The sequence below is a fragment of the Sceloporus occidentalis genome, unplaced genomic scaffold, assembly GCF_023333645.1.
Source record: "Sceloporus occidentalis isolate IW3139 unplaced genomic scaffold, rSceOcc1.0.p SCAF_23, whole genome shotgun sequence".
NCBI classification, from domain to species: Eukaryota; Metazoa; Chordata; class Lepidosauria; order Squamata; family Phrynosomatidae; genus Sceloporus; species Sceloporus occidentalis.
Genome location: NW_028317003.1, coordinates 3,667,331 through 3,739,419, shown reverse-complemented (window position 1 = coordinate 3,739,419; position 72,089 = coordinate 3,667,331). Strand labels below are relative to the sequence as shown.

Below are 72,089 nucleotides of genomic sequence, written 5' to 3'. Positions count from 1 at the left end.
CCTGTTGCCAGCATTTCAGCCAGAGCGAGGATTGCTGGTGCAGGACAGAGGTCGGCGACGCTCTGCCCGGTTGCCAGTGCTTCTGCTGGTGCAGGGAATGGTGCTGGGCAGAGAACAGCGTCACTCTGCCCTGTGGCCAGCTCTTCCGCTGGTGGTTCCCTGCTAGCAGGTGGGGACCCTTCGCTGTGGGGCGGGCAGAGGCCAGCAGCACTCTGCCCTGTTGCCGGCGTTTCAGCCAGAGCGAGGATTGCTGGTGCAGGACAAAGGTCAGCAACTCTCTCTCCGTGTGCCAGCATTTCTGGTTGGTCCTCCCTAGCCGGCGGGAACACTGTACTGGGGGATGAGCAGAGGCCAGCAGCACTCTGCCCCGTGGCCGGCTCTTCTGCCGGTCTGGCATTTTGCGGTGCTGGGCAGAGGATCGCGTCGCACTGCCCTGGTGGGTCCCTGCTAGCAGGCAGGGACTTTTCACTGTGGGGCGGGCAGAGGCCAGCGGCACTCTGCCCCGCTGCCGGCGCTTCAGCCGGCATAGGAGGGGCGCATGGTGCTGGGCAGAGAACAGCGTCCCTCTTTCCTGTTGTTGGCGCTTCTGCCGCCTCTAGTGGAAACCCATAGACCGCTGCCTCAAATTCCGGCGACTGCATGCGGTCCATAATCGCCCGGAAGACTTCCTCCGAAAAGTGATTGCCCACTTTCACCTCTTCGGGCTCTGGCTGCAATACCAGGGGCAGAGTGGCTGAACCTTCAAGTCCGGAGGCTTCCCAATTACAGTGAGCGGCCTCCGGAGCTCGCTCTGTAACATCTGTCAGCTCACACTGCAGGGCGTAGCTCCCCTCGAATATCGCCAAGTATTCTGCCTCGAGGCACCATTCTCTGTCTACTAGTCTCTCAAGGTCTTGGCTGAGTTCACTTGTTGCAGTGGGCGGCAGGTCTCTCCGGCGCTTGTCACTAATGTCCCACCATCGGTCCATGTTGCCATTGCCAAAGACACCCCTTTCCTCGAATGCCTCCCACAACAGGCCAGGCCCGCCAACATCCATCCCTTCCGGAGAATGGGGCTTTCTGGATTTTCGCTGCGGGCCTCAGTATATGGCTCGGTACTCCTCTTCGAGCCCAATCTCCTGTCGGACCAGCCTCTCTAGCTCTGCAACCTCACCTGGAGACGCAGGTCCCCCGAACAAGTAGAGCCTCCCATTCACCTGGTCCCTGATTCGTTGTTCTAGGGTGGGCAGATGTGTACCTTGGTGGGCGCTCCACTTTTCTAGGGCCGCTCTCCATCTCACGAGCCGGGCTCGGGTCCGTCTCTCAAACTCCCATACTGGAGTCTCCAATTCGAGGGTCTCAACTCCCCTCCAAGTCACCCTGCATCCCGGTGACTGTTCAATCCACTCCATCTGTGGATCCGTTTGGCTCTTCCTCGCCAGGGTATAACTTTGTTCTCCGGCTAGTTGCTTTGGTCCGCTCTGGTCTGGAAGGAGTAGATCCCACCGCTGCCACCAATGTGACGGATCGTCCTGTTCCCCAGACTGGACACATCCGCCCGTCAGCTCCTTCCCTCTCCCAGTAAGCGGACACGCTGTGGCTGTCCAAAGAAAGCAGTCACAGACCAGCACTTCCCTCAATCATGAGACAGGACTTCATGCTTTGAGGTTAAAAACAGAACTCTCTTTATTACAAACACACAGAATTTATATACAATCTCCATTCACTGTGCACCGAACCCAACCCCCAATCCTATCAGCCACATCCCATCACCAATCCCATCAGCCACATCCCCTCACAAATCCCATCGGTATACAGGGGATGTATCAGGTCAGGGGATTAAGGGATACAATGGGTTTCCCCCACCTGTGTTATCCTCCCTGTAGTGCGGGTGCCGTCTGGGCAGACAGGGCTGTGCTGGCTGATTAAGAGCCCCAGCCAGATTATAGGATCGTCTCTTTGAAGGCTGGAGCTGCAGCCACATTCAAACAAGGTACAAATAAATATAATAATAATAATAACAGTGAAGATCAGACATGGTTCTTCACAGGCAGTAGTCTGAAAGTCCACTTTTGCAAGCAAAGCATTTTTACCGAACAACCTCACCCATCTCAAAGCGTCTTCAAAACTTGGATAATGCACAGGAAATTCTGATGTATTAAGTTCGTCATTCAGAGAGCAGCCTTTTGGAAATGAAAGATGATGAATTAGCCTATACGAACCTTTCTCTTTTTTGGGAACAAGACCTAACGGTGACAATATAAAACTTTTAAAAGGAGGAACGGGGAAGGGGCCTGCAACTCTCTCTAGCAAGATTTCTTTCTTAATCTTCTGCATGGCTATATCCGCATTACCTTCCACCGATTTTAAATTATCAACCCAGCATAACGTATCACTCTTACGTACAGGAATATAAAAACCATACTGAAAGCCATTGTATAACAATTCAGCCATCCGCTTGCTTGGGTAATTGCTTAAAAAGGGGAACAGATTTAACCAATTCACTGGTGTCTCTGCTTTTTTGAAACTGCTCCCTCCCTTGTCCTTTGCGAAAACACTTGCTAGCTGGATGGCTCCCAGCACAAAAGGTACACTCATGTTTAAACCTGCAAGAATTAGGCCACTTGCTCTGAGAATCATTGAATGACCAGACCAACAAATGCCCTTTTGACGCATATGTGTAGAATTAACCCCTTAAGACCTAAAATTAAACATGTTCTTTTGAGGTAGCATAACACTAACCCACGTACCTATGTCTTTCATACCCCACTGCAGATTCTTGTGTACTGCTAGCTTTTGCCTAAAAATTTCATCATAGTTGAACGAAGACATTCCGCCAAAATTTTTATAAGCCTCTAGAACAGCTTCCAAATGCTGAAACAACCCAGAACTTTTACTACTGTGCTTCTCGCAGTAAACGCTAGTATAGATACAAAAAGCTTGAAGCCAATTGTTAAATGATCTAGGAACCTCCTATCCTCATCTTTGTCATGTTTTAACAAAAAAATCTTTAGATGCAGGTAACAAAGACAGAATATCGCTTCCTCATTCAAATCGCGCGAGCTTCCGATGAAATCTCACGATGCTAGTAAGAAATCCCGCGAAGTTTCTTCACCAGGGTCCAGAATCTCTTCACGCGATACTCCGGCTGTAGAGACTTATTCCCACGGCTCCACCTCAGTCAACACCTCCAGCTCGCCTCCCAGCCAACCACGTTGGACGTCTTCGTTTTCAGCAGGAGACTCTAAACAACAATGTAGCCATTCTTCTCCTCCTCTGCTGGCAGCTTTCTCCCGAAGCCTCAGAAGCAGCTCCTCCATGTTCATCCCTTGGCTCTCCCGCTATGCTGTTGCTCACCGGACGCTCAAAGAGGTCAGTGCAGACAGCTAGCGGTTCACTGCAGGTAATTAAAGTGTACCTCAAACAGGTGCTATTCATAGGGCGAATTCCCATCCTTTGCGCAGCACGAGGCACCTGCGAGCGCAAGGCGGGAAAAAAGGGGGCGGAAACTAAGCGGCGCGCGGCATCCTCAAGCGCACCTAAAGTAAAAAAGGCGGCAAACTAAGCAGCGCAAGTGCAACTAGAGGCTTCTAACACTTCTAACTCTCTACTAGAAAATCCTGAGGGAGAATGTCTGGTCATCAACTTGTGACCTTAAGTGCAAGCACAGTTTGATAATGGAGCAGGACAATAATCTGAAGCAACAAAAAAAGTCACAATCAAAGTCCTAACTTGAATCCAATTGAAGTGCTGTAGCATAACCTTAAAAGGGCAGTTCATGCTCAAACTCTCAAATGGGGCTGAATTGAAACAATTCCGCAAAGAAGAGTGTGCCTAATTTCCTCCACAATGATGTAAAAGACTCATTGTCAATTGTTGCAAACGTTCAATTGCGGTTGTTGCCACAAAGGGTGGCACAGCCAATTATTAGAGTGATATCGGTTTTGATAAACTCTTTGCCTTCCATTATATCAATGATTTTTTAAAAGCTGCATTTTGTGTCGGGTGTTGTGAAACATTTAAATGTAACAAATAGCCAAAAATAGAAGAAAATTAGAACAGAGCAAATAGCGTATTTGCTCGATTATAAGACGACCCCCCAAATCTGAATATTAATTTAGGAAGAAAAGAATATAAGATGACCCTATAGGAAAAAAGTTTTACCAGTAAATGTTAATTCATGTAAACTATTTTTTTAATAAAAGCTATGATTGAGAAAAATATTTTGGTTTTATTTCCTTCTATTTTCCAACCTGCCCCCCCAGTTATGCACATCTGCCCCAGAAATGCCTTATACCCCCCTATATGCCACTGTGCCCCATGATATGCCTTTTAACCCTCTAAATGCCACTGTGCCCCATGATATGCCTTTTAACCCTATATGCCACTGTGCCCCATGATATGCCTTTTAACCCTCTAAATGCCACTCTGCCTCCAGAAATGCTTATACCCCTATATGCCACTCTGGCATTAAGGGGGTTAAAAGGCATATTATGGGGCAGATTGGCATATAGGGAGGTTTAAGGAATTTCAGGAGGCAGAGTGGCGTATAGAGAGTTAAAAAGGCATTTCTGGAGGCAAAGTGGCATTAAGGGGGTTAAAAAGCATTTCATAGAGCACTCTGCCTCCAGAAATGCCTTATGCCCCCCATTTTACACTTGTCTTGTAATCGAGCAAATACGGTACTTTTTTATGGTACTGTAAGTTTATTACATTTTACGGCAGTCATAAAATCTGACATATGGTAATTAACTGTTGGACGAGTTCCAAAAAATCTGGGCGAGGTTCTAAGTGCTTTAAATAGTGGGTGGAGTAGTGAGGGTAGTGTGGCTGCATAGTGTAGTTTGCATGTGTATAAGGTAGTGTGGCTGTGTATGAAGAAGTAAGCTTTTGTATAGGGTAAAATCACTGTGACTGCTTTGTGTAGTTTGTGAATATGGTAGTGTACTGTGATTTGAATATTTATAGAGTTGTGTAACTATACAGTAAAGTAAGCATTTTTATAGGGCAGGGTCACTGTAAAATAGCATGCTTGTTTCTAGGGTAGGGTTAATACATTGTGTAGTTTGCATGTGTATAACATGATGTCGTCATGATCAAAAGATTGTAAAAAGATTTGAAAGATCTAAAACAACATGCTTAGAATATTTTTATGATGATTTAATGATGCCATTATGCTGTCAAACGTTTTTAAAAGGATTCTAAGCATAGAGGAGAGCATGTAATGATACCATTGTATGATGGTGCCATAATGATTACATTACGCTGTCACAATTGAAAGATCTTATCAAGATTCCAAACACCTAAAGCAATATGCTTAAGATATTTTAAGATGTTGTAATGATGAATTTATTATGTCATGTTAAAGTCATAAAGTTACCATTCTAATGTAATAATAGATCTTAATGAAGTTTCCAACATCTAGAAAATCATAATTTATTTTAAGTCATTTATGTCATAATTCTACCATTATGATGCCACAATTGAAAGATATTCCAAAGATTCCAAACATGTAAAACCAAAATGTTTATACTCTTAAAATGTTGTATTGGTGCATAATATTATATATATATATATATATATATATATATATATATATATATATATATATATATATATATATATATATATATTGATGTTATCATGAACCCATTATGATGTCGTAATGATTGTCATCATGAACCCATTATGATGTTGTCATGATGATGTCATCATGAACCCTTTATGTCATCATGTCATCATGAACCCATTATGATGTTATCATGATGATGTCATCATGAACCCATTGTGATGTCATCATGAACCCATTGTGATGTCATGATGATGTCATCATTAACCCATGATGATGTCATCATGAACCCATTGTGATGTTGTCATGACGATGTCATCATGAACCCATTGTGATGTCGTCATGATGTCGTCATGATGAACCCATTATGATGTTGTCATCATGAACCCATTATGATGTCGTCATCATGAACCCATTATGATGATGTCATCATGAACCCATTATGATGTCATCATAATGATGTCATCATTAACTCATTGTGATGATGTCATAATGAACCCATTATGATATCGTCATGATGACGTCATCATGAACCCATTATGATGATGTCATCATGAACCCATTGTGATGTTGCCATGACAATGTCATCATGAACCCATTGTGATGTCATGATGTCGTCATCATGAACCCATTATGATGTCGTCATCATGAACCCATTATGATGTCGTCATCATGAACCCATTATGTCATCATAATGATGTCATAATTAACCCATTGTGATGATGTCATAATGAACTTATTATGATGTCGTCCTGATGACGTCATCATGAACCCATCATGATGATGTCATCATGAACCCATTATGATATCGTCATGATGATGTCATCATGAACCCATTATGATATAGTCATCATGAACCCATTGTGATGTCATGATGATGTCATCATGAACCCATTATGATGTCATCATTATGTCACCATGTACCCATTATGATGGCACCATGAACCCATTATGATGTCATCATGAACCAATTATGTCATCATGAACCCATTATGTCGTCATGATGATGTCATCATGAACCCATTGTGAAGATGCCATCATGAACCCATTATGATGTCGTCATGATGATGTCATCATGAGCCTATTGTGATGATGTCGTCATGAACCCATTATGATGTTGCCATGATGATGTAATCATGAACCCATTATGATGTCATGTTATCATGAACCCATTGTGATGATGTCATCCTGAACCCATTATGTCATCATGATGATGTCATCATGAACCCATTATGATGTCGTCATGATGATGTCATCATGAACCCATTGTGATGTCGTCATGATCTCATCATGAACCCATTATGATGATGTCATCATGAACCCATTATGGTGTCGTCATGATGATGTCATCATGAACCCATTGTAATGTTGTCATGATTATGTCATCATGAACCCATTATGATGCTGTCATGATGTCATCATGATCCCATTGTGATGTCATCTTGAACCCATTATGATGTCATCATGAACCCATTACGATGTCATCATGACCCAATTATGATGTCATCATGTCCCCATTATGTCATCATGAACCCATTGTGATGATGTCATCATGAACCCATTAAGATGTCGTCATGATGTCATCATGAACCCATTATGATGTTGTCAAGATGATGTAATCATCGAACCATTAGATGTTGTCATGATGATGTCATCGTGAACCCATTGTGATGATGTCATCATGAACCCATTATGATGATGTCATCATGAACCCATTATGATGTTGTCAAGATGATGTCATCATCGAACCATTATGATGTTGTCATGATGTCATTGTGAACCCATTGTGATGATGTCATCATGAACCCATTATGATGTCGTCATGATGTCATCATTGACCCATTATGATGATGTCATGGTGATGTCGTCATGAACCCATTATGATGATGTCATCATGATGATGTCACCATGAACCCATTATGATGAAGTCATGATAATGTTATCACAAACCCATTATGATGTTGTCATGATGTTATTATAAACCCATTATGATGTCGTCAATGTCATCATGAACCCATTATGTCATCATCGACCCATTATGATGTTGTCATGATGATGTCATCAGGAACCCATTGTGATGTCGTCATGATGTCATCATGAACTCATTGTGATGTCGTCATATCATCATGAACCCATTATGATGTCGTCATCATGAACCCATTGTGATGTCATCATCATGAACCTATTATGATGTCGTCATGATGATGTCATCATGAACCCATTATGATGTCATTATGACGTCATCATGAACCCATTGTGATGTTGCCATGATGATGGCACCATGAACCCATTATGATGATGTCATCATGAACCCACTGTGATGTTGCCATGATGTCATCATGAACCCATCATGTCATGATGTCATCATGAACCCATTATATCATGTCACCATGTACCCATTATGATGGCACCATGAACCCATTATGATGATGTCGTCATGAACCCATTGTGATGTCGTCATGAACCCATTGTGATGTCGTCATCATGAAACCATTATTATTATTATTTTTTTAATGTTCAGCAATAAAATTAGCTACAAATAGTAAATTTCAATACTGATGTTGATTCTTTAGCCAGATAACAAGCTATTGGGTTATTGCAACTATGGCTGCAGATGTGGAATTCCTACACTTGTTACTTGAGATCCCTTAAGTAATTTTTGTCAAAAATGTGTCTGCTCAATGCATAAAGCTACTTAAAAAAAAAAAAAGATTTTTTATTTGTCACGGAATTTGTTTATATCAAATAACACACCACTGTAGTTGGAGATTAAATTTAATTCAGTTTATTAATGTCACAGATTGCATTTGTTTTGCTCAATCCATGCCCGAGTTGCCCATGGACAATCCACCTATCCATCAAATAGCACGATAAAAACTCAAACGCAAAAGTTTTGTCACAGTTTGTAAAAATATACCGGGTAGAATTTTAAATAAAGTTACTGATCTTAATGTCACAATTAAACTTCAGTCTACCAAACATTTCAAATAAATAACCTTTCAGCTTTAAATAATATACCTGTAAAAACCCATAGTTTAGATGGCTAGATTTCAGATGTGACAATAACTCATTGTGCTCGATTGAAGCTTATCACAAGCTACATAGATGGGCATTAGAACATTGCAGCCGAAGAACCTTTATAAATGTAGGTGCAGCTAACAGAAGACTGTCAACAGCATCATGGTTGCCAAAACACACTGCTCAATTGATTTATGAAGAGAGCAAGAAAAAAAAAAAAAGCGGTGGGCAGGTGAAATACATGTAGTTAACATTAACGCTTAGGATGTCAGCAACCTACAGGATAGAATTGCGTAAACTTTGCAAAAAAACCAACAACCCAGAGCTAGAGTAAATTCATGACTAAGCAGTACCTCTGGCAATGATAACACTTAAACCAATGTTTTTGAGACAAATTTGTTACATACTGACTTCTCAGCGCAGATCGCGCAAGTCAAATTCACAGGCAGAGGACATGAGAAGTCCGAAACTATAACATTGAATTTAATTACCCTTTACAGGAGACAAATTTGACTTTAAAATTTTTTTTAACAAAAAACAAGTGACAAACAAAACTTTAAATGTACTGTCAAAGCAAAGTACACTGATACAGCTCTACCGCTTAACAGATAAACCAGAGGCTCCCTTCCATGGTACAAACCAGGCACAGCACTTGCAAGTATTTGAGTAGGAAAGTGTGGCACATAGCGAAGTCCTTTTACTGAAAGGGCAGTGCGGACAACAATTGTTCTATAATGGGGCACTATCATACAGTGCAAACAAACTTTAAATGGGGATCTGCCATGCAAAATAAGCCGAGCTGGTTCATGGAGCATAAAAATCTATACGTAGTAGAATTTTACAAATCTCAAGACAAATGTATCAGTAAGAACTTTTGGCACAGCAAGTAAGCCAAGCACATAGCATGAAAAACAAGTCACCGTGAAAGATAATGCAATGCAGCAGAATGCTCATCTCACACATAATATGGCTTGCTTGCCAATATTTCTTTAGAATGGTACTTGTTGCTACATCTAACAGATGGGCGTTATAAGGAAAGTTAATAAAATGTTTTTTATTTTTTATGCTCTATGAACAGATTAAAAGTTGATTTGGTCTGATCTGTGAAACATAGCAAATTAATGACCCAGTAAGCTACGGAACTTATGTATCAATGCAAATGTCAGACCCTTTTGTACAACAGACCAAAACCTTAATGATATAGGTGTTAAAGAAAATGCTTTGAAAGTTGGAATTTGACTTGTTTTACCCTCTATAAAATGTAAAAACAAACTACAGCTTTGTACTATTTCTATGAAAACCTGTGTACTACCCACCAAAAGATACTAGGCCAATAATCCCTTTAAGGTCACTTAAAAATTGATACAAAGCAGACAAACTGAACAGATGTGTTAAGAGTTGTTTCAGTAGGCAGAGCAAAAAAAAAATAAAAATAAATCCTCTTTCCCCTTGAAACAGATCCAACCACAACTTTTGCTTTCCAGACTGCCTGCGATCCACGTCTGAGGTAGTCAACCTTGTTGAAGGCGCCAATGAAGATATTTCCACTGAATGTTGCTTTTCATTTCTCCTCTCAGATGGAACAGTAATGGTTGTCAGCAGTGGGTAATTTGTATTCAATAACCAGGCAACTGTCCACACATACAAGGCATTTTTTTTTTTTATTGTAAAGATCCAACTGCTGGCATTACCCAATGTACATTATTCCAACGAGAAGATCAACACATCAGGTGATCTTTAGTTCATAGCCAATAGCTGTAGTTTGTTTATTGGGTGGGTTATCAAAGCTCATTCATTACGAGCAAGTTTTTGCAGCTTTACTGTTCACCTAGTACTGCATACTGGTTGTCTAACTGAAGTCGCACAGCCTGGTTTTTTGCAGCCTCTTCTCTTGCACGATTTTTGTGTTTCACCATTTCAAATGTTTTCTCAATTTCTTTGTCCCTGAAGAAAAAAAATGAAGGTTTTAAAATGCTGTAAATTTCTGTAAAAATGTAACCCTCTCTTATAAGGTTGCAAGAACCAACAGAAAATTTAGGAGGGAACCAAAAAAATGTTGCTTACTATTAGGGTTTCTTAATGCTAGTTTCCAAACTTGCAGCTTTTATCTCAGTTGTGTACATAAGCAAATATAGGAACAGATGTATACCAGCTGTAATGGCATGTAAGTAGTATTAGAAATGTAAATACTTACAGCAGCATACATTGTAGAGCACCTACCTGCGAGATTCTATATGCTTAGCAGTAGATTGCAGGGATGGAAACTGTGCATCGCTATAGATTTCAGGTGGGCCTTGTCTTCGAGGTGGAGCAGAAGCTCTGGCAGCAGGAGGTCTGTATACACCACTCGACTGTACTGGCTCTGGAGCTTCTGCAGCTATAAAGACAGTTCAGTTGAATGGTCTCAACGGGGTTAAACAAAATATATTAAAAGATAAACACCATGGAAAGAAGGAAAAAAAGTGTTGTATACAACATTGAAAACTACAACAAGCTGATGCTTTACAAATGCAAATTAAGTCCTCCCTCCAAGAGCTTTCATAAACAAAGTCAGAAGGTCCACTTTGGGTAACTCAAGGCAGCATGTTAAGGAGTCAGTGTTTTGTTCTTGGCTCTGTTCATTTAGGCCAAATATTTAATGTGCATGTACAGGGATGTGTTTTACAACGAAAGCTAAGACGTTTTAATAACCAAGGGGAAAGTCCCATGGGTTTTTGGTACCTCAAGTTCTGGAGCCATTTTGCCATTTACCATATGCGGGCTTCATTAAGATTTCCTTTTTCTATATTTGATGTACCCAGACAAATGACATTTTTATTTCAGAAAAAATAATTTGAAGCAAGCAAAAACTAATTGTGAGTGCTAGTATGTAAAAAAAAATAAAAAATACAAAAAATAAACTAGTTTGCAATTCTTTTATTTTAACTCTTTTGCACTGCTTTCAGTGAAATATGGATAGAGATCCCTTTGCTGATGGGGGAGTCCAGGTTGTCAAAAGACAAATGATTTCCCATGTAGCGGCAGGGAAACGTACATGTACGTCCTAAAGAGGAGCTTTTTTGGACATACATGTACATCCACAGGGGACTGAAGGAGTTAAATATATAAAAAAGTAGAGACTCCAGTGATGTCACCATGACATAAGGCAGGGGTGTCCAACATGCGGCCCGCGGGCCAAATGGGTCCCGCGAGACCTCGAGGTGCGTCCCGCGTAAGATCGGCAGCCAGGGCAACCGATCTTACGCGAGCTGCACCTCAAGCCCTGCTACTTACTTGTGGGAGGGTCTTCTGGACTGCACAGAGGAAGCGGAGTTCACGTGACATCCTACTTCCTCTGTGCTTTAGCAGAGAAGGCAGAGAAGGCAGTGAGCGGCATCGAGGAGCTGGTAAGGGGGTGGGGAGGGTGTTTGAATGAGTGTGTGTGATTGAGGGAATGAATCTGTGAATTAATGATTATATGAATAAATGAGTGTGTGTGTGTGTGTGATAGCATGGATGTGCAAGTGCTGGAACCTAGGCATGATGGGACCGTTAGCAATCACACTCCTATCATGCCAAGTCAGCCAGTACATGCTGAAACCTGGCCAGCTGCCCCCCTTGTGTAGTGATGCTGCCAGCAGTATGGGGTCTGCACTTACAGCCACCCTGTACCAGCATGTACTGGCTGACTTAGCATGATAGGAGTGTGATTGCTAACAGCAATCACAGTCCCATCATGCCTAGGTTCCAGCATTTACTGGATGGATGTGTAAGTGCTGGAACCTAGGCATGATGGGACTGTGATTGCTGTTAGAAATCACACTCCTATCATGCCAAGTCAGCCAGTACATGCTGAAACCTGGCTAGCTGCCCCCCTTGTGTATTGATGCTACCAGCAGTATGGGGTCTGCACATCACTTACAGCCACCCTGTACCAGCGTTTATTGGCTGACTTGGCATGATAGGAGTGATTGCTAACAGCAATCACAGTCCCATCATGCCTAGGTTCCAGCATTTACTGGATGGATGTGTAAGTGCTGGAACCTAGGCATGATGGGACTGTGATTGCTGTTAGAAATCACACTCCTATCATGCCAAGTCAGCCAGTACATGCTGCCCCCCTTGTGTAGTGATGCTGCCAGCAGTATGGGGTCTGCACATCACTTACAGCCACCCTGTACCAGCATGTACTGGCTGACTTGGCATGATAGGAGTGTGATTGCTAACAGCCATCACAGCGAGCACAGTCCCATCATGCCTAGGTACCAGCATTTACTGGTTGCCTGGGTATGATAGGAGTGTGATGGCTGTTAGCCATCACACTCCTATCATGCCAAGTCATATTGCTAATTTTGTCCAATTGTGTGTTACCTACTTTTATTAAACATGTGTGTTTTTATTATTTTTAAAGGTGGGGGTCATTTTCGGTTTTGGCTAAGTGAACCCTGAATGTTTTGGTCCAGAATTTTCATTTTAGTTCATCCCTAGAATAAATCTAGGGAATCCTGAATTTGTAGTCGCAAAACTTTCAAGGCCCAGAAATCAGTGAGGAAGAGTAAAGGTTTTGTGTCATTTTACTTTATTTTAATCTGCATATTTTATTAAAGGCCATATTTTTTGTCACAGTGAAAAATGAGTGCGGCCCGCGCACCTATACAATTCTGATGAAGTGGCCCACTGCAGAAAAAACTTGGACACCCCTGACATAAGGGGAACGGATCCAGTTCCAAGAAAATGTAAAATAAATGTCAAATGAAGAAATAGGTGCACAAGCACCTACTCCTCCCACTAGAATGTAAAATGCTTTTGAAATAAAATGAGTTTATTATATTTTTTCATAATACATGATAAAAATTATGGTATCTAAAGAAAAAACTCTTGTCCTGAAAACATTTATATAGGGCTGCAACTAACTATTTTAATAATCGATTAGTTGGCCGATTATTTTTTCGATTAATTGATTAATCGGATCAAAAAATGCAATTTTTTTAAATTTAAAATAATGTAATAAAAAACGTACAATTTACACTTTCATCTCTTTATTGTAATGGCCTCTCTCTCTCTCTCTATTCACCTTCTTATTTTACTGACATAATAAGCTACAAGAACCCAAACACAGTGTTTCTCAAACTAGGTTTTAATACAAAGTTATTAGTAAATATTAATTCATATGTTAACTATTTTTCATATTTAATAAAAACTGAGAAAAAAAGCCTTGTTTATATTTTCTTTTATTTACCAAACTGCCCCCAGTTATGCAATCTGACCCCCAGCTTGCCACTCTTCCCCCATATATGCCTTATACCTCCTATATGCCAGATTCCACTGTGCCCCCTGATATGCCACTGTGCCCCCGATATGCCTTATACTCCTTATATGCCAGTGATATGCAACTGAGCCCCCTGATATACCTTTTAGCCCCAGATATGCCTAATATCGATATGCCTTATACCCCCTATATGCTACTGTGCACCCTGATATGCCACTCCGCCCCCCCATAAATGCCCTGCACCACCGTGAAATTCATTATACTCCCTGATTCACCACTCTGCCTCCCCCAGATATGCCACTCTGAAATTCATTATACCCCCATACACCACTCTAACTCCCCCAGATATGCCATTCTGCCTCTTTTTATAATCGATAAAAATTGATTCTACTAATAGATAATGAAAATCGTTGTCAACAATTTTAATCATCGATTATTATCGATTAGTTGTTTCAGCCCTACATTTATAGTAAACAATTTGTGTGGGTCGAGTAAATAAGGAAAAAATTACATCTAGACACAAACACCGTAGAAATGTTAAATAGCCACTGTCACGAAGGGCACAAAATTTGAAAAACAGCCCTGTCACCAATGGGTTAAAAGGTGACCAGCTCTGCTTGTGTTTACAAATTTACTGCATGGTCTTTATTTTGGGCACAGCTGAAAACATTCTAAAGTCTTACCAATATTTTCAGGAGGCTGGACTGTAGCAGCCTTATTCCATGGTCCAGATGTCTTGTCTGAGCCGGAACCTCCGGCCTCTTCCCATTCTCCACCTTGCTCTTCCTTTTTATCCATGTCATCATCCTCTTTTTCGTTACTAACAAAGAAAACATTGCTTATGTAAGCAGTCACATTGCATTATTTTGCATATTTGTAGGTTCTTGTTAACAGTAATAAATAATGTATTCCACTGGCTCCTAAAATTTTGCTATTTAATACAGGGTTCCATTTTTAATGGGTATTGCTAAAGCATGTAAGCATTGGAGAAAGGACAACATTTAGTTTGGTAAGTTGGCAGCTTTAATAGAAATTCAGAACTAAACGGGCCGTAAAGAATAAATAAAAATCCTCATACTATAGGTATTGTTTTACACATATGAAATAGATGCAAGCAAAACAATCCAAAATGTAAGATAAGCAGATCATTTTTTATAGTTGAAATTAACCAAACTCATGCATTTCTTAAGGGATGTATTACACTGAACTACTTAGATGGAAGCAGCTGGAAAGCTACTCAATGCACGTGCACCCATTTCAACAAATTCATTTAATTCTATGACCAAGCTGAATTCTCCACTGTTCATGGGAAACTAGAAAACTACCTTTAACAATTTCATAAAATGTGGCTCATTTCTTCCCAAACATTTTTCTATAATATTTACCCGATTACTATTACACAAAAAAATGCAAAACTGCACCAACATGGAACTTTATATTAAGTGACACTACAAAATACCCAATTTGCAACGACTGAATCCTAAGTCCGGAATAATCCACTTCTTTCTGCTCAAAATCTTTCCATTCATCATCTTCCTAAAACGACAAAAAAAAAAAGACCACTGAATTTGCTTCCTACATCACGTTTCTTATGACAATCACACAGTACTAAACACACTGCCATAATATTTTAATTTGTTTCAAAAATGCATTTCTTCAACACGCAGACTATTCTTTTAGTCTGATGTCTAAAAAGTACATTTTACCGACAATTGAAATGTTTGTAGAAATACACTAATGTACCATAAAGATGCTGCTTTGTTATTTCTGAAATAAGTAACATTTCAAAACAAAAATTCTATATACTACATAAAATAAACAAATTACTAAATAGTTAAGCTAAAAGTTGTTAAGGTGATATTCCTCAAAATAGCATATGTATGTGTATATATATATATATATATATATATATATATATATATATATACATATATATATATACATACACACATACATATACACACATACATATATATATATAGGGCTGTAACAACTAATCGATAAAATCGATGCCAATGAATTTCATTATCGATTAGTTGAATCGATTTTTATCGATTATAAAATGAGGGTTTTTCAGATTAAATGCTCTGAAAAATACCCCTCCTTTTATAATCCGTTTAAGTGACTCAAAGCAGCAGCTCCTACTTACAGTTCCTCCCTGCAGTCACTGCCAATTAGCCCGCCCACTTCCTTTTTCCAGTCCCTCCCTGCGGTCACTGCCGATTGGCTGCAAGGAGGGACAGGGAGAAAGGGGCGGGGCCAATCTGCAGTGACTGCAGGGAGGGACTGAGAGAAAGAAAGGGGCGGGGTCAAAGTGCCGATTGGCCCTGTCCATTTCCTATACCGTCGACATGGCTCAAGAACTCATCTAACTGGTGAGTATAAAATTAATATTTGTTATTAATAAAAGTTAGGGGCAGTTATAGTTAGTGGGGCGTTTAGGGTAAATTTAGGGGCAGTAATAGTGGGGTGTTTAGGGTTAATTGTGGTTGATGGGGTCTTCAGGGTTAATTTAGGGGCAGTTGTGGTTGATGGGGTCTTCAGGATTAACTTAGGGGCAGTTGTGGTTAATGGGGTCTTCTCTTCAGGGTTAATTTAATGCTGAGGGCTGAGGGTTAATTTAATGAAATAAAGTTAACTTAAGGTGCAGTTAGAGGTAAAGGGGGCAAACTGAGGGGAATCTAAATCCTGGGGGCACTGAAGATTAACCCTGTATTTATTTATAAAAGTATTGTCTGTGAACGAGTCTGCAAACCTATGGCATATCAGGGGAGTATACGGTATACCTTGGGAGGACGGAGTGACATATCTGGGGGTATAAGGCATATAGGGTATATAAGGCATATGTGGGGAGGGCAGTGTGGCATTTCTGGGAGGCAGTGTAGCAAGCCTGGGCTCAAATGTGCATAGCTTGGGGGGGTGGTTAGGTTGGGAAATAAAAACAAGAAATGCATTTTTATCAGTTTTTTTATTCTGCCGTTTGTTTTTTTACATCCTACGTTACTTTATTAAATTATTTTAAATAAATGAAAAATGTACATTTTTTTATCCGATTAATCGAAAAAATAATCGGCCATCTAATCGATTATGAAAAATAGTTTTATATAGATATATATATAGATATATATATATGTCCTGTGTTAAAATGCAGTGAGCGCTTGAGGGGTGCTCAGTATCCCCAGGCTGCCTAGGACCAGCCTTGTCTCTCCCCTGCTGCTCGATTGCTCCATGAGTGCGCTTGTGCATCAATTCCTTTATTGCTGCTATTGTGTCACATGTGATGACAGCATTTCAGGAGTTAATGTTTATGTTTTCTGGGGATCAACTCACAGTCAATGCTGTGCTCCTATAGGGCACAAGCATTGGAAAGAGGAGAAAAAAAAGTTAGTGGTGAATCACAGTTGAATAAAGACATAGCAAAAACATGAAAATTGCTCTGTGTTTAGAAAACATTGTAGAAAGTGTACAGATTGTCACGTTCACCTTGCAATATTTTTACTAAAATGTGATGGAAATCCTATGCATATAAGGTAAAATTGTGAGTAAATCTATATTGGAGGTGGTTTATGTCAATTTACGTAGCCATACGACAAAGATGTTAAAGGAATTCTGGTCTTCAAAGCACATGAAATGGAGCACAGAACTATCACTAAAGGGTTAAATGCCTTTAACATGCATTCTATTGTGTGGGTGTAAGTGATAAAATTGTCCCTTTAATTAAGCTAAGCTGTAGGCAATGTTTTCTCTAAGCCTAGGTCTACATAAAAACACTGTTCAATAAGTAAATCCAGTTAATGGACAGTTAAGGACAATTGATCTTGGTACCAGTGACACTTAATACATGTATACACTATCAAACACTAGGGCTGCAACTAACGATTATTTTCATAATCGATTAGTTGGCCAATTATTTTTTCAATTAATCGGGTAAAAAATATGCAAAACTTTCATTTATTTAAAATAAAAACTTATAATTTACAATAAGAGGTGCCATTAACACTTATCTCTTTAACACAATGGCATTTCACGATTTGCCTTGTTTTACTGACATAATTAAAGCTATAAAGCTATAAGAACCCCAAAAATACCAAAAAAAGCTTTACTAGCAAATATTCATGTAAACTATTTTTGCCCAGTTAAACATCTCACCCCCAGCTTGTCTCTCTGCCCCAGAAATGTCTTATACCCTCCTATATGTCAGATGCCACTCTGTCCCCCGATATGCCTCATAGCCCCCTATATGCCACTGTGCCCTCCTGATATGCCTTATAGCCCCCTATATGCCTTTTACCCCAATATGCCACTGAGCCCCCTGGTATGCCTTATAGCCCCTTTATGCCACTGTGCCCCCTGATATGTCTTATGCCCCCCCTTCTAACTGCCCCACCAGGGGTTAATATATCAACAGAAGAAACACAGGGCAAATGAGCATAAAAATAAAGATATTAGTCCAGGGTTAGCTTACCCAGTGCTGCTTACTTGTCCTGTTTTTCTTCTGTTGATATATTAACCCCTGGTGGGGCAAGTGGAAGTGAAGGGAAGTAGCGGAGGTTGCGCACATCATGCACTAAAATCCAAATCCCCTGCAGCGCTGTAGGGGACCTGGAGCCTCTCTGGCAGCCAGTAAGGGTCTGTGCGATGCGCGCAGACAGGCGCTTCTCCCCTCCACTTCCGTTGGGGCTTCCATGATGGAAGCCGCACCGGAAGGTCACGTGACGACTGGTTCAGTAATAGAAGCCCCAGCGGAAGTGGAGGGGAGGAGCGGAGGATGTCTGTGCGTTTTGCACAGACCCTCACCGGGTGGCAGAGAGGATCCAGGTCTCCTGCAGCTTTGCGGGGGTTCTGGATTCTAGTGTTATAATCCAATCTCTATTTGAGGTTGGATTATAGAAGGAGTTGTTTTTCCAGAGCATTTGAACTGGATGGTTCCTCTGATGCACAATTATTTTTAAATGTTACCACTCCCCCCCCCCCCATATTTTTTAAATATATTACTAATCACATTGGGATTAGAAAGCTAGGCTCCACTGACTTGCATGGTTGAACGCAGTACCTGTATTCAACCTGCAAGAGGAGCCAGAGTTTTCTCTGGCGATCTTTTCAAACAAGGACATGCGCCACCTAGCGAGTTGCAAAATCACTCGCAGTGGCGGTCACAGTGTGTCCTGGGGTGAGTGTTCGGTGTCTCTGAACGCCGCATGCTCCAATGGATCCAAAAAAATCAAACAGCACTGACCCGAAAGTCCAAGGTACTTCCAGGTCAAATTGTTGTGAGTTCGAAAGTGGGCTGATCATCAAATCACTCTTGGCTAATAGGAGTGATCTGATCATTATGGCAGCCCCTGGATGACCCTTCCCTAGAAAGAGGTAATGAACCCCCCCCCACAAATTATTAATAAAAAATACATCATTACCGTATTTGCTTGATTATAAGACCGCCCCTCAAATTTTGGATCTTAGGGGGGGGGGGGGGGGGGGGATGCCTGAATAAAAAAAAAAAAAAAAAAAAAAAAAAAAAAAAAAGACTACCCTAATGTGACAAAAAAAATAATCAAAACCTATCCTATCTTATTGCATGTGTAGTGTTTTTTTTTTCTTGCTCGTCAGTCAGTGGCTCACATAGGAACAACATGTACCATGATTCTCAGTTGTGCTTAAGACACCCTGGGAATCATGGGAAATGTAGTTCACTAAGATGTGCCCCTAATTGAACCAGCTATGCAAATCATTCCTACCTGACGGTCTGTGCTGTCAGGTAGGACTGATTTGCATAGAAGTATAGGCAGGGATATGGCACATAATGTACAAATCGAAGCGGGGTCAGGTGAGCACTGCACGACCCACGTGACCCGCGCAACAGTAGTGTTGTGAGCTTCCGGCCGCATCTGAGGATGCTGAAGTGGGGGAATGGTGTTTTGGCCGTGGAGACGGATGCTGGGATTCACCCTTGGTGCATGCGGAGATGCGGCTAAGGATGCTGGGATTCGGAGGTATCATGGATGATCTGAGGTCTGATTATAGGACTACCTCGATTATAAGACGAGATTGAATTTTCTGAAGTTTTTTTTCTGGAAAAAACCTTGTCTTGTAATCGAGAAAATACGGTATTACCTGATCACTTGTCAGCGACATTTTAAGTCACTGATTATTGATCGGTCTCCTTGATCAATGTCAGTGGCCTAAATACAAATCAAAACCTATTTTGTTGCTTTAGTAACTTCACATACCCAGGGAAACATTTTTACTGAAATACTGTGTTTTGATAGCAAAAAAAAAGTTTGACTGCAATGTTTAGGACAAACTGGCACTGAAATGGTTAAAACAAGTGTTAAAATGCCCCCGCTAGTAAAATACTTTGAGGTGTCAACTTTCAAAAAATCTATACTTTTAATAGTTTTCCTTTCTCTGGCAGCTATTGGGGCGCAACTCCCAGCATACCAGGTTGATATTCCCAGCTCAAAACGCCACTCTGAGCGGATTCTTTATGGCAATGCTAATGAATTACATTCCTCTGCAAACCTTTATAAGTCAAAGCGTCAGACTGGGTGATTAAGACTAAACCGCTGTACTGACAAGGAGTATGGCGATATGCATTTAGCAAAAAAAAAAATACATTAAAAGACTTACCTTAGGTGAAAGCTGCAGCAGCCTGCCTCCTGAGCAGTGATTACCTCTATTGTTGATGGGTTGCTTTAATGGGCGAGTTATCTTCACATGCACATTAGACCTCCCCCACACACTAGCCAAGCCAGCATTGGAGCTGACTAATAGTAAATAGATAACGTGCCAGGAGATCTTTTCAGATGGCCGGTGAATAGTTGGGATGGCCAAATGCATATGGAGGATCCCGAGGACCCCCACCCATACATTAACAAGGGGGACACCACAACAATGTAAATTGACCTCTATGTCGGATACCATGTAAGCATGCATGTGTGTATGTGTCAGTATGTATATGCACATACATACATATAATTATATATACATATATATGTATTTAAAGCGGCAAGTGTACGGGCAATGCCAGTTCCCATTTATCAGTTCTTGGTAATGCTTAATTTCCACCCGTGTTGCCATGCGTCCAGGCCGCGGCAGATTTTTCAGTGCCTGTTCACAAGGGTTATCTATTAATTTACACCCCCGTGACACCTGCGCCTAAACATCTCATAGTAAGCATATGGATTCTGGCCGAAGAGCGCGGGCTTTGCTGTCGGGCTGAATAATACAATTAAACTTACGTCATGCCCACAAGAGTGCCTGACACCTGGGCCCCACGTGTACTTTAGTACCGGTCACATGGTTTCATGATTGCGACTAGGCAGGAGTTAGTAACGGAAAAGGGTTGGGGTATCTCACCTTTTCTTGTTGGGAATCTTGCCCTTCGTTCTTGCCCGTTTTTTCTTTCTTGACTACCTTGCCCGTTGCGGAACTCAATGAGGCAGCTGACTGGGATGCGTCCGGCGGCCTCGTTGACCCTTTGGCGCTTGTCGTATTACCACCAGCTCCCACTTTATCTTTTTTCTTCTTCTTGTCTCTCTTAGCGAAAAAGTCGTCCAGACTTCTCTCTTCAGGCTCGGCCATGTTTGTTAAAGAGATGTGAAATGCGCGTCTCTGACAGCTCAGAATTTCGTGCGACACGCACCGGTCACATACACGAACTAACTGGGGCGGGGAAACCGGAAGCGCTGCCCACACCCGGGAATAAACCATAAAGCACACGAGGTGAGACAGACTCCGAAAAAGACGTTTCATTCGCTATGGCAGTGGAATGTCACATGCTACTACACCGGAACCCCCTCCACGTTTAATACAGTGGTATATTCTTACGCGTTCCTACTTTTTTTTCTCCTTTAATTGACTTCGCAAAACGTGTCTTGCCGCCTGCGTTGCTCAGTTTTTTTTTAAAGAAACTTTATTTGTAGCACATGCAGCTTAATCACGTAGAGCTGGCAGATGCTTTGTCGTTGTTTTTTTCCCTCTGGTATTTATTAATTGAACATTTACAGTTGACCACCAATATTACCAATATTTAGCGTCTGTTCCGATGCCGTAACCCATAATAAACACATTACTTTCTACGTAATTCTTTACGTTATTTAATGTTACCATTCCCAACTTTTGCATAAATTACATTTTTCTTAAACATCCATCTTTTCTTTTTTTAGGGGGTTTTCTTACGTCAAAGTGACACTGCAGGCACATTTTTACCTTGAGTATAATTTAAGGGTAGGGGGACCAATTTGGGCCACAACATTTTTTTTTCCAGAGCACACATATTACATTAAATTTCATGCCTTGGTGCATGTGTAACATTGTACCCTGCAGTATGTATAATTCAGCGATTGCTTTTTGTGAGTTTATATATGCCAAATATCATAACCCCCAAATGTCCCACTTTAGAAGAGACAGTCCCTTATTGGTCCTAAATCCCCACATTCCTCCCCCGAGGTCCGTTATCTCAAAATATTTTGTGTATAAGTGTATCCCAGTGTTCTACAGCCCTAAAAGTTACAATCATGTATATAAACAACAGAAAATGTGTAAATAAAATACATTCTAGATGCCTTATTAGTTGCATAAGTATCTACAGGTCATAAAGGCACATACAAAGTATTGGTAAAGCCCCGCCCCTAACCACACCCCATAAACACAGGTGCCTCTCTTTAGCTACTTTAAATGATGGGTGATATGAAATACTGCAAAGAAGCACCTTACATGGGCTGGTCATCAACATGTGAAATACATTTGATATTAAGATTACCAGTAAGAATATAAGTCTCACTCCCCCTGATCCCTAAATATTTTTACTGGGAACTCATAATTCTAATACTGTTCCTTTTTTCTTTTAAAGCCCCAAAGTTAAGTGTTTCGTTGTGGGAAAAAAAAAGCCAAAAATCTGTCTATTTAAGGGCCAAATGCGACCCATTTTTTCCTTTCACAGGCCTGCGGGAGATCCTGATCTTCTGAAAACCATCATTAGAGGGAGGGAGAGGGGGAGATGTATTTAGAATATACTTCGAAATACAAAGACTAGTAACACTTAACAAAATGCCACCTGGCTTGTGTTATAGCGACTGCTTTATTGGTCTTATCAAGGCTGAAATGTGTGTAGCTGCTTCCCTCTTTCTGTATTCCACCAAAATGATTATCAATTCATGTAGAAACTCTAGCTGTTTATTTCCCAGTTCCTACCAATCTGGTGCTACCACCGACAGTCTGTAGTGCTGTGCACACATTGCTGATACTCTTACAGATCGTATTTGAAACAAGTGTGATAAATATGTTTTTCACGTTACAATTTCCTTTAAGTCAAGTATAGAAGAACTAGAGCCTGGGCAACAGGTAATGAATAATTAAGGATGGCATTCTGTGTGCTAAAAGGGGGCTTGTAGAATCCCACCTCTGGGATACAGGATCCTTGGTATTCACAACAAGTAAAAGAGAGGTGAGAGAAAAATCGGTGTTATGAGGCTTACCATATTACCTTTGACGCTTATCTTACCTGCGGAATATGCACTGTTTAAAACAGATAAAGAAACAGAAATTCATTGATAGCGGACTCCAAGTAGAAGCATTCTGAGTAAACAGTAAACTATCCCTTTTATCTTAATATGTACATCTAAACAGCTGTCCAACTCTAAGTGTACTGTTACAGTCTTCTGTTAAATTCCTATACAAATTTGATGATTGTAATATAAAAATAAAACAGGGTGATCATTTTCATTCATGTTTACACAATCATTTTGTGTTACTGTATTATTAAGGAAGAAGTCTTTGCACTATATAAATAAAATATAATAATAACTTCTGTTTAGATCCATTACACATTTAAATTGATACCTTTAGGTCTTTAGAAACCTTACGCAATATAGGTATCATATCTGTAACATGTGCATAAAATTACATTAATCACTTCAGTTCCGTAGTTTGTCTAAAGCAGGGGTGGGGGACGTCTGGCCCACGGACCATATAAGGCCAGCAAAATCATTTGGTCTGGCCTGTTGGGCAAAAGGGTCAGCAATTGTGATCATGCCTGCCACTCTAGGTGACTGGGCGACTCACGCTATCACTTCCGCAGTATATGTGAATGAGTATCTGGATGAGGGAATTAATGAGTATCGGTGATTGAGTGAATAAATGAGTACCTGAATGAGTATCTGTGGATGAGGGAATGAATATTTGTGAATGATGGAATGAATGAATATGTGTATGTGATAGCATGGATGTGTAAGTGGAGGGCATGCATGGCACAGGGAGGATGTTTGAGGCAAGGATTGCACAGTGAGGCTGTTTGGGGGCAAAGATGGCTTTCAGTCTGGGTGCTAGGCAGGTCCTGTGGATGCAATCTGGGTGCCGGTGCTGACATGCAGGGCCGGCCCGACAATGGAGCCGAGTGGGGCAACCGCTCCAGGCGGCACTCTTGAAGGGGCGGCACTTCGCCGCCCCAAGCCCTTTTTTTTTTTTAAAGCGAAAGAGAGAGAAAGGGGCGCCGCTGTCAGTACCCGCTCGGCGCCCCTCGCTCTCTCCTCTGCGGCGAGTCTCCCTGTTCGGTCTCGGTGCTGGCTTGTAATGCTGAGTGCCGGAAGATTTCCGGCGCTCAGCATTACAAGCCGGCACCGAGACCGAACAGGGAGACTCGCCGCAGGACTGCTGAAAGGCAAGTACAAGAAGGGGGGGGGCGGCAGGGACGGAGGGAGAGGAAGGGTAGATAAGGGGGGGGCAGCAGGGACGGAGGGAGAGGAAGGGTAGATAAGGGGAGGCGGCATTTTAAAATTCGCCCCAGGCGGCATTTTGCCTTGGGCCGGCCCTGCTGACATGATACTAAATGGGGGGCTGTCTGGGTGGCATAAATACACATTGTGGGGCTGTCTGGAGGCAATACGCAAGGGTGTGGGGGCATTAATTCACAAGGGGGTGCAGACTGGGGGCATCACATAAATGAATACTAAAAGGAGGGCTGGGATAAATTTACAATGTGGAGCTGGCTAGGGGCAATACACAAGAGTGTGGGGGAAATGGGGCATTAATTCACAAGGGGAGCTGGCTGGGGGCATCAAATAAATCAATACTAAAGGGAAGGTGGGATAAATGTACAATGTAGGGCTAAGTTGATAATTTTGTATGGCGTGGAATGATGTTATAAATATCCAAATGGCACTTGGCAGAAAAAAGGTTCCCCACCTCTGGTCTAAAGGGAAACTGCAGTCATGTACATGATAGCTGAGTGGTACCTTTAAGTTGTCATGTTGTCTCCGCTGCAAATGTATGGAACAATTCTACAGAATGCCTCTTTTGTGCACCCCAATCTATCTGTCTTGCATGGGATTTGCTCTAGTAAACACATCTCTTGCTGCCAGGACCCACAAAATATACTCGCCACTAACCAGCTCTCGCTCTGCAAAAGTTCCAGGTGAGCTATAACAAGATCCTTCCATACTGTGGACATGTGTGAAACACACACCGTTTGATTTCAGTGGGAGCACTTTCCTGCCATTGATTGGCTGCCTTAAGCAACCAGTCAGTTCCACAAAAAGTAGCAGTAGGGCATGCATCACAATGAAATGCATGTACATTTGTACAATGCATATTCTAGGTAAAAATGTTGTTGCTTGGTTAATTACTAAATAACCATGTGAGCATTAGAAATATGCACCTTTTTAACATAATTAATGAAATGATATGCCAAATCATTGAATCAGCCAAACCTTTGGTTGTAGTCTTTCTTTTTTTTATTTAGCACTGAGTTTTCAATAGTAGGATTAAAATATGAAAAGGTAGCTTGTCGAGTTTCCTTTTCTTTTCGTTGCCTTTTGTAAATGATTAAATTAAATTTGTTAAATCCGTAAACTATTTATCTTGAATTGCACACAAAATAAAATAAAATCAGTCCGGGTTTGACACAACTAAATGTAGATCCATCCTGCGAAACATTTGGTGGAATTCAATTCTTCTTAATCTGTTGACTTCTTAAAACATCATCTAAAATGGAAGGAAAAAATATGTATTGTTCTACAAAAGACACTTTGTGCTTACATAGGACTGAAAAGACCTATGGACATAAACATGTATCCTCAGTCATCAAATATTTATTGTTGTCATTGGTTTGGGCTAAATGCATGGCCCTTGACAGCATCCTCAGGTCCTACCTCAAGGTGGTTCTCTTCTGATCTTACCAAAGGGCCAATTGAGCAGAGGTTTACCTGGGAGCCCAATCATCCATTAGGGAGATGTGCCCCAGTAAAATGACACAGGTGCTGCCACCGTCCTTCACCTAGGCCAGTATATGTGACTGGTAGTTGAGCATATCTACCAAGTATCGATATTTGTAACACACATTTCTATGTCAATCTTTTCTCTGCTGATGTCCCCCATTGTAGACATCTGGCTGATATAAGAGTATCACTCTTTAACACTATTAACACTAAAAATATCCATAATGACTATACAACCACAGAAAAGTCTATACATTCAGTTGTTTTCACCTTTTCATCTAAACACCGTGCTGACTAAATATAAGTACACAAACCACACACCCTACAACATAAGTGTCTCTCTTTGGCATGGGCTGGCATATATCTACACACAAATATAGGGAATTTTGAATATTGAGGAAGAATAACACATACCGGTATATTTATTTACCATTTGTGTTGGAAGGGTCAGATAAATTGACAAAACTAGAATTCAGATTTTTGTTATAGACTGTCTAAATGCTAGGTCCTTGTCTGCTGTAAAAAAAAAAGCTAAAAAATAACACTGTCAAGTTACATTTGCATATAAATTTGGATTTCTAATCATTTTCATTCATGCTCTCTTAATCTCACAGAAATACCCTTGACATTTTAGACATGGTACCTATTTTCCTCTCCATCCAGAATAGAATGATATGCTGCTATTTCCTTCTCAAGTTGAAGTTTCTTGGCAAGCAAGTGTTCCCTGTCTTTCTGATTCTGTTCTGTTTCACTTTTGATTTCTTCCAGTTCTGCTTCCAGCTTGGTGATCACTGAACCCAAGTTTTGGAGTTCAATATCATGCCAATGCTTAGCATCGTGTAGAGAATTCTCCAATCCTCTTTTCTGTAAGAAGAGTAATTTTCCATGTGATAATGAATAATACAATAACCAGAGCAGCACTGTATTATCTGGAACATATTTCGGTGATTATTTAATCTTAAATTAGACAGACTAGCCCTACATTTCAGTTATGAGAATATTTTCCCTGAACACGTTCATACTATTCTCATGTAGAAGAGTTGTGTACTTCTAAAAGAATATTATTAATGAAGCATGTATTTCAAATTATTTACATTTTACAACCAAGCATTCATAACTTGCTAGAGACGCAGTATTTACAAGCTACTGCATTGAAAATGCAGTTTTTCCCCAAAAGTGAAGACACTATGAGGTTTATTCACCGGAATTCTGTTGGCAGGAAATTTGCAGGAGTAGTTATTTTAACTCCTCCGCTTCACTATTAATGAAGGACCATCCCTGGCAGGTTTCTTTATCTGATTTAACTACATGTTATACAGGGCCAGCTGAGATCTCCATGTAGAAAAATCTCACTGGCATTGGCTATTAATAATGTACAGTGAAGTCAAGGAACAGAAACACAACTCTTTCTTAAGCTCTCCTGTCAGCTCTCCCTGAATATACCCATATTCGCTACAGTCAGTTAAAACCAACCTAGATGTCCATATAGAAAGACAAACGGTAACCAAGTTGGGTGGAAGTGCATGTTCTTCAGAAGTTAAATGCTTAAAATAAGAGTAAGTATATTCAGGAACCAAGCTCTTGATGGAAAAATGGCACCCACCAATGTCCTCAGGGATTCTGTTTCTGCTTGTAGACTCTGTATTTTGCATGCAGTGTCATGAAATTCTTCTCTCAGACCCTCCACAACTTCTTCTTCTTGGCTCTTCACAGCTGGCAAGGCTGCTGACTGCTGATCACAAGAATAAAAATGCAACTTTGACAAAGAAATGAATGCTAAAGTGCCAGTGTCCTTGCATCAGGCACCCATTGAATGGTTAATTGATGTGTGCCCACAATAGAAGAATATGGAGACTAGGCAGCACCACAAGCTGCACAAACATTCCTTCACTCAAACGCTTCAGATCCCAGGCCCATCTTACTTGTTATATTGATATAGATTTTCACCATACATGCATGCACTTTTTAGCCATGGGTAATGGCTTTTATGATAAAAGAGCTGTATATATTGATGTATTGGTGGCACTTTAGCATGTGCTCTACCTGCTCAGCTTGTGTTCTACTGGCTCATCCATGAAAACGAACATGATAAAATGCACGTGTCATTGGTTCACAATTTCAATAACACCAAAAAAACACCAAATTTAGAGCAACGTATTTATTCAATGACAAATAACTATTTCTTAAAATCTTCCAGCAAAAAAGACCTTGACGTTCACCTCTCACTTTACTTAGAATGCATTTAAATGGCCTTATGCCTGCCAATTATATTAGTGTATTATGGAGCCTATTGCACACTCATTCAATAATGAGAGCCAACAACGCTCTGTCACAGCGTTTTATGTGAAGTAGTTTTAGCCCAAACACCCATGGTAGCACCCTAAAAGATGGCACTGCTCCGTATGCATCAGAAAAAGTAACTGCAGTCTCTTTGTTTAATATTATGTTGCGATATAAATCTTTGTGAAACATCATTTTGGGGTTCACTTGCCACACATTAACTAATTATAAGTATTTTTAACTGTAACATTGTTTCAAAAGAGCAATTATAACTTCCGACAACTTCCGGCACCAAAAGCTGCTTCAGATGGTAGAGCTTGAAACTACCTGCTTCAGGTGGTAGAGCACAAAAGCCAAAGGAACACATGCTAAAGTGGCACCTATGTGTTTTGTATTATATAAATCTGAAAATCTTGGCAGATGCTCAAGTACAGACTCATTAACATCATATAATTTTGCAAGAAATATATTGGTCATTGACTATATTCAATCTATAGACAATGATGTGTCAGCTGTTAAATGGAAATACCTTTCAAATTATTACATTTGTTAATAAGAGGACACTTAACATATTCAAAGAAAACTACATCTGTATATGCAAACTGTGTTGGGTTATACCTTTTCATTTTAAGTATGAGTGTGTGTATACATATATGTCCCAACACATAACATTTGATGGCACATACAAATCATCCAGCCTATCTAGTCTGCCCTCTTTTCCTGATGTAAGACTCAGGTCTTAATCAGTCCTTGATCTTGTCTTAAATTCAGGCCTTATGCCTATTACATGCATGCTTATATTCCCTTACTTTATTAGCCTCTACCACTTCTGATGGGAGGCTATTTTATCTTTTTTTCACTCTCAGTAAAGTAAAACTTCCTTACATTAAATCTGAATCTTTGACCCTCCAGTATTAGACTATGACTTCTGGTTCTAACATTTCTCCTCCTTTGAAACAAACCTTCCCTATACTTTGTTAAATCTCTAAGTATTTAAATGTTCGTATGACCTCTTACTCTTCTTTCCCCAAACTATTCATATTGAGTTAGTCATTCTTGAATACAATATATACAGCCTGAACTTGAATCTGGTTTGGTATAGTGACTCTAGAAGCAGACTTTTGCAAGAATTTGACCTGGTCCAAAAGTCTTAGTTATGCTTCAGTTATGTATTTTCCACGGAGATTGTCTGTAAATGACATAGCATTGAGGTATCATTGTGTATAACATCAGTTAATGTAATTGTACAAACCACTTACTTTAGTTTGGAGGAGGGCACCCGTTTCAGCACGGTTCTTCTCAATGTCTTTTTCCCAATGAATCCTGATGGTCTCCAAAATGTCATCAAGTCCTGTACCAATAGGAGCATCCACTTCTTCCAACTGAGTTCCAGCCAGCTGTCTGTACAACATTTTCACATCCTGAAAAATATACAGAATATTGTATTGATTACATTTTTGCATAGCAGTTGTAGCTGCTTCTTTAGACAGCAGTACTTAGCTCACACCATGTATGAGGGTTAGGAGTACCAGTCGCATGGCATAGGCCGGATTTTTGTTGAATTTGTATATGTCTTTGTGTGTCAATTTTGCCAAGGAAGATCAGAAGCCATGTGTCTAGGGGCCCCATTAAGTTTTTAGTTTGGCACCTCTCTCAACACTCATAAAACACCTTTCCTTACCTCCTCATGGTTCTTTGACAGCAAAGCAAGGTCTTCCTTCATGCTCTCTATCTGACTTTCCAGATCCATTTTAGTCAAATTTGCATCATCAATCACCTTATACAAGGAACGTATTTCTTCTTCAACTGCTTTTCTAAAAGGCTGCTCATTCTCATACCTACAATAGAATGAGCATTGAAGTTTGCAGGGGAATGGCTTATTTACTTATTTTTTATATTGCATTGACTTGTATTAATTTACATGATGCATTCATGCAGCAATATTTTTATATCTAAATCCTCTTACAAACAGTAGTAACTTTACCGTCCCTCTTCAAAGTTAGTCTTTCTTTCAAAAGCACATGGATATAAACATTATACTAATAAATACACAAATATCCATGTGTGTGCATTGTGTACATTGTAGTTTTACATTATTTTTTATTTTTGAATTTGTTTTTCTATTTCCACTTAAGACTCAAGATCTTTTGAGTGTTTTTAGCAAGACCAAGGGTAATACAAATATCTGTATGGGTTCTGTATAGCACTTCAACCTTCAGTAAGAAACTAATTTTAGGTAATTAACGTAGACAGTTTATAGTCCAAGCTGTTTATGCCTCTTAGCACAAACCATAAAAAGTGTAATTTACTGATCTGTTGATCGTGAAAGTAGAAAACTTTGCCAGTGTGTTGTATACTCAATGATGCCATTTACAAGGCTAACAAGTGATTTATTATTAATTCCCTGTGGTGGGATGACAACTAATTCTGATTATTTGTAGCTTAGAACCTCAGGGATGCTATAAGAAAAAGTGCCTTGTTCTCCTACACAAACAAGCCTCAGATATGAAATAATGATCGTACTGTTCCCTGGAATGAATTACATTAACATTTGTGTTATTTCTAGGCATACATTTAACATATTTGTACATAAACACCTTCATATGTACATGTAAATGGAAAAATAAAAAGAGATATTATGATTTGTGTTCTCTCTTACACTCATGAATTAGTAACATTTCTTTGCATTTACTCTATTACCAGGAATGATCAAATATTCTCTGAAACACTGAATATTTTGTCAAAACCTATTTATTTATCGTCTAAGGTTTTGTGTTTCTGGATCAGGCTGTGCGTGGTTACATTTTATATTTTAAGGCATGTTCAGGGTAGCACTCATTATCAACATTTACCTACATTTTATATATGGTTTTATATACAGTTCAGTTATATTACTGGGCAAAAACCAATAATATTGCTCTCCCGTTTAACATGTCACATCATTTTGATTTGAATTTAATAAAACAGAACTGAAATTAATAAAGAAAGACTGGCTTTTTCGGTGCAAACAACAAATCACATATGCACCAAAAGTGGGCCCCTAAGACCTGAGTCTGCTTTACTCAGTGGTGGGAGCTTCTTATTAATGCTGATTTAGACAATCACATCCAAGCACAGAGATATTCTTTTCTAGGAGCAGTATAGTAGGTATTGAATTGCTGTATCACCTCTCTTTGAAGTCTTCAGCACATGCTTGAATATTCTCTGTCTGCAGCATAAGACGGGCATTCTCCAAAACAGCATCTCCCACCTACAAAAGTGCAAAAATGTCATAATAATGATATTTATGATAATATTCATCGCCAGGAAACACCTTTTCTAATGTGCCTAGGTGCTGGCTAGAGTGCTGTGCTGTGGGGCCTTACAGTCATCTATTTTTTTGTTTATATTTGTTTCATTAAAGGTTCTTCACAAACAAAATTGCACACCTAACTGTATGTGAGTCCACCACATGCTTAGCCCATGTAAGATACACTCTCTGCTTCTTTTGCCCATGTACAGTTTCTAGTTTGGACATTGAGCATGCACTGTTTCCACCAGCAATGTATTTTGACATGTCCAAGGGTCAGTCATCTCCCTGCTGCAAAAATAAGGGTGCAGATTGACCTAATGGGTGATCAACCCCTGCCATATACCACTGATCAGTGGGTTGGTTACAAGGGACATCTCCAATCTCCCTAGCTAGTCCATTTACATAATGGAGGACTGTGCCAAATTAGCACTTAAAAGGCAGAGCACCAGGATTTGAAGCCATATCCCATCACACTAAGTGAGCAAAGCAGTCACAGAGGGGGCAGCTGGGTGCAGTTCCAATGCGTCAGACCTAGGTCAGCACACAAGGTGAATAAATACACTCCTGGTTGCTAGTTTTAACAATAGGAACAATCGCCAGAGCAGTCGGGACATAGTAAGTGTAATTTTATGGAAATTTCCAGCAATTTTGGAACCGTTGGCAACTTTGTGCTATAGTTGGCAGTTTAGTCTGTTTCTTCTTGTCTAACAGGCTAGTGTGCAAATGGCACAGTCAGCCATTTGGGGACACACTTTAGTAGTGCCTAAAAAAATCAAATAAATCCTAAATTTGTATATGTAATGGGCTCAAAAGTCAACGGAGCAGCTGGTCCTAGTCTATGTTTGTGGGAGACAGAATGGATTTTATTGAGAGGGGAAGATACAAAATAAGCAGGTAATTTAACTTAGCTAATTGTGAGTTTCTAGCAGCAAGCCTGCAAGAGCCAGACCAAAGTCCAAGTCACCATTTCAAACTTGCATTTGTACATATGCAGAAAATGACTGGATAACAACTGTAACATTGTGTATGGGTAATAATATATGTAACAACCTAATATGGGTCTCCTGATTAAATAAGCACAGATCAAGGACAATATTGTACCTGTCTCCTTTGTATGTTTGTTTGTTACAAACTGTGTACCAAAGGTTTACACAACAGATTTACCCTAATCAAATGTGAGCAGTGTAGAATCACATTGTGCAAATTAGTTCTACTTCTTATTTATATTAAGTGGAGTATCATGTGCATGAAATGGGTGACATACTAGCCAAGGAACAATAAGTTGTGCTACCTCATGGGGTCTTCTGCTCCTTTGATGCCAGACTTTAAGTAAGTGTAAATATTACACTGGCTCATACACATGTATTGTGTTTAAACTGCTTTTCCTATTTATTGTTGATTTGTTCTAATTCATAGCATGGAATAGTCACATATTGCAGTAAAATACAATGATGGGAAAAATTTGCCTCCTAACTAATCCGAACTCCACAGCCTCGCATACTCACCACTCCTTCAAATCCAGATACACTGAATTCTGTTATATGGATATGGGGCAGTAATAGCTTTCATCTCATAAAAAGAGCACAGCAGACAATACTGTTATGTGTCAAGTACTTTGCATCATAACTCATTGGTTATTACAAAGAAGCCATGGCAGAATTGTATATGATTAATCTGGTTCTGTAGCACTTTCATCTGTTTCCTAATAAAACAGCCGTGTATGCAATATATGCTAGATTTCCAATTATTGGAAGTTGTGTTTAATGGATTTGCAAAATTAGCAGTGGAACACAGTTTACTAGAGCAGAATGGGCAAAAGAATTTGGTGCTGCCTGACTTATCTTCCTCTCCCATTGCTTCACTAACACCTCCCCCCTCTGTCAGTCTCTTCACTGGCTGCCTGTGCGCTTCAGGATTAATTTCTCTAAATACACTCCTCACTGGTCTCTTCGCTCATCCAATGATCTCCTTCTATACTCTCTAGCTATCATGAAAGCTTGCAAGATGTCTCAAGGGCTGCCCCTATCCTCTGGAATGCCCTCCCCCGGCCTATCCGTCTTTCCCCCTGCCTTTATTGCTTCAAAAAATCCCTCAAGACCCACTTCCTTAAGGATGCTTACAACAAAGCCCTCCCATATTCCTTTAGCTCATCTTTCCTAGTCCCTCTCCTGCAATACTTTCACTAGTGTGGCTGCAGGTCTATCCCTAACAACGGCACTTTTACCTATTGTGTATTACACCCTGAATCGCTCTAGATTGTAAGCTCGTTTGAGCAGGGCCCTCCTCACCTGTTGTCTCTGTAAGTCAAATTGTTATGTTACATACTACTTGTTATGTCCTGTCCACCCATTGTACAGCGCTACGGAATTTGATGGCACTATATAAAACAATAAACAATAATAATAAAAATGATATGATACGCAGTGAATTCATCAATAGATACAACAGAATAAAATTAAAAGACAAAAAGAAAGGAATCAACAAGAAGAAGTTCAGACGATTGTGTAAACTATAATGTAATAAAATATGTTTTGTTACATTTATATGTTGTCTTAGCGCTGTCTTTTTCTAGTTTAACTATAATGTGTTAGGGAGGGCCTTTAATAGTGAATCTGTAAATGTAAGAGGGCATATCTCCTCAAAACATCAGCACTACTGTGACATTGTGTTAAGCTAAAGAAGGTGTCTGTGGGACATTTGAGGTATATCAAATATATCCGATAACAGTACGTGAGGTCTGAAGTAGATCTTCCAGAAATTCCACCTTAGTTTAGGAGTGCATGTCTGCTTCCAATAAAGTGATATGGTAGCGATAGCAGCTTTTAAAAAATGAATGGTCAGTGATTTCTTATAGGAGGAGGTGGTGTATAGTGTAAGAGCACAGATTGTGGGATAGCTTGGAAATCCGGAATGTCCAGATGTTAGATCAGCACGATCACTTTTGACCACCATATGTGGATGTAATCTCCCCTGTGCGCCTCACACCTCCATCATCTATCTGATATTTGTGGGCAAAAATGATGTAACTCCATCGGACCTCTATACCAGCATGACGTAACTTTGTATGAGGACTCTTGATGTTTTCTGGAAATTGACTTTTATGATTGAGCAGAATAATTTTGTCCCACTGTTTATCAGGTTTTGTGGTTCCTCTTTTCCATAACCTAATATAATAACACAGTTGATTTGATGAGTAACGAGAAGTTTATGAATTTGAGATATCACATGAGTGGGGGTTCAAACGGTCTGAGTTCTAAAGGTAAAGTGTATGATTTTTTAGGAAGTGTACGTTTGCTCCAAGGCTTAAGCATAACACTCATATTGCTTTCTTCAATATTTTATAGAAATTAGTATCTAAAAGTTGAGATACGTCCGGAGTGATCCTTACTCCTAAATAGGTTAAGCATTTTTCACTATTTAAATAGGAGTCTATTTTTGGCTTCTGTGACTATTGTTTACAGTAAGATTATGTTTAGTATTTCAGATTTTGAAAAGTTAATCTGAAAATTTAATATACCGGTAAATCTGAATTTCTGAAAATTTAGGGTGATATGCTCTAAAGAGGTTAAGGGCTCTGTCAGAGCGGTGACAATCAACCACGGTAACTCCCTTAATGTAAGGGTTAGTTCTTATATATTTGTCACAGTGTAATCTTTACAATACCTATATTCTCTTTTTACACCAGTGGATGTATCTATTCTTATAGAATTAAACAGTGAAATCATACATATTAAAACAACTAGTGAGCTCAAGAATTTCAAATATTCCATTTGGGCCCAACATCTGACGTTACCAGCAGACAGTAAATATTATGTTGGTATAGTAATGTTAAATATCTGTCAACACTTACTTGATGGTAGATGTTCTCCCAGTTCTCCCTGAGAGACCCCCAGCTGCTTACAGTTGAAGACTTCCTGTCCAAGTATACCCTGATGTGCTCCTCCAGCTCTCGGTTGACCTGTTCCAAAGCTCTCACTTTCTCTATGTACTCCACCAGGCAGCCATTCAGAGACTCAAATGTGGGAGCTCTTCCTCTCTCCAATCCTTGGGTTACTGGAACAGGGGGGCCACAGCTACGCAATCCCTGCATGAAAACACTACTGATTCCCAATGCTCGTCTGGACACTCTGGTGCCAAGACTACTGAGACCTCCAGTTGGGACACTGCCTACATACACTCCAGGAGGCCTTGGGAAGTTACTGGCACTGCCAACGCTTACCCTACGATTGGTAACCCCAGAACACTCTGCAGTAGACAAAGGGGGCTGTTGCCCCAATATTGAAGATCTACGCCTTGGTAAAGGCATTGCTGCAGTTGAAACCCACCACACTGTCCCTACTCTCAAACACACTGGATTCCCTTCTCAACGTTAGGTTGTTTGTTTTTTGTTGTTATTGCATTTTTAGGACTGAGGCTTGTCATGTGCGCTTCTGGAACATTGTGTTTGTACTGATTATCATGAAGAATTCAGTTTCATTGTTTTCTGGTATTTACTACATCAGCAGTTTCTTACAGGACAACTCTATTGTATATAATGTTTTTAAGAATTTATCAAAAGGGACCATGAGTACTAATCACACTTACCAGTATGTGAACTGTGTGTGAAGATTATATATCACATCTTTAAATTTAGCATGGCTGTGATACTATGTGTGCTTTTTATACACAGTGTAAAATCTGTACAAATCCAAGATTACTGAATGATATAGTACACTCAGATCATTTTAATCCTTCAAGTACAAATAAAGATTACTAATGATGGGAAGATCTAGGGGGCAACAAGGCAATTATCCCTTCAAGAAAGCTGGCATGATGATTTACAAATAGGGATAAAGGGGTAAGTCCTGAGTCCCGGACTTACCTTTTTATGGCCCTGGTTTCGAGAAGGAGGCAAGGTTGAGCGAGGTTGGGATGGATTGCGTAACATTGCATTGCATGACCCCGCAAGGGTAGCACGGCAGCAAGCTGCATGGAAGGCAAGCTGAAGACAGGTAAGTAAAGTTTGTGTGTGTCTGTCTGGGTTTGTGTGTCTTCCTGTATTTGTCTTTCTGCTTGGGTATGTGTGTCTAGGTATGTTAACTTATGTGTCTGGGTATGTTTGCGTGTGTATGTGTCTAGGTATGTTTGTTTGTGTGTCTGGGTATGTTAGCTTTTGTATGTGTGCTTCTTGGTATGTTAGTTTATGTGTATCTGGTTATGTTAATGTCAGTTTCTATGTGCATATGTGTTATTGTGAGTGTCCACTTGTGTTAACACAGTGTGTGTGTTAGTGTGAGTACCTGGGGTGCGTGTGTTACTGTTTAATGTCTAGTTGTGCTAGTGTGACTGTCTGGATGTGTTTTAGTGTTTAGTGACTTGTGTTAGTGTCTGTGTGCTTGTGAGTTAGTATGTTTAGTTTATTAGCGTCTGGATGTGTGTTAGTGTGAGTGTCTCGGCACATTAACTTGAGTGCTGGGGTGTGTGCTAGTGTAAATGTCTGGATATGTTTGGTATTGTCAGAGTACGTTAGTGCGTGTGAGTGTGTGTACACGTATGGTAGTGTTGAGTGCCTGGGCATGTTAGTGTAAGTGTCTGACTGCATTGAGCCAACTGTAAAGCTTGGTGGGATAATGGTATGGGGCTGTTCTTAATGATTCAGCATACCAAGACATTTTTTACATCTTTGTGAGAACAGTTTGGGAAAGGCTCTTTTCTGTTCCAACATGACTGTTCCCCAGTCCACAAAGCAAGGTCCATAAAGACACGGCTCGAGCTGAAGAACTTGCCTGGCCTGCACAGAGCCCTGACTTTTACCCCATCAAACACCTTTGGGATGAACTGGAACAGCGATTGCGAGCCAGGCCTTCTTGTCCAACATCAGTGCCTGACCTCAGAAATGCTGTACTAGATGAATTGGCAAATATCTCCACAGAAACACTCGGAAATACTGTGGACAGAGTTTCCAGAAGAGTGGAAGCTTTTATTAATGTCTATGTATTTAAAATGCATTTTTATAAAAGTCCCTCTTGGTGTAATAGTCAGGTGTCCCAGTAAGTTTGTCCATATAGTGTACCTGTAACTTCTGAAACTGTATGTTCTGTAGATTATGACTCTAATGAAGAGTTAAACATCATGTCAACTTAAGTCTACATAACTTGAGGTGTCATAGTTAACCTACTCTTCTTACATACTGGAAGTAAAATATAATTTATGCAGAACATCCAAACTTTCCGATCAAGCCACCTGTGTAGGTGGTGACAGCAATCTGTTCAGTCCAAGGATACATACATGAGTAAATGTATACATGTAGTTGATACCACCTCAAAATGAACACATTTAACATATATTACTGAAATATTATTTTAATATAAATGTATTTTAAGAAGTTGTCTTCTGCTTTAGCTACAAAAAAGGCCATATTTTTTTTATTAGTTTTAGTGGTAATACAGAAATTGTCAAGTGAATTTTTAACTATTACACTAAAATTTGGGGTATAATTCACACCTGTAGGAAAAAAATTAAGTTAATGTGTATAATACACACCCATAACTTCAGCTTCACAGGTACACTCACATATCTACACACTTACATGTACAAACTCACATGCATCACAAACAAATCTACATTTAGTAGGTTATCTCCTTGTGGTCCGGTAGCTATCGGTGAGCACTGCCACCTGCAAAGCCCTCTCCTTCAGCATTCCCTTAGTGCTCTGACTCAGGGACTGTGAGGGAGCAAGAGACCAGATGCAGGCAGCCGTTTAAGTATAATTGACCCCCCCCCTTTTCAAGGTTCTTGAAAAGGACATAAATTGTGCCCAATATTTTATGGTATCTAATGCATAATTGTTTATAAATTACATTCACTAAATTTCAGGCCCTCAACACAGTGATAGGCTGTCTTGAGTTATAATGGATCAATCACTGGCTCAAAGTGTGTTATAGATCCACCTGTTCTAATTAAAAAGCCACCTGTTCCTCTGTGTGCTGCTAGGTGTCGAATAGACAGAACTTGCAAAATGTAATGCGTAGGATTTTTAATGAATCCGTCAGAATTGAAAAGGAAGTAAGACACTATAGATTTTTCATTTCTAACTAACATGATGGGGCTTTTCAGTAAAAAGTACCGTATTTTTCGCTCTATAAGACGCACCTGCTGATAAGACGCACCTAGATTTTAGAGGAGAAAAAAAAGGAAAAAATATTTTGAGCTAAAAAATGGGCTAAAATATTTATTACAATAACTGAATAAGCTATGAACACAGTAAGACACACACAGACACAGTAAGACACACACAGACACAGTGAGACACACACACACACACACACACACACAGTAAGACACACACACACAGTAAGACACACACACACACAGTAAGACACACACACACACAGTAAGACACACACACACAGTAAGACACACACAGTAAGACCTCCCTCCCTAACCCCCCTTCTCAGTATCTCCCCTCTAACTCCCTAACCCCCCCTTCTCAGGATCTCCCCTCTAACTCCCTAACCCCCCCTTCTCAGGATCCCCCCCCCCCGCCCCGGTCACTTACCTTAAACTCCTGTGTTGGAAGCGTGAGGCGTTTGTCTCGGGTGCCGGCGCTTCACTGCTGAGCGCCGGCGTCTGACGTCATATGCCGGCGCCCAGCGTAAAGCGCCGGCACCCGAGACAAACGCTTCCAACACAGGAGTTGAAGCGCTGAGGCAGGCGGCGGTGGCGGCGGCTGCCGCCAGCAAAGGATTCCTGTATATCTGTCAGGCAGAGGGGCCCGAGAGTTGCCGAGCGGTTGTCTTCAGCAACCGCTCGGCACCCCTTGGGCCCCCCTGACTGGCAGAAATCCAGGACTCCTCTGCTGGCGGCCGCCGCCGCCTGCCTCAGTTGCGACCCCGGATTTATCGGCGTATAACACGCAGGTAGGGTTTAAGCTCCGGATTTTAGTTAAAAAAGTGCGTGTTATACGCCGATAAATACGGTATATCGTTGCCCCCGCTCCCTCCCTCCCTCCCTGCCTGCCTGCCTGCCTGCCTGCCTGCCTGCATGCATCTTCGCTCCATAAGACGCGGCTGATTTTTCATCCTACTTTGGGAGGAAAAAAACTGCGTCTTATGGAGCGAAAAATACGGTAATTCTCGGGCTAAGCTTGAAAAGATCGCCATGCTGCTTCGACCATTCCATTGGCTGCTATGCATATAAGACCACTTATGAAGCTATGTATCCAAATCCTTTTTCTATACATGGCCCCCAGTTTATACATTTTAAGACCTATAAAAATCATTCAATGTTTGGTTGGTTTGTTTCTTGTGTATTTTGTGATTTTGTCTAAATAGATATAAGCTACTTACCATTTCTGTCACTTTCTCCTGGAACCCTTGACACATCATCTCATGATATTTAATTGGACTTTAAAGTAAACAGATGCCAAAGTAATATATTTAATTCTTATTTGCATATAACTGCATACACTTATAAAGAAATATGTTTTGAATATTGAGAACTTCTGTTCAATATTATCATATTATAAAATACACCTCTATTCCTTCAGAAGTATTAGTGTACTACTGTTCATTACTAATTATGTCATAACTGCTGCAACAAGCCCTTCTGCATGCACTTGCTTGCTACCATAGAAAATAACCTCATGGTGGTGCTTTCTACAGTTCCATTCTGAATTTTGCAGTCCTTTATTCAGAGACTTCGTACTGCATCCTGCATGACTGCGACAGTCCTACTTTGCAGCTGGTATGGCGGTTGACATGTTCGAGGCCTAATTAACCTGTTCATTCCCCATACTTGCCATATGGTGTTAGAGACCACATTTCTAACTTTATACCAGTTTGCAGCTGGTATGGCGGTTGACATGTTCGAGGCCTAATTAACCTGATCATTCCCTGTACTTGCCATATGGTGTTAGAGACCACATTTCAAACTTCATACCACTTTTCTTATATACATAACTCCTACTAAGATCTGCAATCAAGTTTACTAAATCATATTTTGTATTATGCATGCATTTTCCTGTATATGTACCAAATATGTATTTTGGGGACATTGTTTCTGTTTTAGCTAAATGTTGTTGAGAAAGTACATTCCTTTATCTTGATCCCCCCTTCCCTCCCTCCCTCCTTTCCTCCCTCCCTCCTTTCCTCCCTCAAACCATTACCCTGCCCCTTTTGTAACCTTAAAACTACCTTTTCTTGTTCATCTCTCTCTTTCCCCTCTGATAGCTTTCCTGAAGCATCCCAAACCACCATGTGAAACCAAGCACTAACCCTCTGTTCATTTTATGTATATGTCCTCTTTTGCATCCTGAAATCACATTGCCCTAATTACTGCTACAAGAGAGCAACTACTCCCTCTTTTCACCCATCCTTTTGTTTCAATTACCCATAATACCCCCTTAGATTGTAAGCTCACGAGCTGCAAGGAACTTTGTATAAAGTACCATAACGCTCACGGGCAAGGTTCTCAACCTGCATGTATTAATGTATATTTATTATGTATGTGTTAACATCCCCAATTAAATTGTACAACGCTGTGTAATTTGTTGGCGCTTAATATATAAAAGGTAATAACATACATATAAAAACAGAAATGGTATATTTTTTTCTCATCACTGATAATTACTTATCTCAAAATTACTTTAAACAACCTACACACTTGCTTATAGGACTGTTGGGATGCAATTTCAACTGTAAAGCACCTCACAGCAGGAGCCATATTTATTTGTATACATTTGGGTAAAAACATTTAACTTAACACGGCGATTTGCGTGAGCAATAAAACAAAAACTTTTTACATATAAATAACTTTATTTATAAAGCCACATTTTATCCTGTAAAGTTTTACCACAATTGTAAAAAGGCGACAATTCATAGGAAAACAAGCTGAAAACATTTGTATTGAAGGGGAAAAAGGGATTACACAAAGCATTATGTATATTATATATAGCGTGTGTATATATATATATATATATATATATATATATATATATAATGACACACACAGTATTTACTTAGATCTGCGAGTAGGATATTTATGAATGGGAAATAAAATCATGTCAAAAGAAACAAACAAATCGTTTGCAAAAATGTATTAACTATTTTATGACGGCTAAGGTGCGCCACAGGGCTGTGTAATTTTTTTTCCTAAATTCAGCTTCCTTATCTAAACCGACAGTTTTGGTAAATACTGTTTAAAGTTTCAGGGCAAATGTAAAATGCGATTCTTAGCAAATTCTGTTGCAGAAACAATCATATCTCGGAAACTTGCTCATGTCCAGAAAAGAGTGTCTCTTGACAAAAGGGATTGACAAGAACCATTCCACTGCTTCTATAATCTCCATTGGCTGGGGAACGAGGTTCAGAGAGATGATCCTTGGAGAAAGAGCAGATATGTCAACATTTTAAATACAGAAGAGAATCAAATCACGAAAACTGTTGTGTTCTTGATGTGAATGCATCATGTTTGGATGCTGGCTTCACAATGTAAATAGTAAGTGGTGGAGTTAGGACATACTTTGTGTTCTTTATAGAAGTCCTATGAAGTCTATTCACCTAACCCAGAGGTTAGTGTGTGCTTAGGGTTAACCTTAGAGAGCGATCTGCAAATTTACTTGTTGGTTGAGTAGATTACAGCTTGCAGAAATGCAGCAAGTTCTGCCCGCATAGATGTGACTAGGTTCTTCTAAACATCAGGCGCAGGACTCGCAAAGTAATACTTTTAAGTATTATGCCTGTTATTGATAGTTAGCAAAACATTGATTGTTTGGTAGTAAAATGTGGAAAAAACTTCATAAAGTACTGTAACAAATTTGACCCGCTATAGTTTGATTAGACAAGTTACATTGTGTTAGATTAGTTACATTGGTAAAAATAATTGCAGAACTGACAAAAGGAACAATTGATTTAATCCAGGCATGTCCAAAGTCAGGCCCGCGGGCCAACTGCGGCCCACGTTCCGGACTGATAAGGCCCCACAGATAAGTTGCCCAATTAAATTTGCATTTAATTTTAATGGTTCAAAGAATGTCAGGCAAAATGGTCAGCCCTCGCACATATTCACTTCATCAAATCTGGCACTCTTCGAAAAAAGTTTGGACATGCCTGATTTAATCGATCAAACCTTAAAGCATTTCTCCAAAATTGCTCTACTCTTGTCTTTATAAATATCGTGCTACAAATGAACTTTTGAAAACACCTGACCAGTTGCAATTTTTAATACGTATTCCCTTTTACTTTGCTTACTACCTCCAATGATGTTAAACATAAAAAAACAGAAAGGATAAAACTAAATAAATAACAATAAGCACATATTTTACTGTAATTGTTATTTGTTTAATTTGATTTGTTGCTTAAGTCTACTGGAAACAGATGTGTCCTTGAAATGTCCCAAACAATATGTTCTAGAAAAACAGTACAAACCCATATGTATTTTATCTCTTTGGAAGAAATATAAATATTATTTACCGTATTGGCTTGTATAGGCCGCACCCGTTTATAGGTCGCACCCTAAAAGCTAGGTGCTTTTAAAAGAAAAACTTAGATTCTTAGAAAAACAAACAATTTAGTGGAATAGATATGCTGCCACTCTGCCCACCCACCGAGATATGCTGCCACTCTGCCCTCACCCGAGATATGCTGTCACTCTGCCCTCCCCAAGATATGCTGCCACTCTGTCCCCCCCCCGATATATGCTGCCATTCTGTCCCCCCCCTGAGATATGCTGCCACTCTGCCCCCTAGATATGACCCCCCCTAGACTTACCAATGCAGACTCCCGGGTGTCTACCGGGGCCGGCGGGTGACATCTATGCAATAAGCATCCTGGCAAAGGATATTGTTAAAGCACATCGAGCAGACGTGCCGGTAGCAGAGGTTGTTTACGCGCATCGCCGCAGCCGGTGAACATCTGCTCGATGCGCTTAGACAATCTCCCGTGCCGGCACTCCCCCTGGCAGGGGGGGCTATCTAAGCGTATCAGAGAGTAGGATGCAGGTCCCCTGCAGCTCTGCGGGGGATCTGTATCCTAACCCTGCTGCCTGCCCGGCGCCCAGAACTGCATGTCCCGGGCGTCGGGCGATACGAATTGCGCATTCCTGCGCTAAACCCCGATTATAATAGGCCGCACCCCCACTTTAAAGACTTAAAGTGTGGGGAGTGTGGGCTGTATTCGGACCAATACGGTATTTGTTTTGTGGTATCCAGTGAGGAATACAAATCACATTCTTATTTTCGTGTCCTTAATTCTTAATGCCCACAGCTTTCTCGAAGAGAGCTGTCATTGCCAGCCTTTTATGAATCTTATACTTTTCCTGAATGCCATGGTGGCCACAGTAACAACTGTGAGCTAAGTGGATCATTTACCAAGTGCTTGTGGTGAGACAAATGCTAAACCCTGTATGGATATACTGTTATTTTATTCTATGTCGTTAGATTGGATGCCATTTTACATTAAAGGTACAAATGCTCTGAAAAATACCCCTGTTATAATCAGACCTCAAATAGAGGTCTAACTATAAGACTAAGATCCAGATCCCTCGCAGCGCTGCAGAGGACTCCAGGTCGCCGTAGCCGCGTTCTGACACGCCCCACTCCCCGCCCATTTCCCCCTTAAATAACGGTGTTCGGCAATGTCAGCGGAACTGCCCAACATCGTCACAGGAACTGCCTACTGATGTCAGTGGACCGTCCACAGACGGAGCGATGAAGTTCCCAGATATGCATCTGATTGATAAAGAATACATGTAGGAGACATCAATAAGGATTATGATCCCATACAGCTTTCAAGAAAAATACATGCGCTCCATAACAAGAAAGCTCCACCTACCTTTGGAATTCCATTGGTCTACTTTATGTCCGTATTATCTAGAAACTTCAGATTTTATTATGTTAAAGTGAGCTTTCTGATGAATTTCCATTAGTAAAATTATCTAAATGTAATCAATGAAGACTGCAGACCACATAGAAAGTACTTTATACTATAAATATGCATCTTAACGTTGCTAATTAATAAAGCTTAATTACCTCTGAGGTTTCCAGTGACTGAATCTCTCGGGGTAACTCCACTGCATGCTTGTTAAAGTAGTCCATTGTGATTGCATTATTCCAGTAGCTCAAATTGTTCTCTGGGTTAGATGCCTTCTTTTTCCGCCTCATGCAACACACTGTCAGTAAGACAGCTGAAAAAGAATCATGAAGAGATAAAACATGGATTATAAACAAACAATAACTGAGATATCAAAATGTATCTATCCTATATAATAATTCTCCAGTTTGCTAAATTAGGAGTGGACAGGGAAAGGCCTGGCAGCCAGTTATGACCACATTTAGACATTCAAAATGTCCTCCTTAAAAGGACTAGTCACCAGAATCAGGAATCAGCACTCACTCCCCACAGGAACTCAGGTGCTTAGCTGTGCCGGGAAGGGCCAGCTCCCCAGTAAATCAAAATAGAAAAAGGCTCCAGGCACTCAAGGGTTCCATCAGACAGATTTATTGAAGGAAACGGACAACAACGTTTCGACCTCACAATGAGGTCTTTATCAAGTTGTTATGTTAGATTAGATTGGTCTTTTGATTGGCTATTCATTTATTGATATGTGCTATTTAAACTTTTACTTTTTACTTGTGTGGTCAACTTGATAAAGACCTCATTGTGAGGTCGAAACGTTGTTGTCCGTTTCCTTCAATAAATCTGTCTGATGGAACCCTTGAGTGCCTGGAGCCTTTTTCTATCCTCCTTAAAAGGACTATCTATTCCCCAAAACATCAGTCTAGGTCGAAAGGGTCCTTTCTAAACTATTTTAAACCTGCACGAGGAGACAGGAATGTATCAGGTTCCCATTACATTAGGTAACCCAGTGGTGAAAGAGAAGCTATGTGTTTGTATATACGTATGTATGTAAGCATGGGTGTGTGTGTGAGTATGGATATGTAATTGTGTGTGTGTGTGAGCATAGATGTGTAGGTGTTTGTGTGTGAGCATGGATGTGTAATTGTGTGTGAGCATGGATGTGTAATTGTGTGTGTGAGAGCATGGATGTGTAATTGTGTGTGTGTGAGCATGGATGTGTAAGTGTTTGTGTGTGAGCATGGATGTGTGTGTAACTTGTGTAAGTGTGTTTACAGATGTGTGCCAAAGTGTTATTTGGAAGAAGTGGGCAAGGGGCAAAGAAGGCACAGACAACTTGTTTGGGGGCAAAGATGGCACAGACCAGCTGTTGAAGTTGGGGGGCCCCAGGGCAATATTCACACCAGTGGCCTGTGGTTTCTAGTTTGGTATTAATGATAGCACAGTATTTTGTGTATTTGAAGAAAAGATCAAAGGGTTAAAAAATAAAGACAATTTTCACATCCTTTTCATGCTCATATTTACCAAGTGCCCTCCACTAATACCAATATTAGTGGAGGGCACTGTATAAGAACATGGTGCATATGGCTTTAGCATGTTTGTGAGAGTATGGTGTTAAACATGAGTGGGAGTGTTAGCATATAGTATTACGAGGGGAGAGTATGAGTGTGTTAGTGTATGGTATTAGAGCAAGTTTGGGGGTTAGTATGTGTTTGTGTTATTAATGGGGAGGTACCGTATTTGCTCGATTATAAGACGACCCTGATTATAAGACGAACCCCCAAAATCTGAATATTAACTTAGGAAAAAAAGAAAAAGCCTGAATATAAGACGACCCTAAAGGAAAAAAGTTTTACCAGTAAATGTTAATTCATGTAAACTATTTTTTTAAATAAAAGCTATGATTGAGAAAAATATTTTTTTTGTTTTTATTTCCTTGTATTTTCCAACCTGTCCCCCAGTTACGCACATCTGCCCCCAGGCTTGCCACACCAATATGGCACTGTGGCCCATGATATGCCTTTTAACCCTCTATATGCCACTGTGCCCCATGGTATGCCTTTTGACCCCCTATGTGCCACTCTGCCTCCAGAAATGCCTTATACCCCTATATCCCATTCTGGCATTTAGGGGATTAAAATGCATATTATGGGGCAGAGTGGCATATAGGGAGGTATAAGGCATTCCAGGAGGCAGAGTGGCATTAAGGGAGTTAAAAGGCATTGTATAGAGCACTCTGCCTCCAGAAATGCCTTATATCCCTATATGCCATTCTGGCATGTAGGTCTATCGGAGTCTGTACAGACGTTTAAACTGCAACTGGATGGATACCTGGAGAAACATAATATTCAGGGATATAAGTTTTAATTAGGGGGAATCAGCTTATTGATCCAAGGAGAAATCTGACTGCCATTTTGGGGTCAAGAAGGAATTTTTTCCCCTGGTTAGTGCAAAATTGGAAAGAGCGAACCGGGGTTTTTTTTTTTGCCTTCTTTTGGATCAAAAGCAACAAATTAACAGATATAGGAAAGGCTGAACTTGATGGACGCATGTCTTTTTTCAGCCTATGTAACTATGTAGTACTTCTGTACTATGTAACTATGTATCCTTAATACCTAAACTACCCTTTTTCACATGATTAATTAATCATAAGTAACTGTCACTAAATGTATGGTCAGAGATCCTGATCTCAGCAATATATCTATAGAGGTATGCACATACACAAATGCATAAATAATATATACTCATTCTCTCATTCATACTTTGTGTGCTTTGCCTAAATATTTGTTTGTTAAGCCAGACAATGCATGGTGTGCAAAGTGTACAGACAATGCATAGTGTACAGAGGATCACATTTAACATTAGCTTTATAAAAGATTTAGTTTGTAAGCCCACTGGTCAGTGGTGCCAGATCTAGGGCAATCCTTTCCTCTCTGGGATCTGCTGACGTATCTTCAGCCTGTATGCTCGGCACATTCTGTTTTGTGACATCAGCACAACTAATGAAATGAATGTTCTGCTACGCATCTGACTCATAGGTTTCTTTTATGCGGCTATTCTATTATTCCATTTTAATCACGTTTCCATAGTTACAAGTTTTTTTCCTTCTACTTTCAGCAGGTACATTTATGAATTTTAATGTTGTTGTGTATAAAGTCACAACAGTGATCAATTGCAACCACAATGGTATGTATAAAATATATCATAGGAATAACATCAGTCTACATTTCTTAGTGGTAAATTATAACTTAACAGTATTTCTGGAAATACAAATGTTAGAGCCAAATAATATATATGTGAGTGCTGGATATTTATACTAAGAAGTAAGTAATACAATATATATGAATTTAAGCCCCCGTTCCATAATAATAAATAAATACTGCAATTTGTATAGATGGTTAACATCAGGTATGACTTTAATAAAGGTAGAAAAAACGTGAGAGAATTAGACACAAGGCTGACCAATATATATACTGTGCCCGCCACTAATGATGGCAGCCTTGTTAAAAACGAACAAAGAAGGCTGTAAAATGTGTCTTCATTGTTAAAACGTTTGATCTTTTCTTCAAAATATACACAAAAATACTCTGCTCTCATAGATATCAGACAATTGCAAACACAACACAGGTCTATCCAAAAAAACTAAACAAAGGTAAATATATGTGTGGCACGATTATTGACACCCCTAGAAATCCATATGAGAAAAATATATTTGAAGTATATTCCCTTTGATATTTGACCTTTTTTAGTACACCTACATGAAACCAGACTAGAAACAGGAAATAGTTCAACCATGACTTCCTGTTTCACAGGGGTAATATTGGGTAACACATAGGCCAAATTCCCTTAGTCATTCATCACCAAGCAATATAGCTGTGATGTGTGGCAAAAGTTGAGCTTCTCAAAATGGGAAGTGGATATAAGAGTTCTTTGGAAGGAGTTAAAAAAAAAGCCTCTACTCTCATCTCATCTCAACCGTCTTCAGTTTGCCAGACACTACTGGAACTTGGAAATTGGGATCTGATGAAACCAAATAGAGCTTTTTCACAATAAACAACAGAGGTGGGTTTGGCGCACACAGAGAGGTAGCCATATGGAAAAGTCTCATTCCCTTAGTGAAATATGGTGGTGGCCTTTTAATGTTTTGGAAGAAGTTAAACGCTAGCTCAGATCCTATGCAAATGAGGTATATGACAGGTAAGACGATCCCACACGGGCGCTCAAGTGGAGCATCCACTCCAACCATGAAACAGCTCAAAATTTAAAGCGCTGGCACTCCATGAGAATGAGAAGTCAAACAGTTTATAGCTAGTTTATAGTCTTTTATGTTGGCTGTTTTTTTAAGCAGACTGTCTTTTCTGTTGGATGGTATGTTCTTTTTTTATCGTTATTTTTTTGGAGTTACTTTTTTGAATTTTAATTGAAGATTTGAATAAAGGAAATATTATTAGCCATAAACTGTTTGACTTCTCATTCTCATGGAGTGCCAGCAAATTTTGAGCCCTTTAATGTTTCGGTGGCTGTTTTTCTGCCGGAGGACCTTGACATTTTGTTAGGATACATGGCATGAAGATGACCCAAAACATACATCAAAATCAATGCTAAAATGGTTTACTGGCCACAAAATCAAGCTCCTACCATGGTCATCCTAGTCCCCTGACTTGAACCCCATAAACAACCTGTGTTGTGAACTGGATAAGAGAGTCTGCCAGTGTCAACCAAAAAATTTAAAGGATCTGGAGGGATTTTGTATGGTCTCAGATTCCTTGCCATGTATTCTCCAATCTCATCAGGCATTATAGGAATAAACTCAGAGCTGTTATCCTGGAAAGGTATGTAGCACAAAGTATTGATTAAAAGAGTGCCAATAATTGTGCCACACATATATTTAACACTGTTTTATTTTTTTGGATAAACCAATGTTCGATATCCATGAGAGCAGAGTTAGATAAGAGGGTTAAACAACAAAGACATTTTCACAGCCTTCTTTGCTCATATTTACCAAGGGTACCAATATTTGTGGAGGGCACTGTATATAGCTCTCGGGTGGGCTTCTGTCCCAAGGATCAACAGTTATATTGCTATTGTTTCTAATGTTAGTTTTTGTCAGGCAGTGGAAGTGGGTACAGAATTGCTAGAGCTGAATTCCAGAATAGGGCGAACACTGCATCTTTCCTTAGCCTGTCAACAACCATGACTAATTCAGATTTCACTAAATCCTGAGGTTTCCCAATACCCGATAACTCATTGTGAACAAGAGAGAATGATCAGTTTGGATGCTCATTAGAAGATCCGTTAGAGAACTTGGCAATGGGTGGCTTGAATGGTCCCCCATATCGCCCTTGTTTTAAGCTGTAGGTCTTTAACATAATGTTAAGCATATAAACTTTGAAGGTTATTTACCTTCAAAGTTTATATGCTTAACATTATGTTTGTGGCAGAAGAGCTTTTGGGTCATCAAATTACTGGGGCATTAGTTGAACAACAAGCCTAAAGCTGAATGCCGTCAGCCAGCCTTTGTTGCTTTATAAATCTATTAATGCAAAGCCATATTAGCAGGACAGATGAGGCCACTACATTTAATATTGTTTTTTTGGGCCAATGGATAATGTTTTGTTACATTCAATAATGCCTAATCCACAACTTTCCCTGCATCTGTGTAATGTAATTACCTTATTAGAATGTGCAACAGAATTATAATGCTCCAAATTCATGCAAAAACTTTGTGAAAAGTAATACCTATATCTTCCAGCAGGTGGCACTAGATGCATTAACGTCACAAAGAACTTGCATGTCAAATACCTACATCTCTATAAGTAAAAGTTGGATCTGTTTGAAATAAAATAATTTTTACTCTGTAATATATTGTATCCTGCTGGACATGGAGATTAACACAAACGGGACATCTGTGCTGAGGAACCTGGCAGCTTTACACATGGTCCAGTCTGTCATTCCCATAAACTCCCTGTCTAATTTGCCAGCAATCCCTTGAATTAACCCCTGTATGACAAATAAGTGTGCAATAATGCAGTCTGGTTTGTGTATGTATGTATATAAACATGGCTTGATTGACATGCACTGCCTGAAACCATACCCACTAAAGCCAAACTCTTGAAACACAGAGTCCTATCCCTGAATTACAATCTTAAAGCATTGTCTCCCTATTCCTAGTTCCTAGAAAAGAAGGACATCAAGACAAGAAAGAGGGATTCAATCCCAAAAAAGGATTGTCTCTCTTAAACAGGGACATTTGGTAGGTATGCTTAAGGACCCCTGGGGGTAAGTAAGACATGTTAATTGTACATTGTCCTAGTGAAATTGCTAGCCAATGGATACGTAACTGTATCGTACCAGTTCCTGGGCCATTTCAAAATGGCTGTCTGGGCACTGTTAGTGTATTCTAGCTCACCTAGACTGCCATCTATTGCAGTCCCAAAATGCTATGCGCTAAATGGGTGTACAATGCATCTTGTGACAAAGCGGAGAGGATTGTGAGGATATTTAGGCACGCAGCCCACCCAGCAGTCATATTTTGCAGTTTATATCTCTATGCTGTCATAAAGATAGCTGGGGTACATTTCAGTTTATATTTAATTATTAAGCCATCCATTTTCCCAGCCAATTGGCTAGCACAATGTATAGGTGCCTACAAAAGGGACAACTTGTCATTTTTAAATGATAGATAGAAGATGTAGCACAGAGAATCCTTCATATACCTGAGAATAGACGGTGAAACACATTTTGTGTTAAAGAATGCAATTAGGGAATAGCCACTCTAATGGCATTAGTACTATCTGTGCACACCACTAATCTACCAAACTAGATTTAAGGTTCATAAAGGGACAATGACATTACCTTTTTAAAAAATATTTTTATTAAAGATGTAGAAGTTAGTTTACATATCATTATAATGTCAATAAGCATAAGTGTTTATGTACAAATTTAAAACATTCATTTAGTTTCTGCTCTCAAATCCTTGTGACAGCTTTGTTGTAATCTATGTTAGTTATCTACCATTAATCAACAGTACTAATAGTCATCAAACATTTGGTTCCATAGTATGCCAATTAGCTCTGTAGTAAATATACAGAAGTAGCTCTGTAATTTACTTATCCACAAAACCATATGATTTGGTGATATGTCTACAAACCCTTCTTCTAACAAAACATCAAGGGCCTCCAAACAAGGATGAGGAGTCAGCCTTGTAAAATTCAGGAGATGCACAGGTAGATTGTGGTAATTTATCACCAATCCTGGGAACTTGTGTGCCCCCTGGAGCCTTCCCTTGTGTGGGCGTTCCCAACAATGTCAGTGGGAAACACCCCCATTGAAAAAGAAATGGGGAATGGGGTGTGTCAGGACCCCGCAACCATGAGGATTCAAGAGAAGCGGTGCTTCTCCCGGAGTCTCTAGGCGAAACCTGGAGAATTCCTAGGTTTGCTAAACAATTGGGTTTAAAAAAAATGCTGCAAATTTTCAACCTGTGGGAAAAGTCAGTGCAAGAGATCACAAGGTTGGAGCTGGATGCTACCTGACAGATTCCCTATAGCAGAGGTCCCCAACCACCGGGCTGCGGGCAAACAGCAGGGTGAGGATCCAGATCTCCTGCAGTGCTGCAGGGGACCTGGATCCTTCTGATGCAGACAACCCCTCTGCTGCCGGCACTTCCGCCGGGGCTTCTATGAAGGAGCGCCGGTGGTACATGACCTTCCTGTGCTCCACCATAGAAGCCCCGGTAGCAGTGGAGGTTGTCTGAATGCATCGCACAGACTTCCCCCGGCCGGGGAAGGTCTGTGCGATGCGCGCGGACAACTTCCGCTGCTGCCGGCACTTCCGCCGGGGCTTCTATGACAGAGCGCCGGTATAAAATACTAATTATGAATTATATACAGACACAATATGAAATAATAAAAAATGGCAGAAGGCCTGGTTTGCCAGTAGGTTTAGTAAGAGACCCAATATATATACAGAACATAATAAAAGAAGATACTTACAGCATGAGGATATCGGCACACTGATGGCCAAGAAAATCCAAGCAATATCCACTTTACTAAGACATATTGTCTCTCTGTGTTGTGGTTGGCCTCCCACTTCTGTTACATGAGAAATATTACCAGGCACACCAGGTTTCCATGTTCCAGCAGGCACTAGCCTGTTAAGAAAATTCCCAGTTGCTGTAGATCCAGGTGTAGACAAAGACGTGGAACCATTGCTGGTAGAATCCATTGATGGATGCATCATAATATCCTTGTAGATCCCTGGTACAAGTGTAGGGCTCTGGGCTTGAACAGAAGTCTGTACAGATGACGTTGATGACAATATTCTCATAACCGATGAGGACGTTCCATTCTTGTCTTGTCTGATAGAGACCAAGGAGCCATTTCGGCTCAAGACATCCCATAGTTTATAGTGATTGGATTTAAAAGGCACTGATGTAGGTTCAGCGTTCTTTGATATTAAAGTTGTTGGAGTGGCCAAACCATTTATATCATCACTTCTAGACAGGTTTAGCAATGTGCCACTACGGCGAAAAGCATCTTTAAGAAATGCAAGAATGGTACTACTATGGTTAACATATGGTGCAGTTCTCACAGAAATACTTGGATGGCGTTCTGTTTTGAGGTAAGGTGGCGTAGACTCTGTAAAGTCACCTGTGATATTCTGAAATAGTCTCCTCTTTATGTAATTGTTTCCTGAATGTGTCACATCTTGGCTGCTTTCAACCGGAGTTGCCAGTCTGCTACTGTAATCAACAGCAGCACTGTGAGATGGGGACTCAGTGATTGTTCTTTCTATAGATCTTATAGGCATAGTGATGTATTTTGCAGAATTCCGAACTAGACCCAAACTGTGGCTTGGATTTATCATTGTTGAGTCACTGGTAGTATCTCCCAAAAAGTGATAGGACAGTGGAGTCAGGGAGGGATCCTTAACAGTGAATATGTTTTTCTCTGCCAGTGTCAAGACAAGTAGAACACCTACAACAGACATAATACATTATTATTATTATATAACTCTTTTGAGTGTCATTTTAACACAAAGGATGAAAAACATGTGTCAATCATCATTTTTTTACATTATAGAAATGTGACAAGAAAAAAACTAAACTTTTGTTCCCATGAAGCTCAACAAACATCCAACAACAAAATGCATATGATTTTGCTATATGTTGAATATAGAAAAAAAGTAAGAAAAAAAATTGAAATTCACTGGCAAAAAAGTATAGAGCAAGACATTACAGTGACTACTGAAACACAGATGAGACTTGCTTCATTGACCAATATTTAAGCTACGTGGATACCTTGATAATAGCAAGGTGATTATATGCAATCCATATGATACTATAAATCATATGAACATTAATAATAATATGAATAATAGTAGCCTCAAAAGAGTGTAGTTATATATAAGCCGTGTTACCCCTCTGTCTCTGTTATACTGAAGTCGCATGACACAGAATAGTGATCTGGGAAGTGTAGGACTGGAGACCTGAATCTTAGTGTGTGTTTATCCGGGTTGGGTTTCCCTAACAATGCTGTCATGTGAATGATGAGCATTTCAGAAGGCCCTCAGATTTTAGGACATTATACCTTTAGGATCAATAGTGAACCTAAATTAAATACTGACATCTTCATATTGCTTAAAGTATGATATACAGAAAATGTTGTGATACTTAACATCTCATGTCTCTTACATTGGTTTCTGTTTTCCCTTATTTTCCATTTTATCATTTATACACAGGAAGAAGTTGAAAATAATACATTTTCTTATATTGTGTACAAAAAAAACACCAAAACAAATCATCACACTTTTTGTAGCCATCCTACATGATTATATAGGATTTGCCTACCATATTATGTATGTAAAATAATGTTATTTGATGTTAACCAATAACACCGATCAGCCATAACGTTATGACCACTGACAAGTGAAGTGAATAACACTGATAATCTGTTTTAATACAAAGTTATTAGTAAATATTAATTCATATGTTAACTATTTTTCATATTTAATAAAAACTATGAGAAAAAAGCCTTGTTGAAATTTTTTTTATTTACCAAACTGCCCCCGGTTATGCACATCTGACCCCCAGCTTGCCACTCTGCCCCCATATATGCCTTATACCTCTTATATGCCAGTGATATGCAACTGAGCCCCCTGATATACCTTTTACCCCAGATATGTTTTATGCCCCCCTGATATGCCTAATATCGATATGCCTTATACCCCCTATATGCCCTGAAATTCATAATACCCCCCATACACCACTATAACTCACCCATACACCACTCTGGCTCCCCCCCTCCCATACACCACTCTGGCTCCTCCCCCTCCCATACACCACTCTGGCTCCTCCCCCTCCTATACACCACTCTGGCTCCTGCCCCTCCCATACACCACTCTGGCTCCTCCCCCTCCCATACACCACTCTGCCTCCCCCTCCCATACATCACTTTGGCTCCTCCCCTCCCATACTCCACTCTGCCTCCTCCCCCTCCCATACACCACTCTGCCTCCTCCCCCTCCCATACATCACTTTGCCTCCTCCCCCTCCCATATACCACTTTGCCCCCTCCCATACTCCAATCTGGCTCCTCCCCCTCCCATACACCACTCTGCCTCCTCCCCCTCCCATACATCACTTTGGCTCCTCCCCCTCCCATACATCACTTTGCCCCCTCCCCCCTCCCATACTCCACTCTGCCTCCTGTCAGCCACGGAGGTTCACAAGACACCAGGCAGCCGGGTAGAGAGGCAGAGTGCCGTATGGGAGGGGGAGGAGCCAGAGTGGTGTATGGGAGGGTGGCTCCCATACACCCCTCTGACTCCTCCCCCCTCCCATACACCGCTCTGCCTCTCTACCCGGCTCCGTTACTGACAGGAACTTTCACTGCAGCTTCATAGAAGCCTCAGCGTAAGTGAAGGTGAGTAACGGAGGCTGTCTGTGCGATGCAGACCCCCACCGGCTAACAGAGAGGATGATCCTCTGTCAGCCGGTGGGGGTCTAAACGATGCGCACAGACAGCCTCCGTTACTGCCCTTCACTTACGCTGAGGCTTCTATGAAGTCAGTAACGGAGCCGGGTAGAGAGGCAGAGTGATGTATGGGAGGGGGGAGGAGTCAGAGGGGTGTATGGTAGGGGGAGAGAGACGGAAGTGAGAGACCGGCCGACAGTGAGGGGAATCCAGGTCCCCTGCAGCGTTGCGGGGGATCTGGATTCTAGTGTTATAATCCGATCTCTGTTTGAGGTCGGATTATAATTTTTATAATCGATAAAAATCGATTCGATTAATCGATAATGAAAATCGTTGACAACGATTTTCATTATCGATTATTATCGATTTTATCGATTAGTTGTTTCAGCCCTAGTTGGATATATAAGGCAGCAAGTGAACATTTCGTCCTCAAAGTTGATAAGTTAAAAGCAGGAAAAATGGGCAAATGTAATGATCTGAGCGACTTTGACAAAGGCCAAATTGTGATGGCTAGATGACTGGGCCAGAGCATCTCCAAAACTGCAGCTCTTGTGGGGTCTTCCCAGTATGCAGTGGCCAGTACCTATCAAAAATGGTCCAAGGAAGGTAAAGCGGTGAACCGATGACAAGGTCATGGGAGGCCAAGACTCATTAATGCCAGAGGTCAGAACACCAGTCAGGGTGCCCATGCTGACCCTGTTCACTGCCTTAAGTGCCTAGATTCCATTATTTTGCTTTTAGCACTGCTCCACCTATGGTGCAAAATCCAACCCAACAAACAAAATAAGTCCCATCTTTAACAATGCTGGCAGTAGGATACAAGTACTGTCTTCTTTTTTAGCCCTTAAAGGGGCACTCCAGCCATTATATGTACTTTAAGTCCAATATGTACTTTAACCCCAAAACGACCAATGACAAGCCAGGCATGTCACAGAAAAACAGTCAGACACGTCATGGCATTAAATAAGCTAAGATTGTTTTCTTCTTTTAAATTGTGTCGATGTCGAGCAATGCTAAAAACTGCAGAAGGGGCCTCATGTGCCCCCTCACCTGTGCCTCCGCAATATATTTAAAAAGAGCGTAAACTATGTAAACGGTGTTGCTAGCGGTCACAAGCGCCTTAGCGAGAGATTTTGCCCATTAAAAAATATGTTTTCAAGAGGGTCTCTCTAGATACGTACAAGTACTGCAATCAACCATGCAGGTCAATGGAGCTTTTTAATCACAATGTGATTAGTAAAATAGAAAAAAAAACCTAAAAGAAAGATAAATAAAAAAGTGGTAACATTCAAAAATAATTATGCATTGCTGTCACCATCGGAGGAACCATCCAGTTCCAACAAAATGTAAAAAAAGAAAGTCCAAAAATGTTTAAAAATAAAAGTTTATTTTTATGAGCAAAATTACCGCTAAATTGTTAAAAACAAAATCCTGGTGTATAAAGGGTTAACATACTAGAACATATTTGAAACACCCATGGTGTGTCTAGTTTAAAAATAATATATGGTTTAATTGGGTATATTGAATTGGCTTGGTTCAAAGATTCTGCAGAAATAAATAATAAAAAATAAAAAATACTCCAGATGAAAGCCTACCAGATGTTTGCATCACACACTTTTTCAGACACCTGCATGGCAAATAAACAGTTCATAGGGACTAGCAGGAAGGCTAGCAAGTCCAAGGACAGATAACATTAGCACCATTGGAAAATCGATAAGCACTCCCATATATAACAATATTTATGATTCTGGATCAGTGGACAATACTCGATTTTTTTAAATTACCATAATCTTTAGAAATGTGTCCATTGTTAAGTGGTTTTCTTTAAATTTGGCTAGGAACAACCAATTTTTTCACTTGAAAACTTTAAAGTTATTTCTCTTTTTTGATGTTACTATAGTAACAGAATAGCAGGTAGGACCTCCGATTCATGTGAACAAAATAAGTTTGGGTGCAGCAGCCTCTCTCATCTGGCTTCCAATAAATGAAAATAAGGGTGAAAACTATTAAATTTTCATTGCATGTATGTTTTCTCCTGTGAAGAATTACACAGCATGACTTCAAGAGCAAGAAATCCAATTACACTTCCGGTACAGCATTTTTCTTTGTTTATAGGATAACCCTTCCCAATTGTAAATCCATACCTGGTTTAGAAAAAACGCTAATTTAAATATCTCCTCGTAAATTCATTGCTCTTATCATTGTGTGTATATACACACACACACACACACATATATATATATATATATATATATATATATATATATACACATGCACACATACTATATGGACAAACGTATTGGGACACCTGACTACTACAACAACAGGGAATTTTATGACATCACATTCTAAATACATAGACATTAATATGTAGTTGAAGAAAAAGTGACCTAGCCGACAGTATAATGAAACAATGCTGCAATATTTTAATCCCTCGCATTGGAGAAATTAAGTCCCAGATGAGTCCCATGCCTTTGCATTTTCAGTTACCCAATTCTGTTTTTTTTCACTCCCCAAATGAATTTAGAAAAACTACTATTTAACATCCGCCTGTGTGAGAAATAAAGGCAGGGTTTGCGGCTGGTAGTGTAATCTAGGAAAATTTATGAGCTTGATCAGAGACCCTTCCCTAGTATGTAAAATGGAGCTACTCTCAACTCTTTAAATTCTGCAGACATCTTATTCAACAAAAAGGAAATATTGTAATGATACAGCCTAGACAGATTTCTGTTAAGTTAACTCCCAAGTAATCAATGGAAACAGGGGCCCACTCAATCCCCAGGTGATTCTTATTTGGTGGATATGACTCCACCCCATTTTTGGATTGAGTTAAGGATTTGCTGTAAGGAAACGCCTGGATTAGACAAATGCAAAGATCTTCACTTCCAGAAAACCCATCAAAAATGAAAGTATCAAAACAAATGTTAAAGGGTAAGGGGGATAACGGGCACCCCTCGCAATCCCAACCATTAACTCCCACCCTTGTAACCAAATTAGAGTAAAGTTTCCTAATAAGATTTAAGAAATTTGCCTCAAAATACTGGAATTTTAAAATCCTAAACATGTGTGGCCATGGGACCGGGTCAAAAACGCTCTCAGCGCCAAAGCTGATCAGTGCATTCCCCTGCCCGTGCCCCCTTATTCTCGGTATACAGGTCATAGAAATGGCTGGCCGTTACAGACAGATCTGCCCACACAAATCCCCACTGGGCTGGATGTAAGAGCCTCCCCCATAAAGGATTGTAGTCTATTGGCTATTATATTGTAGAGGATTTTAATGTCCTGTTTAATTAATGTAATAGGTCTATTACTGAGGTTGTTTACCTAATAAAGACCTTATTAGGTTTGAGAATCAAAATAGTCCTAGATTGCATAAGGGAACCCAGGGGTGTATCCTGGGTATAAACTAGCCAAATAAGGTTTTACATGGGGGAACATTTTTTTTTTATAAAACCCTGCAGTAAAGCCACCCGGACCTGGGGCTCTCTCAATAAAGGGTTTAGTTTGTGCAGACCTGATTTTCTCAGGACATCCATACCAATGTCAAAGTTATCGGGGTCTGTCTTAAATACGGCAGTGAAATGCCTACAGAAGGACCCACATAACTACATAAGTAGGGCCCCAGATCACTTTATTATTAGGCAGCCAGACATGTGAAATAATAGTGTGTGACATCTTTGACCTTTACATAACTGTCAACAACCTAGTGGAGTCAATGTCCTCCACAGATCAATCAACTGTAGCTTTTGCTGCAAAAGGGAGATACCTTCTGACACCTGATTAGTTGTATGGCTGGTCACCCCTTGTCTGTCAGGGTCCTTAATTATACTGAAATCACCTCCTTTATATATCTGGAAACAGATTACCGTTTGGGTAATCGGCCGCATATATGTTTATCAAGAAGAACAATTCAATTCCCGCTTACAAATCTAATATATCGTCCCTCAGGTTTCATATTTTGAGAGTGGATAGTATACTTCAATGATTTAATAAAGCGTATCGCCACCCCTCTAGATTTAGTACGATACAGTGCAGATACATTCCGTATCCATGTGTTCCTCGTGGCCCCCCTCCCCAGACTTCCAGTGCGTCTCCTGCAATGACACAATATTGGGATATCTAAGATATCAGATAACATTTAACTCAATTGGAATCCCTGAGGACCATGCAAGGACACAATCTGTGTGAAAGCATGGGTGGTATCACTGTTACTGAACACATATGTTTGGCAGTAACATATAACAGGAGCTGTGTGTGCAAAAATAAACACAAAAAGTTTGACAACAGTTGGTAGTAGAATTAGTACACGGAAAGAGTTAAAATACTAGCATTTGATATACCCTGGGGTGTCTAGTTTTCAAAGATATATGATTTAATGGGGGTAAATGGCAATGACTGGCTTCAAAGATGTCCCAAATAGGACATGAGGACAGTATGACCAGATTTGAAAACTGTTTTGAAATAGCAATATGCTACTTATTGCAGTGCAACTTGTAAACACAAAAAAAACATTGAGTATTTTTAAACTCGGGACAGCTATTAAAATCTATTTAGCGGGTTTTTTCATTAGCTTTTGTAGGTGATTAAGAGATTTTTCAAATAAATGTCAGAAAAAAATCACAAATCATATTTGTTGTTCTAGTAAATCAGATGATATGACCAAAATAAAGGTATCTAAGGAACGCCCTTCTTGTCCTGGAAAAAAAATTTGAATCTTTATAATCTGTGGGTACAGGAAACGAGAAAGAACAAAATTGCAACTAAACACAAACACCGCAAAAATATAACAACAGCCACTCTCAGGGTGCAAAAAAATAATAGATATGATTCAATGAAAAATTTGAGATTTGCCAAGTGATTTGTATATTGTAACAAATTCAAAAAAATTTTAAATTCAAGCTACTGTTTGGCAGAAATTTAATGAGTAAAATTACTGCTCTGTAATTAATGAGTAAAAGTAGCAAAAGTAGCAGCTTAATGTGTAATGTGAAAAAACTCTGTGTTGAAATAATATCTAACAACTGTGCTTGAGTAACAGTGATTTTAAATTAGATGTGCTTCTAGGTGGAAAAAAAACCCCCAAAAATGCAAATCACCAGTTTAACCAAACCTAAGTGAAAATGTATTTGGAACAAAAGGGTTATGAATAAAAAGTGATTCTTGTGCAAAGTTTTTCACCAAAGCAATCAATGGAATGGAAATTAAAATACTATACCTACAGTTGTGCTAAAAAGAAAGTACACTTTCAAAGTACTTGTTTGAATTCTTTTGTTTTACATATCAGGACATGACCATCTGTTCCAGTCTAAAAACAAGGTAAATAGAACCTCAGATGAACAACACATGACATATTAGACCGTCTCATGATTTATTCAAGAAACATAAAGCCAAAATGGAGAAGCCATGTCTGAAAACTAAGTACATCCTTACTGCTTCCATAGGAATCAAGATGCCAAGTAGATATGTTCTGCTAATCAAATGCCCTTGATTAATTGATCATCAGCAAGTGTGACCACCACTAAAAAAGCCGAAGTTTTAGCAGTTTGCTGGTCTGGAGCATTCAGGTATGTGTTAACAGAATACCAAGGAGGAAAGACATCAACAATGATCTTAGAACAGCAATTGTTGCTACCCAAAGTTGCCAAGTTGTACCTGAACAAACCACAAGACTTCTAGAACAATGTCCTTTAGACAGACAAGACCAAAATGGAATATACTGTGTTTGGTTTTTGCCAAACACCTCATACCAATTGTTAAGCACGGTGGTGGAGGGGTGATAATGTGGCCCTGTTCTGCAGCCACATGACCTAGGAACATTGCAGTCATTGAGTCGAACATCAACTCCTCTGTATATTCTAGAGTCAAATGTGAAGCCATCTGAACACCTAAAGCTTGGCCAAAATTGGGTCATGCAACAGGACAAAGACCCCAAGCACACCAGCAAATCTACAACACAATGGCTAAAAAAGAAAAGAATCAAGGTGTTGCTATGGCCCAGTCAAAGTCCAGACCTCAACCCGATTTAAATGCTGTGCCGGAACCATAAGAGATCTGTGCATAAACAAATGCCCATAAACCGTTACTGAAGTAACGTTGTAAAGAAGAGTGGGGCAAAAATCCTTCACAACAATGTGTGAGACCGATAAAATCATACAGAAAAGGATAACTTCAAGCTATTGCTGCTTAAGGTGGTTCTACAAGCTATTGAATCAAAAAGTATACTTGGTTTTTCACATGTGGCTTCTACGTTTTGGCTTTTTTTGTTGATTAACAGTGTAGTATGTCATCCATTGTTGTTCATCTGATGTTGTATTTAGCTAATTTTTAGACCTGCTAAGGAACAGATTGTTATGTCCTGTAAAACCATAGAATTCAAAGAGGGTGTACCTTCATTTACTTAAACCACAGTAGTACATTACAGAAAAGATAGGGTTAATCCATTATCCGTTAAGCCTGAGTGTTGCTCTATGGAACAACGCTGGTTGCTGTGCAACCATATCAGTAACAGGGCATGCAGTGCAGAGATTGAACGTTACTCAGTAAAGGCTTGAAGACTGTAACGTTCTGCCCAGGCTGCGGAGCTGCATATTTGTCTTGCTTCAGTTTCCCTGTTTTGCTTCGATCCATTCCTGGATTTCCTTTTGCTTCAGCTCTGTTTCCTTTATAAGGTGTGCCCCACCGACATGTTCTGTTTGTTTCAGTCTGCAGTCTAAGGTATGTCTCAGTGCTATGTGGTTTGATTACATGTTTGGTTTGTTTCGTACCACTGTCAGCAGGGATTAGCGTTAGGACCCACCGTCATTGGAGTACTTTGGCGTAGTGGTGGGCTAAGCATACTATGGCCATATGATGTGATGGAATCTCCAATTGTTATCATATAGTTCTAGGCTAGTTCCAGTATTCATGTTTGTTTGTCTCTTATGTACCTTTGCCCTTCTTCCTTCTATCATCTGAGGATTCTGGTTCCTCTCTCCTCTCCCTTTGTCCTAGTCAATATGGCCTATCCTTGCTTAAAGGAGAAGCGTCCGAGGATTCCGGCTCCTCACTCCTTCCCCTGTGTTCCTTGCCTTGTTCCCTGTCCTTTGTTGTGCCCTGTATCATGTATATCTTGTCTAGTAATGTTTATTCCTTGTCTGGTTCACTGTAGTGCCCTGTAACATGTATATCTTGCCTGGTTATGTTTCGTGCCTGGTCTCCCTGTCCCTTGCTTGTTATGTTTCTGCTATATCCTTTGCTTAGCTTCCATACTGCCAGCCTGCAGCATCCTGCACGTGATTCCAGTGATATGTTTCATGCCTGCTCCAGGGTGTCTGCAGGATATCACTTCGTTTCATTCTGAACTTCATCCGCTGCTATATCAGGGCGCTGGTGTTTGACTGCACAACCATAGGTGCTCAACACCTGGGTGAGTGTGGTCGCCCTGCAACCAGGCCCTGTCTAACTCCACTCCTGCACACAATCTTTGGGCACGCTGGGTCCTTTCAGTCATCTGTTTGGACCCAGTCCATGACAAAGACATTGTCTTCATCATTTCAAGTAAAAAAAATACAAAAATACAATATACTTGTATAAGACTAATTTCAATTACAAGATGCGCATTTCCAATGTCTGTACTGGTTACCTGCTTGGGCTCTTCCAAGCTCATAAACACAATGCTACTGAGGGACACTTACTGTAATTCGCATTAGAAAACCAGCATCTTGAAACTTGGTACTACTGGCCATAGATCATTAAAAAAAATACATATATGTTGAGAACAGGGGTAACTACAATCATTTGGGATGAAGAGGTTTGTTTGCAGCTGCTCGGCCATGGAAACCCATTTAATAAAGCTCCCGCTGCACAGTTTGTGTGCCAATATTAATACCAGTCGAAGTTTGAAACTCTTCAGGTATGGAATCAGCAGGGCATTGGTGACTTTTACACACCAAGCATCTAAGCACTCGGTGAACCCGCTCTGTGACTTTACGCAGTCTTCCGTTTCATGGTTGAGTAGCTGCTGTTCCTAAACACTTCCACTTTCCAATAATACCACTTACAGTTGACCAAAGAATATCTAGCATCCTATCACTGTATCATGGTACAAGGTTCAAAAGGAGTGAATGATGTAGCAATGACTGTGTTACCAATGTTGCAACGTATTTAACAAATTTTCCCTAGGCAGTTTTACAACAGCTTTGATCTTGTAGATATTTCTGTAATTAAAGATTAATACATTAATAAGCAAAAAAAAGGAAGGAAAAACTGTACCTATGGTATAATATGAGCAGCTTACTTGCTGTTAACTCTTTCAGGGATTTGGTCACTAAATGAGAGGTCATAGGTAAAATTGCAGCTGCAGTTTCAACTCACTGAATTCATTATTGCCTTTTAGTGATCTATTGGGTACAACTTTCTGTTTATTGATTTAGCGTATTCTCAATCTTGACTGAGACTTAGCTATAACTCTACCTACCCCAACCTGGCCCAACTCAACATTTGATACCGGGACCTCACCTGAACTATTGCCCTAAGGATAATTGTACATAGAGGCTCAACCAAAGGAGGATGTGACACTTAAAACATGAAGACCTAGTCCACTTTAGACCAAAGGTTCATCTGCAGACTTTCAGTTTATTACAGTGAGGGAACTGCAAGAACATGCTCTCATGTCATAATAATGGTTGTAAAGCCAAACTGGAGACATTTGGACTTCCAATGAAATCAATGGGCGTACTCATTTCACGGATTTACCACCTTAACTACCCAATCAGTGGCACGAAAGTGATTAAATTGAAATCAATGAGAAGACTTTACACGTGTGCTGAATGCATCTCCTGTAGGGCATTTATCAGGGGATGGGGAAAGGAGAAAATGCGATTGAAGGATTCTGCAATGCATCCAAAAATTTGAATAGACCTTTAAGGTATAGCATGCTATTTTAACTATACTAAAATGTGTGATACAATATTTAATCCCACTGTCTGTGTCTTCCAGAGATTTTCACAGATGTGATTGTGATATTATTGCAATTTAAGTAGACTTTAATATAATTAATAGCATACATTTTAATTATCTAAATTAAGGAAAACGTAATCCCTTTACTGAACAAAGAGCCTGAAGCAATGCATAATACAATAATGACAATGAGTTATACAGCCGTGTTGTCTAATGTATTAAAAACAGGTGCCGATATAAAGTAGATGCTATTGTTCAAATATTTTTGTAAACTGATTTGCATTAGAAACTCTTGACATGCAAACCGCTATGACAAGTCTGAGCTAGACTGTAATAAAAATGCATAAACAGAATGTAGAATAATTTTACTTATTCAGTGCAAATCAAGCTGTACTGGCTTGTGAATACTTCTATGAGTGTGAAAGTAAAACGTGTTGTTACATGTTTGTATGTATTCTTTGGTTTTTCATGTACCAGAACATGAATCTTTGTTATGACAAAAGAGGGACAACAGTGAAATCATGGACTATTTATTTTATTTTGAGAGGGGGCACACTCTGAAGCCAAATGCAATTTATTTGTATGGTAAATGTCCGCTATATGCCTTTTATGGCCTATTCTGCTAAGGTACTTTGTAAAGTTCAGGAAAAAAGAACAAGCTATTTTCAAATAAATACAATGTGCATTTTGCAATGTTCAGTTATTAAAGGCACTGTTCCACCTAGTGCACCTAAAATATTACCAAATAACTGCTGCATCAAGTAAAGAGAAGCAAAAGAAATACATCTGTCATTTTATTTTTCTCCTTGACGCTGTCTATTACAAAGAAACTGCGTTATTAGGTTCCAGAATTACTTAGGAACAGTCCTGTCATTCTTCAAAAGCCCTCCTCTATGCATTACAGTCCCCTTTAAACTAGAGAACCTTTAAGCAAACATCCCTTCTGTGATGTCAGAAATTGTCAGGCAACCAGATCAGAGCATTACAGAGGGAACAAATTAAGTGGCCCTGCTGAAACTACAAAAAAACCCATTACATTTACATTATTTTAAGACACGAATATATTTATTTGACATGTCTACCAGAGTAGAACAAAATAATTAAAGTTTTTAGGAAAATTAGGAAAAATATAAGTAGAATAGCACATTTAAACAATTATTAGAGTATCAGAGGCCAAAAACAGATGCTAATATTCTTGCAGATTCTTGCATTTGCATTTTAAAACACCTCAAAACAATTATTTTAAAAAATATTTAGAAATTGAGTAATGATTTAGATATTCAGGTGACTTTAATCGGTTTATACGGATGGATGGGAATATATACAGTGCAAAGGTTTTAGAATGACCATTCTGTAAAAATATGGTTTCTGATAAAGTGCGAATATCTAAATTGAATCATTTGTGGGTTTTGATTTTGCAATTTTTATTCTGATTGTATATCATATCAAAATAGTAGTCAATGTTTTGTCCTACGTTAACAGCCTTTATCAAACACATTTCATAAAACTATTCATGAAAACTACATATTAAATAATGAAAACAGAAAATATTAATTAAGAAAGTACTATACGAAACTAAACATGTGCATTTGGATTCGCACAAATAGCAAATTTAACATAATTTGCCGATTTAGTCAATTTGTGTGTGAAAACAAAGCAAAAAAGTTCAACGTTTTGGTGGGCTCTTCCACTCTCACACTCTCTGAATGTCTCCCTACCTTTTCTGCCAACTACAACATTCGGTGTCTTGGAGCTATGTTTCCATGTCTCACATCTTCCTGTTCTTCATTTTGCAAAGTAGTGGACGTCACCGGAAGCTCCGCCATTTTACCCCAAGATAACCCTGTGTGAACGTCCGCCAAAATGGCAGAGCTTCCGGTGACGCCATCTCCCCCTGATTGATGAAAGTTCGCCGGGAGGTTATGTCCGCAGAGAAAGAAGGGAGAAAAGAGGAGAAAAAAGAAGATGCAGAACAAGAAGGTAGGAGACATGGAAGTGGAGTTGCAAGGCACATAAACGGTTGGCAGACATTCGGAGATCATGAGACAGGTAGCAAATCAAATTGAGAGAGTGAACGTCTAAGAGAGAGTGAGTAAATGTTGGTGTTGGACAATAAATCTGGTTTCCAAATTTAAAATGCCCCTCTGATTTTTGTCCGAATGAGCAAGAAACAGAATTTGCTAACCCAAAAATGTGTCATTTTTGGCCCATTTGCACAAGTCTATACGAAACCAAATTAATATTCTAATGTTTAGTTACCCATTACTTATGTCTATACTAGCAATGACCTAAAACATATAAAGTGATTAACTGTGTTGCAGGCAGTGATTGTTTTTTTGTGATAAACTGTTAACATCCGACTTTAGGTGTAAAAATACGTTAATCTCCATTTAGCAATTACCAGTCATCAAATGGTACAGACAGAATTAAGAGCTACCCAGACATTTCTATAAAGATGGTATGACAAGTTAATTAACGCAGCTGTGCATTTCTGTAAAGTCTACTAATGCAGAGGAGACTTTACTAGTTTAGATAGCTAATTAAAAATAAAATGTCCTACATTATTATGCCAGGGATTACATCAATGGAAGATTCCCTTTGGGGATTAAAAGCAGAAAAGCACAGATTTGTTGTGAACTGGACTCAACATGACAGCTTCTGAATCCATTCACTGTGGGGCTCTCCTGTCACTGTGTGGCCCACTGAGCTGTATATTCAATGGAGGTCTGTGCAGTTGCACCACAGACCTCCACTACAGCTGTCATGAGCCCTCCTTGCTATGTTCTGAAGATGAGTGCCAGGAGGCTCCTTGAGTAAGGTAGGTTAGTGGCTATGCAACAGTACAGACCTCCATGAGTAAGAGGGTTGGCCATCTCTCTGGCCCTACCCCTCTCTGTTTATTCCCACACCCTCAACACAGGTGTCCTAACTTGGACATCTGAAATGCTGGAGGTGTGGTTCTAATCACAATCCTAATAAAATCAATTATCAAATTGAATGCTGTCAGGGCACTTGGTGCAGGAACAGGTAGGCGTCTCAATGCAGGGGCAGGTTCAGAACATGGCTGTAGGCAGGCTGATGTGTCCAGTTCAGGGCTGTGCTCTACTTTAGCTTTAGATTTTCTCTTGGGCGCCATCTTTAGGTGTTCAGAGAGAGCAGGATAAAAACAGGCAGGAAACTGGAAGCCCACTGGCAAGGCAGATGGCAGGAAGCTCACTGGCAGGGCAGACGGCTCGGAAGCAGCCGGACAGGTAGGTACATCTGGGACAGGGCGGGGTCTGCTACACAAATCGGGATCGTTGAAATAGCCAAGAGTCATACACGGAAAACAGATCAGATGCAGAAGCGCAGTAGGTCAGTATACAGGCCCAGGAACACAATGCTCTGGCAATGAGGCTATGCTGATGCCTGGTTTATAGTGAGCCTTAATTGACCAAACATGGGGCAGGTGTTTCAAGAGCATTAGGGAACAGCATGGTCCAAGGAGAGGCAGAAGGAAACTGCAATCCAAGATCCACGCGGTGGAGTAGTGGATAGGGGATTTACCTAGCTTCCACAGGGTTGCAGGTTTGAATCCCTGTGGTGCCTGACAATGCACAGACGTGCACAAATAATTCAGGAGCCAGCCAGACTTTGTGACCCTGAGAATGTGCCGATTTGCCCCACATAGCTGTTAACCTCCCCCCTCCCCAAGATTCACAGTTAAGCACAGAAATTATCAAGCCAAAGTGTTTCCTAGTTCAATCATGAATACAATGTTTCTTCCACTAACATTTTCACCAGGCCTAGGATCTAGAATGTGAATCACCTTTAGTAACACATGTACACTTTAACCCCTTAAGGACCAGGCTCATTTTGTACCCTGTGGGACCGCAGCTGTTTTGACACTTTTGTGGTGCTTGTGTTCAGCTGTAATTTTCTCCTCACCCATTTAGTGAACCCACATAAGTTATATATTGTTTTTTTCAGGACAAGATGGGCTTTCTTCGGATACCATTATTTTGATCGTATCATCTTATTTACTATAAAAAAAATAAAAAAAACATGGTGAAAAATTGAAAAAAAACACATTTTATGACTTTTATTTGAAAAATCTTTTACTCACCTAAAAAAGCAAGTAAAAAAACTAGCTAAATAGATTCTACTACTTGTCCTGAGTTTAGAGATACCCAATGTTTTTATGTTTTTTTGCTGTTTTTTGTAAGTTATAGGGCAATAAGTACAAGCAGCGTTTTATGATTTCCAAATCTTTTTTAACAAATCTGGTCATTCTGCCTCCATCTCCTCTTTGGAATATCTTTGAAGCGGGTTAACTCAATTTAACCCATTTAAACCATATATTTTTGAAAACTAGACACCCCAGGGTATTCCAAATGCTGTTATTTTAACCCTTTCCATGCACCAATTATAGAACTACACTTTGTCAAACTTTGTAATAGTATTTTTTTTTTATTTTTTTTTCACACAAATTGTACTTTAGTTATAGATATACAGGTTCTGGTATATGTCACTGTCAAACAACCCCCCAATATGTGTTCAGGAACATCTCCTGAGTACAGCGATACCCCACATGCATGGGTTTGTCAGATTGTTTGGCTGGTAAAAGGCTACTTTTGGGGCATGCGTAATCCAGGTGGTCATTTGGTCATTCTGCCTCCATCTCCTCTTTGGAATATCTTTGAAGCCGGTTAACTCAATTTAACCCATTCAAACCATATATTTTTGAAAACTAGACACCCCAGGGTATTCCAAATGCTGTTATTTTAACCCTTTCCATGCACCAATTATAGAACTACACTTTGTCAAACTTTGTAATAGTATTTTTTTTTTATTTTTTTTCCACACAAATTGTACTTTAGTTATAGATATACAGGTTCTGGTATATGCCACTGTCAAACAACACCCCAATGTGTGTTCAGGAACATCTCCTGAGTGCAGTGATACCCGACATGCATGGGTTTGTCGGGTTGTTTCAGATTTAAAATGCCACATTTGGGAAGTGCGCTTTTTTTCTCCATTTTGGTCAGTCTGTACCTATGCCCTATCTTTGAGCTAGGCCACTCCAATTTACCCCATCAGCCATTTTTTTTATATATTAGACACCCCTTGGGTATTTGAAGTGCTTTTATTTTAACTCTTTGTTGAGATTTTTGAGAAATTTTAGCACTTGCTCAAAATAATAAACTTTATTTTTTTATTTTATTTTATCTTTTTAATACTTTTTTATATTTTTTTTACACATTTTGCAATGTACTGGATGGTTCATATAGTGACATCACTGCATAATTATTTTTAAATGTTAGCACATTTTTTTTATTTTTTTTCCATTTTTTTTTTTTTTTTTTTAATATTTTACTAATCACATAGTGATTAGAAAGCTGGGCTCCATTGACTTGCATGGTTGAATGCAGTACCTGTATTCAACCTGCAAGTGGAGCCAGAGTTCTCTAGAGGGTCTGGAGACCGTCTAGCTAACTCTATCATCTTTATTGTTTATTTTCCCGGACCGCCGCCATCTTGCTTGATGGCGAAGATCACCGGCAGCGGCGGCTGTGACCGCTCTCCGGAGCGGTCACAGCCCACCCAGAGGTAAGTGTTTGGTGTCGCTGGATGCCTCCTGATTGAGGCATTCCAGCGACACCATTTAAGTTTAGGAGGCGATCGTCGATCGCCTCCTAAACGCTTTTAAAACGGGCGTCCGCCGCCATACAATGTATGGCGGCTGTTGACGCCCCGGGGAGGGGCCAGACATGGCCCCCGATGCCGATCTCGGCGTTACTGAATGCCTCGACATCGAGGCATTACAGTAACGCCGTTTAAGCGAAGAAAGTGATCGTTGATCACTTTCTAAGCTTATTTTATTTTATGACGGTTCAGGACCGTCAAAGGTCATTTAGCGACCTTCATGTCATGACGGTCCTGAACCGGCAAAGGTCGCGAAGGGGTTAAAACACCATAGATAGAACAACAACATTCTATAGTACTTAGAACAACAACATTAAATGGTGGTGTGGTGCTACACAAAATGTAGCAATTGCAAACCTTCAAATGGGTGAGAGAGTAAACACTGTAGGAAATAGGAAACAATGATTAAGTAATGAGACATCCATTCTTGACATAAAATTCTTAAATACATTCAGAATTTCTCACCGCCCTGCAGTGACCTAGCACCAATAATTACATGTTCCAAATAGATAACAGCAGGAAAATTGCTTACATCTCACTCGTTGTCAGTTTGAGCTCAAGCATTAACAAAAAAGGAATACAAGTTAATCTGACATGCTTGTATCTCAGCTTTGCATTACAAAACTTTTATTATGGAAATGGAACAAAGTGTGGTATCAACATGGGCCAATTTTTAATGAAACTGATATTGTATTTTTTTTACTCAAATTAGTTTTTACTTACATTTAGTCCTACATGGATTACTATTAACAGTGTTTCACCTACATTTTTCTGAAGCATTAGAAACATAATATCTGAGTACCCAAACATTTTACAGAAGTAATTCTTTAATCCTTAAATTTTGCCTCATTCATATTTTTAAAAAAATAGGAACATCTAATTCTCATGTGATTAAAAAAAGGAGCACTGATTGCTGTTGCCATATAAACTGTCCCTTTAAGCAGAGTATGGCTCCAGGTGTGGTGTTAAGAACTGACTGCACCTCAGTAAATTAATGAAGAGCTAATAGACTTACAACCGGTATTGCTTAGTGCCAAGCCAAGTCCTAGAAAAGTCCTTAAAAAAGAGTCCATGAGTGATTGGTATTATTTTCTAGGTAGTGCTGAGAAGTGTGTAGCCAGGTGTGAGATTTTTTTTATATATACACAAATAGTATGTTCTGCAAACAACCTTTATAAATGATTAATTGTGATGCCATTTTAAAGAAGTACCAGCTACAGAAAGTCTTTACAAAGATAGGCTTAATTGATGCCTGCTCTTTAGGTAGTGTGGTATATTAATCAAAGGGCATAAGGTAATGTTTTCTATATCTTGGTTTCAGACAAATTTAATTCACGGCACAGACATGCCAGGGCATGTAACAGGGTATCATCAGGCAATAGGATAACGCTGGGATTCTTCAGCATGCACTCTCTTACACTCAGAGGGGGATGGGAGCATATTTTACCTCTTCTTCGTCTTTTTCTTTTTAAATAGCGCCATTATATTCTGCAGAGCTGTACAGCAGGTGGGATAACTAAGCGTATCTTTATTTGACTTTGTCGAGAATTGAAGAATTTCCTACTTGTGGTCACTTCCATGTCTGATAAGAAACTCACAGCTCCTAGGGGAATTACTGTTTTTTTTTCTTTTTACATTGTAGTTAATGCTACCTCTGATTAAGCAGCCATGTTTGGAATTGAAGAAATTCTTCTTAATCTTGAGGTTTTCCCTTCCAATTATTACACCTTGAGAATTTATAACTTGATGAATAAATCTAATGCTAAGTTAGAATTGTGGTATATAAATATTACACATTCATGAAACTAATAAGCCTGAAGAAGATATCTAGATAGTCTTGAAAGCTTACTACTATTACACTTCAGTTAGTCAATAAAGTTAACATCTTTACCAAATTTGCTCTTATTCATGCAACTGTTCACATTAGTGACACTAGCCTTTATTGTACTGGTTATATAGCATATTTAATGCATGCAGTGAATAAACAAAGCAACAGGGCCACAATAAAACTCCAGCATCACAACAGGCACCATCATAAAGTGACCACGGTAAAGGGGTGA

General features: G+C 39.9%; 3 protein-coding genes across 3 annotated transcripts; all 3 read right to left on the bottom strand.

The window, feature by feature from the left end:
- Positions 1-10,383: 10,383 nt before the first annotated feature.
- Positions 10,384-21,395, bottom strand: LOC149300704 (protein CDV3 homolog). The gene is made up of 5 exons (XM_089484922.1): positions 21,171-21,395; positions 15,274-15,350; positions 14,498-14,634; positions 10,787-10,943; positions 10,384-10,510 (listed from the first exon to the last, which is right to left on the bottom strand). Exons 1-5 carry the CDS (start codon positions 21,393-21,395, stop codon positions 10,384-10,386), a joined length of 723 nt encoding a protein of 240 aa, XP_089341048.1.
- A 5,261-nt stretch (positions 21,396-26,656) lies between these two features.
- LOC149300703 (phakinin-like) lies at positions 26,657-35,904 on the bottom strand. The gene is made up of 6 exons (XM_089484762.1): positions 35,449-35,904; positions 31,474-31,556; positions 29,988-30,144; positions 29,566-29,727; positions 27,630-27,758; positions 26,657-26,890 (listed from the first exon to the last, which is right to left on the bottom strand). The coding sequence occupies exons 1-6, from the start codon at positions 35,902-35,904 to the stop codon at positions 26,657-26,659; spliced, it is 1,221 nt and encodes a 406-aa protein (XP_089340888.1).
- A 5,929-nt stretch (positions 35,905-41,833) lies between these two features.
- LOC149300702 (uncharacterized) lies at positions 41,834-53,299 on the bottom strand. The gene is made up of 3 exons (XM_089484760.1): positions 52,426-53,299; positions 44,605-44,759; positions 41,834-41,956 (listed from the first exon to the last, which is right to left on the bottom strand). Exons 1-3 carry the CDS (start codon positions 53,297-53,299, stop codon positions 41,834-41,836), a joined length of 1,152 nt encoding a protein of 383 aa, XP_089340886.1.
- Positions 53,300-72,089: the final 18,790 nt, after the last annotated feature.

Coding starts and splice junctions, on each gene's coding strand:
- LOC149300703 (XM_089484762.1), bottom strand. CDS start 35,904: ATGCCTTTACCAAGGCGTAGATCTTCAATATTGGGGCAACAGCCCCCT. Junction 31,557..35,448: donor GGGAGAACATCTACCATCAA/GTAAGTGTTGAC, acceptor GCACTTTTGTAG/GTGGGAGATGCTGTTTTGGA. Junction 30,145..31,473: donor GCTGAAGACTTCAAAGAGAG/GTGATACAGCAA, acceptor ATTCTATTGTAG/GTATGAGAATGAGCAGCCTT.
- LOC149300702 (XM_089484760.1), bottom strand. CDS start 53,299: ATGATAAATCCAAGCCACAGTTTGGGTCTAGTTCGGAATTCTGCAAAA. Junction 44,760..52,425: donor TGTGCCGATATCCTCATGCT/GTAAGTATCTTC, acceptor ATTCTTTTTCAG/CTGTCTTACTGACAGTGTGT. Junction 41,957..44,604: donor AGTCACTGGAAACCTCAGAG/GTAATTAAGCTT, acceptor TCTTTCTCCAAG/GATCATCTCTCTGAACCTCG.
- LOC149300704 (XM_089484922.1), bottom strand. CDS start 21,395: ATGGCCGAGCCTGAAGAGAGAAGTCTGGACGACTTTTTCGCTAAGAGA. Junction 14,635..15,273: donor ATTCAGTCGTTGCAAATTGG/GTATTTTGTAGT, acceptor TTTCTTTGTTAG/TAACGAAAAAGAGGATGATG. Junction 10,511..10,786: donor AAGCATATAGAATCTCGCAG/GTAGGTGCTCTA, acceptor TTTTTTCTTCAG/GGACAAAGAAATTGAGAAAA.